This window comes from Bidens hawaiensis, unplaced genomic scaffold (genome assembly GCF_021521415.1).
Source record: "Bidens hawaiensis isolate Kalapana, Puna unplaced genomic scaffold, B.hawaiensis_p1.1 tig00018764_1, whole genome shotgun sequence".
Taxonomy (NCBI): Eukaryota; Viridiplantae; Streptophyta; class Magnoliopsida; order Asterales; family Asteraceae; genus Bidens; species Bidens hawaiensis.
Genome location: NW_027492849.1, coordinates 137,254 through 209,342, shown reverse-complemented (window position 1 = coordinate 209,342; position 72,089 = coordinate 137,254). Strand labels below are relative to the sequence as shown.

The 72,089-nt window shown below is 35.8% G+C and overlaps 1 protein-coding gene, 1 non-coding gene and 3 pseudogenes across 5 annotated transcripts; 1 reads left to right on the top strand and 4 right to left on the bottom strand.

The window, feature by feature from the left end:
• Positions 1-29,458: 29,458 nt before the first annotated feature.
• LOC143556973 (alpha-L-fucosidase 1-like) lies at positions 29,459-32,423 on the top strand (annotated as a pseudogene). The gene is made up of 2 exons (XR_013139483.1): positions 29,459-29,989; positions 31,366-32,423. The product of XR_013139483.1 is annotated as an alpha-L-fucosidase 1-like (transcript).
• A 1,515-nt stretch (positions 32,424-33,938) lies between these two features.
• Positions 33,939-34,011, bottom strand: TRNAF-GAA (transfer RNA phenylalanine (anticodon GAA)). The gene has a single exon. It is a non-coding gene; the product is annotated as a tRNA-Phe (tRNA).
• Positions 34,012-34,106: 95 nt separating this feature from the next.
• On the bottom strand, positions 34,107-37,954 carry LOC143556971 (serine carboxypeptidase-like; annotated as a pseudogene). Its single transcript, XR_013139481.1, has 7 exons — positions 37,472-37,954; positions 36,131-36,299; positions 35,921-36,040; positions 35,114-35,397; positions 34,920-35,008; positions 34,586-34,847; positions 34,107-34,516 (listed from the first exon to the last, which is right to left on the bottom strand). The product of XR_013139481.1 is annotated as a serine carboxypeptidase-like (transcript).
• Positions 37,955-42,074: 4,120 nt separating this feature from the next.
• On the bottom strand, positions 42,075-54,981 carry LOC143556972 (protein DETOXIFICATION 40-like; annotated as a pseudogene). Its single transcript, XR_013139482.1, has 6 exons — positions 54,677-54,981; positions 44,830-45,461; positions 43,791-43,847; positions 43,425-43,663; positions 42,981-43,099; positions 42,075-42,204 (listed from the first exon to the last, which is right to left on the bottom strand). The product of XR_013139482.1 is annotated as a protein DETOXIFICATION 40-like (transcript).
• Positions 54,982-58,098: 3,117 nt separating this feature from the next.
• Positions 58,099-65,054, bottom strand: LOC143556950 (vacuolar protein sorting-associated protein 24 homolog 1). Its single transcript, XM_077046152.1, has 6 exons — positions 64,858-65,054; positions 64,693-64,769; positions 61,121-61,223; positions 60,850-60,971; positions 58,452-58,637; positions 58,099-58,367 (listed from the first exon to the last, which is right to left on the bottom strand). Exons 1-6 carry the CDS (start codon positions 64,967-64,969, stop codon positions 58,299-58,301), a joined length of 669 nt encoding a protein of 222 aa, XP_076902267.1. The 5' UTR covers positions 64,970-65,054; the 3' UTR covers positions 58,099-58,298.
• Positions 65,055-72,089: the final 7,035 nt, after the last annotated feature.

The window sequence follows — 72,089 nt, the reverse complement described above, 5'->3', positions numbered from 1 at the left end:
CTTCAGTGCTCCATAGTTTCTAACTCATTTGCACAAAACAGACACATGATAAAAAGGTATATCCATTATATTAGTTATATTAATTGTGTTTTTCTTATCATTTATAGATTTTATATGAATGTACACCCTTTATTATTTTCCAAAACTATATACTTAAAAAATGTCTTCCACCAATAAACTTGCTAAAAAATCTTCATTATTTGTACGTTATTATTATATAAGAAAAGATCAAAAAAAATATTATATTACTGTTATTGTGTTATTTATGTAAATATTATGGTTGAATTTGTGACAAACCATAACACGAATGAATGACAAGATAGTCTGGGTAGCCGTATATACAATGATGACGTTAGCAACCTATATATATTGCGTGTTCACAAAACACCCTCAATCTAAGTCCAATTCATCACGTCACAAAGGACCCAAAGCTGAGCCATTTTTATATTTATATAAAGGTTCAGGCTCCAGGCGGCTCATGGTCATGGCTAGGCTAGTCTAGCCATAGGGCTGATTGGTCTATTTTTTTTTTTTTTTGAATGTTCAAGCTTTCCTCCTACTATTTACATCATAGGGGCTGATTGGTCTATTGGACCCTTGTTCTATATTTATCCATAAATTACTCTATTTACCCTTTATAGAACAAGACTAGAATTTCACCAACTAAATCTCATGTCTTTTGATTCTACTTATAGGATAATATTTTATAACTGATATCGGTAATGGTATCGGTTCTGAAATTTGAAAATATTTGATATTGGTACGGGTACCAAAATGTTCGATTAATTCGAGATATACTGATCAAGTGCATGTATCGAAAACTCAAAACTTGGTACCTATTACCAAATCGATACGATTCAGTACCGGTATTAAATCGGTACCAGTACCCGTTTTACTCATCCCTAAAATTGACTACTATTTATGTATATATTTTGGTAATTTTGCAGTTTTAAAATTCATAAATAACCGTTAAAATTAAATATTTTTAATGTCTCGGAAATGAGACATGTTATTGGACTGTTAGGGAGTGTTTGAGTGAGCTTTTCAAACTTGCTTATTTGCATATTTGATTTTTGAAAGGCGAACATACTTTTAAAAAGCTCCATTTTAAAGTTCTTGGTATTTTTTTTAAAAATCAAAAAAGCAAAATTTTAAAGCTCACTCAAACACCCCCTTAAAAACCTATAATGCAACATATATCCTTGATACAACGTAAATACAACTGCATATCTTTTTAACAACCAATTTTTCATCTTTTCATGTTAAATCTTGTATTCTTATGTTGTTTTTGTCTATAATTTATGGACCCGTAACTCCAAACTATCAAAATCTATCCCAATTGTAAGCTAAGTCTTATCTAGGCACACTTGTTTTTATTCGGTTGTTACGAGCAAAAATTTATCTGCTCACAATTATTGAAATAACTTGATCAAAGATGGTCATGTCACAAGACAAAGGGCCACAACACTGAAGAATGCATAGACGTAAAAGACATGGTCGAAGCATTTGTCAGAGATGGGACGCTCGCGCACCTCGTGGCGCAATAAAGGCTGAGCAGGCGGATGCGTGTAGAACCCCAGCTGGGGAAAACGAATAAAAATTCCAGCTTCAACATTAAGACTACATGCTGCGTAAAGAACGAGATCCCGAACCAGGTGCGTATCGGCTCGATGGCGCTCCCATCCCAACATGGAAGGGAGCTCATTTACACAGTTTGCATGTAAATCAATTCCAATTTGTAAAGAAAAGGCCAAGAGCCACTTCTAATGGAAATGATTCTCTTTTAAGAACATCGAAGCTGATGATTTTACATTTATACTTTTCTGAACACTAATATGCCGGTTTTCACCGCATAATTACGTGAGGTCATTGCATGGGAAGGCGGTCCTACCCGCACGAACCCAAAAAAACGTGACAAACCTTCACGCAACCGCGCGTCGAACGGTTAAACTATGCAACACTGGTGACGGCATTCACATTACGTGAAGTCGTTGCGTGGGAAGGCGGTCCTACCCGCACGAACCCAATAACGTGGCAAACCTTCACGCAGGTCAGTTGAAGGAAAAGTTCAATTCTCCCATTAAATGAAAGTGCCGGTCTATCCGCATGAATCATGAAAGGAAACTGAACACTAACCTATCGACAACCGCGCGTCGAATGGTCAAAAACAAAATTCTTAAAAGGATAAGGAAAACCTACACGCAGGTCAGATAAGGGTAAAGTTTTGCCATCCTACTAAGTGCAAGTGACGGTTCTACCCGCACAATCACGAAAGAGGAAACAAAACTTCACACCTATTATCAACCACGTTCAAAGGTTAACTTATCCTCAAAGGATGAGGAAAACCTACACGCAGGTCAGATAAGGGTAAAGTTTTGCCACCCTACTAAGTGCAAGTGACGGTTCTACCCGCACAATCACGAAAGAGGAAACAAAACTTCACACCTATTATCAACCACGTTCAAAGGTTAACTTATCCTCAAAGGATGAGGAAAACCTACACGCAGGTCAGATAAGGGTAAAGTTTTGCCATCCTACTAAGTGCAAGTGACGGTTCTACCCGCACAATCACGAAAGAGGAAACAAAACTTCACACCTATTATCAACCACGTTCAAAGGTTAACTTATCTTAATGCCTTAGAAATTTCGAAAAGGAAAACCTACACGCAGGTCAGATGAAGGCTAAAGTTCAGCCATCCTACCAAGTGCAAGTGACGGTTCTACCCGCACAATCACGAAGGAGGAAGCGAAACTTTAACCCATTATCAACCACGTTCAAAGGTTCTTATTCTAAACACTTGGAAAATTGCTAATTTAAACTAAGTATGCAAGTCATAAGTTTATAAAGCAAGGAACCCAAAGAAGGAAATAACAATCTTATACGCAAAAAGATTTATATTTCACAAATTAACTATTACAAGAATGGCCGGGTAACTACCCGCCCAAAAGAATAAAACTATACAAGTCTATCTTAGCAATGGGAAGGGATCTTCAGGATCAAGCTTCAGGGCCGCTTCCACTTGGACCCGCTCCGTCAGAAGAACGGGGTGGTTCGAGGAACGCTTTGAGGACAGCTAACCCATCATCAGCAGCAGCTACTTCGTCCACCTTCTCCACCACTGGATGCGGGAAGGCGGTGTATTGGTTCAATTCTTGGTCATAAATGGCTTCGGTATCCACATCGAACAAAGGGAAGTTGGAAGGCGGGACGCCTTTATCAACAAACCCTAGACCAAGCAGGAAGCCGGCCTTTTCCCCATCCTCATGAGAAGCGTTGAGGGCTGCGGTCATAGCATCATCGTAAGAGGTCTCTGAAAAGACCCGACGCACAACCTACATAGAAAACACAAGTATTAGAACCTTTTCTTACAAAAGAAAAGCGTGAAGATAAAACTAAACATACCTGAGGCAACGCTTCTCGAAGAAGCCATTGGAGGGCAGCTTGAGCTTCTTTATGGGCGCGTTCGGCTTCGCTCTTGTTAAGGTTGGCAAGTAAAACTTCCTTTGCGGCAGCCTCTTCAACGCCCTTAAGCTTCCGTTCGGTATGGTCAAGCACCCCCCTCTGGTCCAGGATTTCCTGGAGTTTCTTGGCATCTTCCATTGCCAAGGCATCGTGAGCGCGTTGGAGAGCCTCTAATTTGGCCTTGAGCTCCTCATTCTCCACACGCAAAGGCTCAGCAACGGCTTCAGCCTTGGCAGCCCTCTCGGTTGCGTTTCGCGCAGTCTCCCTGGCCAGCCGAAGCTGTTCATTCACAGCTTGGGCAGCCTTGGAGCGGGCCTCGAGTCGCGCCTGAACTTCAACCTCGAGGGCCTTGAAGGCCTTCTCCTTGTCGGCGGCAGCTGCCGCCAGCCGTTGGTTCTCCTCCCGAAGAGCACGCGCCTCAGATATGTCCTTGGCGCGAGCTGCTTTCAACTTGTCGTTTTCACGACAAAGCAGCTCGACGCGCGGCTGCATCCGGGCCTGGAGAACCCGAAGCTCATTAGTTAGCCTACCCTCCTGGTAGCTAACCATGGCTTCCCCCAACGCACCCGGAGGAGCAGCGTGGCGAGCCCAGTCCACGCACTCCACAGGTGTGCGAAGGGTTGTTCCTCGGCGTATGTTCCATCGTGGAACATACACTTCATTGGAATCCGACACTGCAAAAAAAACAAAGGCAGTAAGGAAAAGATGATAAAAAACATAAGAAAAGAAAGGAACCCTACGCACCTGTAGGGTCAATGACAGGCCGATAGCCGCCAAACCCATCACCTGAACCTAAAGGAAATCCATCCAACAGGTCAGGCAGACGGGAAGGTGGCAAAGATCGGCGGGAAGCCCTGCGCGTACCTGATGGTCCGGCCATCGGTGCCGGTGGCGCGGGCATGGTGGCTGTGACATCTGCCCCGATCCGACCCGACCCAGGTACCCGTTTCTCTGACCCGATCTCTCTTTTATTATTTAATATTTATACTTGTATTTTATTTTTAATAATAATATATATTTCCTGCCCGCCTCTTTCTCCCTCTTTCTTTCCGCCGTCCCCTCCCTCTTCCTTCTCTCTTTCCGCCTTCTCTTCCCTCTTGTCCTTTGGTTCTTTCCGCCTAAGGATGTCTGCAGCTCCACGCGCCAGACTCCTTACATGGAAGCCTGCGTGAAGACATCTTGTTCCTGCGATGCGTGAAGAGAACTCTTCTCGCAGCGCGCTAAGAATGCATGTTCTTCCCGCAATGCGCTAAGAATGTATGTTCTTCCCGCGATGCGCTTAGAATTCTTGTTCTTCACGCAGCACGCTAAGGATTTGTGATTCTTCCCGCAGTGCGCTAAGGATTGTTGTGCCAGCCTTCGCGCTCGCGCACTCAGCCTTCCCGCGCTTAACCCTTGTATCTTCTGTTTAAATCTAGCCGTTTGCTTTTGTGTTGTCTTATCTTCTGTGCTGTTGACCTAACCTATCTAATGTCTGAATAGTTACTTTCGGCGCAGCATGCGTACCAACCCCCATTGGTTGGTAGAAAAAGTGACTGACATTATCTTTTGAGATCTGCTTTTGCCATGCTTGACCAGTACCTTTATCTGAACCGCCCATGCCTGTTACTGTTCCCTGTCAGCTTTATCTTGCCCCCTGCAGCTGCCATATCTTTTGATATCTTTTGCTTTTGGATTCTTATGCTTTTTGATATCTTTTGCTTTTTGATCTTTTCCCCTTTTCTAGGATTGTGTTCCCTAGGGTTTCTCTATAAATAATAGTATTATTTTTCCTAACACATCACACACAAAACACTTAATCTCTCCTGTTCTCTTGCTCCTTGCTCTCTCTGCCGTCTTCCTCTCTGCCTCCGTCTTCCTCCTTGTTCTTCCTGCTTTTCCGGTAATATATATTATATATAATAGTTTACTTATTAATTATGCTAACTTATAATCAAGACTTAAAACAAATCATTAAAACAATAATCTTTAATTATAGGTTAACCTTGCTTGTTTAAGAGTTGATTCTTGCATATCTTACACCGCATCGTTTATCATGTGAGTTATCTCGTATCTAATCCCTTTTTATTTTAAATGCTTTGGGATGTTCATGTGTTCATACAAAACTTGAGTCTTAAACTTGTTTTTGAACTTTAGTCGCGCAGTATCCCATGTGTTGAGGACGTTTACTTGGCTGTTTATTTGTATGTGTGTATCATTAACCGCTTTGTTCGGCCTATTCCGCAGTTCCGTTGGTACCATTAGTTGAACACGGGAGACCTATCGTTTACGGTTTTCTTTGTTTACACTTGCACAGATGTTTTCTCGTTTTTATGCTCAATTGGGAGCATGGATTGAACTATGATCTATGAACTATCTTAGGCTTGATCACAATCTGATTACACCCTTGTTAAACTCTAGACATACACGTGTTGCGCGCAGATTTACTGTGATTATCTATGATTATCTATTAAACTTGATTTCTCACCAACACGCAAGTGTTTGACGTTTATTTTAACACATGTTCAGGTTTGCAGTAGCTGTTTTGGAGCTTGTGGACACGTAGGACGTTTTTACTTTTGGACCTAGAATTAAAATGTATCAAGACAAGTTAATGTTGTTTGAATGTTATAATTTATAATATATTGATTTATGTTTGATTTATGTTCTTTATTTTCCCCGCTGCGCGTGCGCGATAAAATGTGTATTAATAAATATTGACACCAATAGTGTCGCGAGTAATGAAGCAATATGTGGCGCCCCGATGTATAATCCGCCTTTGGTCGGGGTGTTACAGATTGGTATCAGAGCTCGTTGACTTTAGGATAGGTGGTTAGACGTAACGGCCTAGAATACCTAAGAGTCCCTTCTCGCGCATGAGAGAAATCTCATGTTTGCGCGCTTATTGTTAATTACTCGTTATTTATGAATATGCTCACGCTTGCGCAGTATATGATTTTATTCCGCGATATTTCGACTTTTGTTGAATTTCGATTTTTATTGATTTTACTTACATATTCGTTTGTTGGGGTTGAAAATCCGAAAAGTCATGGTGATACATGAATAGTTGATTTTCAATTTCCATTTACGATTATGTTCTGAGGTTGGAGACTTGAAAAGTCATGGTGATACATGAATTGTCAACCTCCAATACTCATTTTCTTGTATGTTTTATATTGAGGATTGAAAAGTCATGGTGATACATGAATCGTCAATCTCCAATACTCGTTTGCTCGTATATTTTAAATCGGGAATTCAGAAAGTCATGGTGATACGTGAATTGTCGGTTCTTGATTCGAATTTGTTACCTTTATTAAGTCTGCATTTAGGATCATTTATTTTACTTTAACTTTTGATAGTATCTAACTCCGTGAAACCAAGCTTTATAAGATTAAAACTTTGCGCTAAAACCAAGATATTAACTAAAATTAAAATTTTTATAGAATGCCTCCGCTATCTCGCCGATTTCAGAGAAGAGAAGCCTCGCGCATGCGTAGACAGCAACGTTCCCAGGAAATGGCCGCCGCAATAGCCCAAGCTTTGAGCCAAAACAATGCTAATACCTCCAGTTATAACATTAAGTCCTTTAATGCGGGTAACCCTCCGAAGTTCACAGGTCTTGAAGGAGCCACCGTGATGCTCCAATGGCTTGAGAAGATTGAAAACACTTTCCTCCATACCCAATGCCCCTCAGAAAGACGAACCCTATATGCTTCCAGTGTCCTGGAATCCAGAGCGCTTACATGGTGGAATGGAGTAGCTCATGCGCGTGGCGCAGAGGCTGCTTCTAGCATGACATGGGAGGAATTCAAGGAAATTCTTACGCGAGAATTCTGCCCTCCCAACGAAGTTAAGCGCCTGGAGGAAGAATTCTGGAACTTGAAGCAATACAGCGGTGAAGCGCGCGAGTACGCGACGCGCTTCCACGAGCTAAGCTTACTGGTCCCTCACCTTGTTACCCCTTCCCGCCGAGCCATCGAGAAATTCCTTGGGGGTCTCCCCATGGAAATTCAAGATTCTGTATGGGCCAGAAACCCAGTTACCCTCTCTGACGCCATCGAATTGGCCGCTGTGCTCAGCGACAACCATGTCAGAGCAGGAACCCTGTTCCTGCGGGGAACTGAGAAGACCAAACCCACCAAGACTGTCCCTGAACCAATAGAAACCAAACCAGAACCCTCAAACCATAACCAGAAACGTAGGCGCAGACAAGCCTATGCGCTTACCAACCCGCCCATTGTCCAACAACCCATTTATCAACCTCCAGTTTACGCGCCTAACCCACTGTCAACCTACCCAGCACCTCCTGTAGTCCACAACTATGCCTTAACCAATCCCGCACTCCCTGCCCCGCCAACTAAGAAACCTTACACAGGAAACCAACCCTTTTGCCCAACCTGTAGACTTCATCACCCACCTCAAGTCCCGTGTCGACAATGTAACCGATGTGGCCGCGTAGGTCACTCCGTTGAGTACTGTAGAACCCCTCCCTCCAATCCGATTGCGCCAACACCACCAGCTTACCCGCAGAACCCACAGCCAACTTACCAAAACCCACGACCCAGATCGTGCTTTAACTGCGGTGATCCAAGTCATTTCCGGAACGCGTGCCCAAGGCTACAAGTTCAGATTACTCAAGCGAATCCGGTGAACCAAATTTCGAACCAAGTGACGCGTGGCCGAGCTTTTAACATAACCGCGCACCAAGCGCAAGCGAATAACGACGTAGTTAATGGTACATTTTTGCTTAACGGATTTTATGCATCTATGCTTTTTGATACAGGCGCCGATCGAAGTTTTATCTCTCGCGCCTTCGAGCAGAAGCTTGCGCGACCGCGCGATGACTTAAAAGAAGATTTTTCAGTTGAATTGGCTAATGGCGAAACTGTTTTAATAAACTCGGTAATTAAAGATTGCACGCTTAACCTTAACGAAAACGATTTTCTGATCGACCTCATCCCTATGCCTCTTGGAAGCTTTGATGTTATCATTGGTATGGACTGGCTCTCGAAGAATCGCGCCGAAGTTATTTGCGCCAAGAAATTGATTCGCATACCTCGAGAAAATGGTGATCTTCATATCTACGGCGAAAAACCCTCCAGTGGTCTTAAACTTATGTCTTGCGCCGAAGCCCAAAGACTCATGCGGAAGAAGTGTATTGCATTTCTAGCCCATGTGGTTAAACCCGATGAAGGAAAGAAGCTTCGCGATATCCCTGTTGTGCGTGATTTTCCTGAAGTTTTTCCTGATGATCTTCCTGGTATCCCTCCCGCTCGTGAAGTCGAGTTTCGTGTTGATCTTGTCCCTGGTGCTTCCCCCGTTGCTAAATCTCCTTACCGTCTTGCACCCGCTGAGATGCAAGAATTGGCCAGCCAACTCCAAGAGTTGACTGCTAAAGGATTCATTCGCCCTAGCTCTTCGCCCTGGGGTGCTCCGGTGTTGTTCGTTAAAAAGAAAGATGGATCGTTTCGCATGTGTATTGATTACCGCGAGTTGAACAAACTCACCATTAAAAACCGGTATCCCTTACCGCGTATTGACGACCTCTTTGATCAACTCCAAGGTGCCTCCTGTTTCTCGAAGATCGATCTCCGTTCTGGTTATCATCAGTTGCGTATCCGCGATGAAGATGTTCCGAAGACTGCTTTTCGTACTCGTTATGGCCATTTTGAATTCTTGGTCATGTCCTTCGGTCTAACCAACGCACCCGCCGTTTTCATGGATCTTATGAATCGGGTGTGTAGGCCTTTCTTGGATAAATTCGTGATCGTGTTTATCGATGATGTTCTGGTGTATTCTAAGACCAAGACCGAGCATGAGCAACATCTCCGATTGGTATTGCAAAAGCTTAGAGCCGAGCAACTCTATGCTAAGCTTTCCAAGTGTGAATTTTGGTCTGATGAAGTACAGTTTCTTGGTCATGTTGTAAACAAGATGGGTATTCATGTCGACCCATCCAAGATTGAAGCAATCAAGAACTGGATTACGCCATCCTCTCCTTCTGAGATCCGTTCCTTTCTGGGCTTAGCTGGTTATTACCGGCGTTTCATTTCGAACTTCTCAAAGATCGCTTTGCCTTTAACAGCTCTGACGCACAAAGGTAAACCGTATATTTGGGGCTCGAAGCAAGAAGAAGCCTTTCTAACGCTCAAGCGTTTGTTGTGTGAAGCTCCTGTTCTTGCGCTACCTGAGGGTAATGATGATTTTGTCGTGTATTGCGATGCATCCAACCAAGGTCTCGGTTGTGTTCTTATGCAACGAGGCAAGGTTATCGCTTACGCATCAAGGCAACTTAAGGTTCATGAAAAGAATTATACAACTCACAACCTCGAGCTTGGTGCAGTTGTTTTTGCCTTGAAGATCTGGAGACACTACCTTTATGGTACTAAGTGTATCCTTTACACTGACCATAAAAGCCTTCAGCATATCTTTGATCAAAAGGAACTTAACATGAGGCAACGCCGATGGAACGAACTCATCAGCGATTACGATTGTGAGATCCGGTATCATCCTGGTAAGGCTAATGTGGTAGCCGATGCGCTCAGCCGAAAACCCTGCCAACTTAACTGTATCTTGCCGCGCACCCAGCTTCACTTCGCGCCGATTCAAAGCAACCTTGAATCGCGTATTCGTGACGCGCAGCGCGAATCCATCAGTAATGGTAACCTTCGCGCCGAGTTAGCGTGTGGCGCGGAAGCACTCTTTGTCCCTAATCTGAGTGGAATTCTCTGCTATCTCAATCGCATCTGGATCCCTTGTGATGAGAATCTTCGCGCTGATATCCTGAGTGAAGCGCACAAATCTCGGTATTCTATTCATCCCGGCGCTGATAAGATGTACAAGGATTTGCGCATAACTTATTGGTGGCCCGGTATGAAAAAGGATATTGCTGTGTTCGTAGCTAAGTGCCTGACTTGTTCTAAAGTTAAAGCTGAACACCAGCGCCCATCTGGTTTGCTCGAACAACCAGAAATTCCTACGTGGAAATGGGAAGGTATAGCGATGGACTTTATTACCAAGTTACCTTTGACAGCAAGCAAACATGATAGCATCTGGGTAATAGTGGATCGATTGACTAAATCTGCTCACTTTCTGCCCATTCGTGAAAACTACCGTGTTGAGCATCTCGCGCAGCTTTATGTCAAGGAAATTGTCTGCCGCCATGGTACTCCTTTGAGCATCATATCCGATCGCGATGGCCGTTTTATATCTCGCTTTTGGAAATCTCTCCAATCTGCGCTAGGAACTCGCTTGGACATGAGTACGGCATATCATCCTCAGACTGACGGTCAGTCTGAGCGAACTATTCAAACTCTTGAGGATATGCTCCGATCTTGTGTTCTTGATTTTGGAGGTAATTGGGATTCACACCTGCCTTTGATCGAGTTTTCTTATAACAACAGCTATCATTCCAGTATCGGTATGGCCCCATTTGAAGCACTTTACGGTCGTAAGTGCCGCTCCCCGATTTGTTGGAGCGAAGTGGGTGAAACTCAAATCACAGGACCCGAACTTGTTCAAGAGACAACCGATAAAATCGCCAAGATCCGTGATCATTTGCTGACTGCCAGAAGCCGACAGAAGAGTTACGCAGATCGTAGGCGAAAGCCTCTCGAATTTCAAGTTGGTGATCTTGTTCTCCTCAAAGTGTCGCCTTGGAAAGGTGTTGTCCGCTTTGGGAAGAAGGGTAAGCTTGCTCCTCGTTATGTTGGTCCATTCAAGATTCTCGCGCGTGTGGGAAAAGTTGCCTACAGACTTGACCTGCCGCTCGCGCTCAGTAATGTGCATCCAACGTTCCATGTTTCCAATCTCAAGAAGTGTTTAGCTGACGAGAACCTTCACATTCCACTTGATGAAGTTCAAGTTGATGAATCCATGCATTTCATTGAGAAGCCTGTTGAGATTATGGATCGCGAGGTTAAGCAAACCAAGCGCAGTCGTATCCCTATCGTGAAAGTTCGCTGGGAGTCCAAGCGCGGAGCCGAGTTTACATGGGAAAGGGAAGATCAAATGAAGATCAAGTACCCGCACCTGTTCTCTGCGCAACCTACTTCGAGATAAATTTCGGGACGAAATTTCTTAAAGTAGGGGAGACTGTGACATCTGCCCCGATCCGACCCGACCCAGGTACCCGTTTCTCTGACCCGATCTCTCTTTTATTATTTAATATTTATACTTGTATTTTATTTTTAATAATAATATATATTTCCTGCCCGCCTCTTTCTCCCTCTTTCTTTCCGCCGTCCCCTCCCTCTTCCTTCTCTCTTTCCGCCTTCTCTTCCCTCTTGTCCTTTGGTTCTTTCCGCCTAAGGATGTCTGCAGCTCCACGCGCCAGACTCCTTACATGGAAGCCTGCGTGAAGACATCTTGTTCCTGCGATGCGTGAAGAGAACTCTTCTCGCAGCGCGCTAAGAATGCATGTTCTTCCCGCAATGCGCTAAGAATGTATGTTCTTCCCGCGATGCGCTTAGAATTCTTGTTCTTCACGCAGCACGCTAAGGATTTGTGATTCTTCCCGCAGTGCGCTAAGGATTGTTGTGCCAGCCTTCGCGCTCGCGCACTCAGCCTTCCCGCGCTTAACCCTTGTATCTTCTGTTTAAATCTAGCCGTTTGCTTTTGTGTTGTCTTATCTTCTGTGCTGTTGACCTAACCTATCTAATGTCTGAATAGTTACTTTCGGCGCAGCATGCGTACCAACCCCCATTGGTTGGTAGAAAAAGTGACTGACATTATCTTTTGAGATCTGCTTTTGCCATGCTTGACCAGTACCTTTATCTGAACCGCCCATGCCTGTTACTGTTCCCTGTCAGCTTTATCTTGCCCCCTGCAGCTGCCATATCTTTTGATATCTTTTGCTTTTGGATTCTTATGCTTTTTGATATCTTTTGCTTTTTGATCTTTTCCCCTTTTCTAGGATTGTGTTCCCTAGGGTTTCTCTATAAATAATAGTATTATTTTTCCTAACACATCACACACAAAACACTTAATCTCTCCTGTTCTCTTGCTCCTTGCTCTCTCTGCCGTCTTCCTCTCTGCCTCCGTCTTCCTCCTTGTTCTTCCTGCTTTTCCGGTAATATATATTATATATAATAGTTTACTTATTAATTATGCTAACTTATAATCAAGACTTAAAACAAATCATTAAAACAATAATCTTTAATTATAGGTTAACCTTGCTTGTTTAAGAGTTGATTCTTGCATATCTTACACCGCATCGTTTATCATGTGAGTTATCTCGTATCTAATCCCTTTTTATTTTAAATGCTTTGGGATGTTCATGTGTTCATACAAAACTTGAGTCTTAAACTTGTTTTTGAACTTTAGTCGCGCAGTATCCCATGTGTTGAGGACGTTTACTTGGCTGTTTATTTGTATGTGTGTATCATTAACCGCTTTGTTCGGCCTATTCCGCAGTTCCGTTGGTACCATTAGTTGAACACGGGAGACCTATCGTTTACGGTTTTCTTTGTTTACACTTGCACAGATGTTTTCTCGTTTTTATGCTCAATTGGGAGCATGGATTGAACTATGATCTATGAACTATCTTAGGCTTGATCACAATCTGATTACACCCTTGTTAAACTCTAGACATACACGTGTTGCGCGCAGATTTACTGTGATTATCTATGATTATCTATTAAACTTGATTTCTCACCAACACGCAAGTGTTTGACGTTTATTTTAACACATGTTCAGGTTTGCAGTAGCTGTTTTGGAGCTTGTGGACACGTAGGACGTTTTTACTTTTGGACCTAGAATTAAAATGTATCAAGACAAGTTAATGTTGTTTGAATGTTATAATTTATAATATATTGATTTATGTTTGATTTATGTTCTTTATTTTCCCCGCTGCGCGTGCGCGATAAAATGTGTATTAATAAATATTGACACCAATAGTGTCGCGAGTAATGAAGCAATATGTGGCGCCCCGATGTATAATCCGCCTTTGGTCGGGGTGTTACAGATTGGTATCAGAGCTCGTTGACTTTAGGATAGGTGGTTAGACGTAACGGCCTAGAATACCTAAGAGTCCCTTCTCGCGCATGAGAGAAATCTCATGTTTGCGCGCTTATTGTTAATTACTCGTTATTTATGAATATGCTCACGCTTGCGCAGTATATGATTTTATTCCGCGATATTTCGACTTTTGTTGAATTTCGATTTTTATTGATTTTACTTACATATTCGTTTGTTGGGGTTGAAAATCCGAAAAGTCATGGTGATACATGAATAGTTGATTTTCAATTTCCATTTACGATTATGTTCTGAGGTTGGAGACTTGAAAAGTCATGGTGATACATGAATTGTCAACCTCCAATACTCATTTTCTTGTATGTTTTATATTGAGGATTGAAAAGTCATGGTGATACATGAATCGTCAATCTCCAATACTCGTTTGCTCGTATATTTTAAATCGGGAATTCAGAAAGTCATGGTGATACGTGAATTGTCGGTTCTTGATTCGAATTTGTTACCTTTATTAAGTCTGCATTTAGGATCATTTATTTTACTTTAACTTTTGATAGTATCTAACTCCGTGAAACCAAGCTTTATAAGATTAAAACTTTGCGCTAAAACCAAGATATTAACTAAAATTAAAATTTTTATAGAATGCCTCCGCTATCTCGCCGATTTCAGAGAAGAGAAGCCTCGCGCATGCGTAGACAGCAACGTTCCCAGGAAATGGCCGCCGCAATAGCCCAAGCTTTGAGCCAAAACAATGCTAATACCTCCAGTTATAACATTAAGTCCTTTAATGCGGGTAACCCTCCGAAGTTCACAGGTCTTGAAGGAGCCACCGTGATGCTCCAATGGCTTGAGAAGATTGAAAACACTTTCCTCCATACCCAATGCCCCTCAGAAAGACGAACCCTATATGCTTCCAGTGTCCTGGAATCCAGAGCGCTTACATGGTGGAATGGAGTAGCTCATGCGCGTGGCGCAGAGGCTGCTTCTAGCATGACATGGGAGGAATTCAAGGAAATTCTTACGCGAGAATTCTGCCCTCCCAACGAAGTTAAGCGCCTGGAGGAAGAATTCTGGAACTTGAAGCAATACAGCGGTGAAGCGCGCGAGTACGCGACGCGCTTCCACGAGCTAAGCTTACTGGTCCCTCACCTTGTTACCCCTTCCCGCCGAGCCATCGAGAAATTCCTTGGGGGTCTCCCCATGGAAATTCAAGATTCTGTATGGGCCAGAAACCCAGTTACCCTCTCTGACGCCATCGAATTGGCCGCTGTGCTCAGCGACAACCATGTCAGAGCAGGAACCCTGTTCCTGCGGGGAACTGAGAAGACCAAACCCACCAAGACTGTCCCTGAACCAATAGAAACCAAACCAGAACCCTCAAACCATAACCAGAAACGTAGGCGCAGACAAGCCTATGCGCTTACCAACCCGCCCATTGTCCAACAACCCATTTATCAACCTCCAGTTTACGCGCCTAACCCACTGTCAACCTACCCAGCACCTCCTGTAGTCCACAACTATGCCTTAACCAATCCCGCACTCCCTGCCCCGCCAACTAAGAAACCTTACACAGGAAACCAACCCTTTTGCCCAACCTGTAGACTTCATCACCCACCTCAAGTCCCGTGTCGACAATGTAACCGATGTGGCCGCGTAGGTCACTCCGTTGAGTACTGTAGAACCCCTCCCTCCAATCCGATTGCGCCAACACCACCAGCTTACCCGCAGAACCCACAGCCAACTTACCAAAACCCACGACCCAGATCGTGCTTTAACTGCGGTGATCCAAGTCATTTCCGGAACGCGTGCCCAAGGCTACAAGTTCAGATTACTCAAGCGAATCCGGTGAACCAAATTTCGAACCAAGTGACGCGTGGCCGAGCTTTTAACATAACCGCGCACCAAGCGCAAGCGAATAACGACGTAGTTAATGGTACATTTTTGCTTAACGGATTTTATGCATCTATGCTTTTTGATACAGGCGCCGATCGAAGTTTTATCTCTCGCGCCTTCGAGCAGAAGCTTGCGCGACCGCGCGATGACTTAAAAGAAGATTTTTCAGTTGAATTGGCTAATGGCGAAACTGTTTTAATAAACTCGGTAATTAAAGATTGCACGCTTAACCTTAACGAAAACGATTTTCTGATCGACCTCATCCCTATGCCTCTTGGAAGCTTTGATGTTATCATTGGTATGGACTGGCTCTCGAAGAATCGCGCCGAAGTTATTTGCGCCAAGAAATTGATTCGCATACCTCGAGAAAATGGTGATCTTCATATCTACGGCGAAAAACCCTCCAGTGGTCTTAAACTTATGTCTTGCGCCGAAGCCCAAAGACTCATGCGGAAGAAGTGTATTGCATTTCTAGCCCATGTGGTTAAACCCGATGAAGGAAAGAAGCTTCGCGATATCCCTGTTGTGCGTGATTTTCCTGAAGTTTTTCCTGATGATCTTCCTGGTATCCCTCCCGCTCGTGAAGTCGAGTTTCGTGTTGATCTTGTCCCTGGTGCTTCCCCCGTTGCTAAATCTCCTTACCGTCTTGCACCCGCTGAGATGCAAGAATTGGCCAGCCAACTCCAAGAGTTGACTGCTAAAGGATTCATTCGCCCTAGCTCTTCGCCCTGGGGTGCTCCGGTGTTGTTCGTTAAAAAGAAAGATGGATCGTTTCGCATGTGTATTGATTACCGCGAGTTGAACAAACTCACCATTAAAAACCGGTATCCCTTACCGCGTATTGACGACCTCTTTGATCAACTCCAAGGTGCCTCCTGTTTCTCGAAGATCGATCTCCGTTCTGGTTATCATCAGTTGCGTATCCGCGATGAAGATGTTCCGAAGACTGCTTTTCGTACTCGTTATGGCCATTTTGAATTCTTGGTCATGTCCTTCGGTCTAACCAACGCACCCGCCGTTTTCATGGATCTTATGAATCGGGTGTGTAGGCCTTTCTTGGATAAATTCGTGATCGTGTTTATCGATGATGTTCTGGTGTATTCTAAGACCAAGACCGAGCATGAGCAACATCTCCGATTGGTATTGCAAAAGCTTAGAGCCGAGCAACTCTATGCTAAGCTTTCCAAGTGTGAATTTTGGTCTGATGAAGTACAGTTTCTTGGTCATGTTGTAAACAAGATGGGTATTCATGTCGACCCATCCAAGATTGAAGCAATCAAGAACTGGATTACGCCATCCTCTCCTTCTGAGATCCGTTCCTTTCTGGGCTTAGCTGGTTATTACCGGCGTTTCATTTCGAACTTCTCAAAGATCGCTTTGCCTTTAACAGCTCTGACGCACAAAGGTAAACCGTATATTTGGGGCTCGAAGCAAGAAGAAGCCTTTCTAACGCTCAAGCGTTTGTTGTGTGAAGCTCCTGTTCTTGCGCTACCTGAGGGTAATGATGATTTTGTCGTGTATTGCGATGCATCCAACCAAGGTCTCGGTTGTGTTCTTATGCAACGAGGCAAGGTTATCGCTTACGCATCAAGGCAACTTAAGGTTCATGAAAAGAATTATACAACTCACAACCTCGAGCTTGGTGCAGTTGTTTTTGCCTTGAAGATCTGGAGACACTACCTTTATGGTACTAAGTGTATCCTTTACACTGACCATAAAAGCCTTCAGCATATCTTTGATCAAAAGGAACTTAACATGAGGCAACGCCGATGGAACGAACTCATCAGCGATTACGATTGTGAGATCCGGTATCATCCTGGTAAGGCTAATGTGGTAGCCGATGCGCTCAGCCGAAAACCCTGCCAACTTAACTGTATCTTGCCGCGCACCCAGCTTCACTTCGCGCCGATTCAAAGCAACCTTGAATCGCGTATTCGTGACGCGCAGCGCGAATCCATCAGTAATGGTAACCTTCGCGCCGAGTTAGCGTGTGGCGCGGAAGCACTCTTTGTCCCTAATCTGAGTGGAATTCTCTGCTATCTCAATCGCATCTGGATCCCTTGTGATGAGAATCTTCGCGCTGATATCCTGAGTGAAGCGCACAAATCTCGGTATTCTATTCATCCCGGCGCTGATAAGATGTACAAGGATTTGCGCATAACTTATTGGTGGCCCGGTATGAAAAAGGATATTGCTGTGTTCGTAGCTAAGTGCCTGACTTGTTCTAAAGTTAAAGCTGAACACCAGCGCCCATCTGGTTTGCTCGAACAACCAGAAATTCCTACGTGGAAATGGGAAGGTATAGCGATGGACTTTATTACCAAGTTACCTTTGACAGCAAGCAAACATGATAGCATCTGGGTAATAGTGGATCGATTGACTAAATCTGCTCACTTTCTGCCCATTCGTGAAAACTACCGTGTTGAGCATCTCGCGCAGCTTTATGTCAAGGAAATTGTCTGCCGCCATGGTACTCCTTTGAGCATCATATCCGATCGCGATGGCCGTTTTATATCTCGCTTTTGGAAATCTCTCCAATCTGCGCTAGGAACTCGCTTGGACATGAGTACGGCATATCATCCTCAGACTGACGGTCAGTCTGAGCGAACTATTCAAACTCTTGAGGATATGCTCCGATCTTGTGTTCTTGATTTTGGAGGTAATTGGGATTCACACCTGCCTTTGATCGAGTTTTCTTATAACAACAGCTATCATTCCAGTATCGGTATGGCCCCATTTGAAGCACTTTACGGTCGTAAGTGCCGCTCCCCGATTTGTTGGAGCGAAGTGGGTGAAACTCAAATCACAGGACCCGAACTTGTTCAAGAGACAACCGATAAAATCGCCAAGATCCGTGATCATTTGCTGACTGCCAGAAGCCGACAGAAGAGTTACGCAGATCGTAGGCGAAAGCCTCTCGAATTTCAAGTTGGTGATCTTGTTCTCCTCAAAGTGTCGCCTTGGAAAGGTGTTGTCCGCTTTGGGAAGAAGGGTAAGCTTGCTCCTCGTTATGTTGGTCCATTCAAGATTCTCGCGCGTGTGGGAAAAGTTGCCTACAGACTTGACCTGCCGCTCGCGCTCAGTAATGTGCATCCAACGTTCCATGTTTCCAATCTCAAGAAGTGTTTAGCTGACGAGAACCTTCACATTCCACTTGATGAAGTTCAAGTTGATGAATCCATGCATTTCATTGAGAAGCCTGTTGAGATTATGGATCGCGAGGTTAAGCAAACCAAGCGCAGTCGTATCCCTATCGTGAAAGTTCGCTGGGAGTCCAAGCGCGGAGCCGAGTTTACATGGGAAAGGGAAGATCAAATGAAGATCAAGTACCCGCACCTGTTCTCTGCGCAACCTACTTCGAGATAAATTTCGGGACGAAATTTCTTAAAGTAGGGGAGACTGTGACATCTGCCCCGATCCGACCCGACCCAGGTACCCGTTTCTCTGACCCGATCTCTCTTTTATTATTTAATATTTATACTTGTATTTTATTTTTAATAATAATATATATTTCCTGCCCGCCTCTTTCTCCCTCTTTCTTTCCGCCGTCCCCTCCCTCTTCCTTCTCTCTTTCCGCCTTCTCTTCCCTCTTGTCCTTTGGTTCTTTCCGCCTAAGGATGTCTGCAGCTCCACGCGCCAGACTCCTTACATGGAAGCCTGCGTGAAGACATCTTGTTCCTGCGATGCGTGAAGAGAACTCTTCTCGCAGCGCGCTAAGAATGCATGTTCTTCCCGCAATGCGCTAAGAATGTATGTTCTTCCCGCGATGCGCTTAGAATTCTTGTTCTTCACGCAGCACGCTAAGGATTTGTGATTCTTCCCGCAGTGCGCTAAGGATTGTTGTGCCAGCCTTCGCGCTCGCGCACTCAGCCTTCCCGCGCTTAACCCTTGTATCTTCTGTTTAAATCTAGCCGTTTGCTTTTGTGTTGTCTTATCTTCTGTGCTGTTGACCTAACCTATCTAATGTCTGAATAGTTACTTTCGGCGCAGCATGCGTACCAACCCCCATTGGTTGGTAGAAAAAGTGACTGACATTATCTTTTGAGATCTGCTTTTGCCATGCTTGACCAGTACCTTTATCTGAACCGCCCATGCCTGTTACTGTTCCCTGTCAGCTTTATCTTGCCCCCTGCAGCTGCCATATCTTTTGATATCTTTTGCTTTTGGATTCTTATGCTTTTTGATATCTTTTGCTTTTTGATCTTTTCCCCTTTTCTAGGATTGTGTTCCCTAGGGTTTCTCTATAAATAATAGTATTATTTTTCCTAACACATCACACACAAAACACTTAATCTCTCCTGTTCTCTTGCTCCTTGCTCTCTCTGCCGTCTTCCTCTCTGCCTCCGTCTTCCTCCTTGTTCTTCCTGCTTTTCCGGTAATATATATTATATATAATAGTTTACTTATTAATTATGCTAACTTATAATCAAGACTTAAAACAAATCATTAAAACAATAATCTTTAATTATAGGTTAACCTTGCTTGTTTAAGAGTTGATTCTTGCATATCTTACACCGCATCGTTTATCATGTGAGTTATCTCGTATCTAATCCCTTTTTATTTTAAATGCTTTGGGATGTTCATGTGTTCATACAAAACTTGAGTCTTAAACTTGTTTTTGAACTTTAGTCGCGCAGTATCCCATGTGTTGAGGACGTTTACTTGGCTGTTTATTTGTATGTGTGTATCATTAACCGCTTTGTTCGGCCTATTCCGCAGTTCCGTTGGTACCATTAGTTGAACACGGGAGACCTATCGTTTACGGTTTTCTTTGTTTACACTTGCACAGATGTTTTCTCGTTTTTATGCTCAATTGGGAGCATGGATTGAACTATGATCTATGAACTATCTTAGGCTTGATCACAATCTGATTACACCCTTGTTAAACTCTAGACATACACGTGTTGCGCGCAGATTTACTGTGATTATCTATGATTATCTATTAAACTTGATTTCTCACCAACACGCAAGTGTTTGACGTTTATTTTAACACATGTTCAGGTTTGCAGTAGCTGTTTTGGAGCTTGTGGACACGTAGGACGTTTTTACTTTTGGACCTAGAATTAAAATGTATCAAGACAAGTTAATGTTGTTTGAATGTTATAATTTATAATATATTGATTTATGTTTGATTTATGTTCTTTATTTTCCCCGCTGCGCGTGCGCGATAAAATGTGTATTAATAAATATTGACACCAATAGTGTCGCGAGTAATGAAGCAATATGTGGCGCCCCGATGTATAATCCGCCTTTGGTCGGGGTGTTACAGTGGCAGCCGCCGAGGTCGCCGTTGTGGTCGCCGCCGCGGTCGCCGCCTCGTAGGCAGCAGCAGTAACCGCCGGCTCTGTGAAGGATGCTGTAAAAATCGCACTCACAGCCGGCGGTGACGTCATCTCAGCTGGAACAGTCTGCTCAGAGGGAGCAACTGAACCAGCGGTAGCAGGCGCAGGCACCTGGGTCGACGCCTCAGGTAGGCTGACCAAGCCTACCGTCATTGGCGGAAGGGTACTCCCCTGCGCTTCACCCCGGAATGCGTCAACATCCACGCCTGCACAAAGAAGAAAGTGTTAGATAAATTTATGAAGTAATAAATCTGCAAAGACATTATGATTGTACTTACGGGTTTTCTTGACCCTGAACGTACGGACGGGCGGGGAGGAACCCGATGGAGCCGGCCTTTTGGTACCGGTCACCGTCGTCTTCGTTGGTTCTCCGGAGGTAACGGTCGTTGCCTCCGGAGCAGTGGTCTCCTCACCACCGGGGTTCCCCGCCACCTCTTCACTATCTGACTCCGAGTCAGATAGAACCACCGGACCAGCCGTGGAGGCCTTCTCCTTCCCTTTCCCGCCGGCAGCAGCTTTCTTCTTCCGCACCAGTGGAGGAGCATCTGAGGATTCCTCAGAAGAAGACAGGTCAAGAATTCCAACAGCGGGTACAGCATTAAGGGGTTGAGGAAAGAATATCGCCTTACCTGGCCGCCGGTGGCTCAGGATCTCGTGGCCCAGCGGATAGACCTCCACAAAACGATCCGCCGTTTGCTCCAGGATGGGCAACTCGCCCTCGTCCAGAGCACGAGTACCCATCCGCGCGGGACCGTCGGTTTCCCGCGGGAACAGAAGCGACTCCAAATTATTTCCCTCTGAAAGAAAAGAAACAGTTAGAAGACAAACTTGTATCAAAAAGAAAGACAAGACATACCATAGGGAATAGAGTTCAAACCGTATTCGAGAAGGATGGGAACCTGAGACGCATCTTTCCACACCCGGCTCATCCCTAACATGACCATCCCGGACTCCGCAAACCGGTAAACCGGAGATTGGATCCGGGATATCTTCGAAAACCATTCCGCCTCCTGGTAGTTGGGGGCGTGAAGGCTCGGTATCGCTTGGCCATTTTTAAACTTCATGGCAAGGGGGATGGCGCGGGCAGAAATGTAGAAGAATTCCTGCTTCCACGCGCGAAGACTGCGCTCGGTGTCGCAAATCTTCAGACCCTTAATACGGGTCGTCAAGGTGTACCACCCCTGGATGCACCTCCAGGTATAGAAGGTCATCAGGTGGTCCACATGGGGCTCGATGCCCAAAATCCGGCACACCCACTCAAAATGGCGAATCTTGGCGATCGCCATGGGGTGCAGCTCGGTCAAATGAACACCGTGCCTCTCAAGGACACGGTAAACAAATTTTGTCAACGGGAATCTAAGATTCCCATAGACAAAAAATGCAGCATAAACCCCGATCTTGCCTCTGGGGGCATCATACACGGTCTGGTGGGATTCAGGAAACTCAGGCTCGAGATGATCGAGCATGAACTTCCTGACAACATACCGGTACTGATCGCCGGGCAGAGCACACTGGCACTCGCCAGCAGTACCCCTGTCGTCAGCTATAGCTTCAGCATCACGAGAAGACATCTTGCAGAGAAAGAAGAGAACGATTTCGAGAGAATGCTCGATTGAATAAAGGAGTATTCGCCGGAAATCGCCTTAAAGATGAAGAGAAGAGTGAAAAGTGTGAATTGTAAGTAACCCTCTCCCCCTTTATATAGTAATCGCAATTAATGCGGTGAAATTAATGCGGAGGAGAGAGAAATCGAATGTGCAATGAAACTATGACACGTGGCAAAAAGCAAGCTGGCAACAGCTGTTGAGAAGACGTGTGCCAGTAATTTCGCGGCCACGCGCCCGAAAAATCGCGCCCACGCGCCTGAAAAAGCGACTGGAATGACCATGTTCTGTCACGTCACCATAACTTCCTGCACGTCCTGACACAGTCAGAAGAAACCGTCGCACGACGTTTCGGAGGTTTGGACTGTTCTGATCTTTTCACCAACTCTTCGAATTTCAAAATTCAAAATTTGAAAATATTAAAAAGTAAGCGGGAAAATACCCCTTACCCCTTGGCAAGCAAGTAACCGTAAGACGGATGCGGGTACAGTGTAAAGGCAAAACCCTTCACATACCTAGCACCCGCAGGGAATTGAAGCCAAATAAACCTTGGCAAACAAGTAACCGTAAGACGGATGCGGGTACAGTGTTAAGGCAAAACCCTTCACATACCTAGCACCCGCGGGGAATTGAAGCCAAGTACCTCGGCAACCAAGTAACTATAAGACGGGTGCGGGTACAGTGTAAAGGCAAAACCCTTCACATACCTAGCACCCGCAGGGAATTGACGCCAGGAATACCTTGGAAGTAAAGTAACCGTAAGACGAGCGCAGGTACAGTGTTAAGGCAAAACCCTTCACATACCTAGCGCTCCGCTGGGAATTGAAACCAAGAAGGATCTTCTGGGCAATGCTTGCGGAAACGGAAATAACATCCCCGCATAGCGGGAACGTCGAGAACTACGTTGTTTGAAGCTCCAGGATGGAATTGGTGGTCTTAACATAATTGATCACTATGTTCAAAACTACCAAAACCTCATGGAAAATACATACAACTGGGACTCAATGCTCCTGACTTGCGAGGAGGTTACAGACCTACCCGCATCATACCCAAAGACCAAGCAGGAAACTCGGGCATTTCTGCAAGTGACAAGGACTTCCGCGGAAAGAATCCCCATGGAAAACCTTACAAAACCCTTTTCAAAACCCTTTGCTCAAGTCCAAAAGTTCACCTCACTTTATTAAACACTCATGAGAAGAACATTGGACTGGGGGGACTTGAAGAGGTAGGTCCCAGCAGAGCCCAGTTGGACCCGCAAGACTCACCTTAAACAGGGACGTCTGCGCAGAGACCAACTGGATCCGCAGGACCAACCATGCTCAGAGACGTGACGTCCTTACGCGCAGTACGCAAGCTGGTCCCGCAGGAAATGCCTCCCAATGGTGAAGGACTCCGCCTGTCCCCGCAGCCTCGGATACAAGCCATTAGGGAAGGCCACCCGCGCAGCATGGCTACACGCACAAGGCACTTAGCTCTCGATCATTCAGTGTCACCTGAAGGAATGAGCCAAGCCGGGAGCAATCCCGCACAGAGGCGGGAGGGGGAATACTCCCGCCCAAATAAGCCAGTCCGTATACTGAAGGATCTTTTACTGTACCTGACGAGGTATGGGCGAAAGATCTGATCAGAGATACGACAGCTCACTGATACAGTATGGCGAGCAGCATGCTCCTGTACTGTATCACTATTAGCCGCTGCCTACTCACCAACTACTGCCATACCACGTGCGTAGCCGTCAGTTGGTGGAACAGGAATAGTGTACAGCAGGCCTGGTCGCTATCAGCCGCTACCTACCCACCAACTACCAGCAGGGCACGTGCGTAGGCTACTGTTGGTGGAACAGGAACACTGTTGCAGCCGGCCATACCTCTTTGGAAACCTACCTTCGGCTATAAATACCACAAATGGTATGACCATCTCATCTTATCATACCTTACTACATTATCATCATATTATACCTGATATCTGCTCTAGCAATCTCTTAATATACTTTTATATTTAAAGAGCAATCTAGTCTGATTCTCACGCCGGAGGGTGGTCACAAGGAGGAACCCCCCCCTTCTCAGTGACGAGCTCACGGTGTCTGTTTTGCAGGTTATCAGAAGAACCATCTTCCAAGGGTCTAACCCCTCGTGGGAAACATCTCTCCAACCCCCAGGTTACCAGTAATCTGTCCGGGGTCCGGTTAGTGTTTCTTCAGTCATGTCATGCCATTGAAATTTACTCACGTGCATCAATTTAATGGAGCAATTGGATGACAGTTAGCTTAAAGAACGAAAATCAAATAAACATAGCATGGATGACACCGCCTAAAAGTAAACATTTCAAATGACCTTATTCGTAAATCATGTATGTTTAAAGGACCTTATAGAAAATATTTCAAAGTGCGTGTAAAAAGAATACCATCTAATCTTCATCCACAACAAAATGGGAAATGGTAATAACTTCACATAGAAACACAAGTAGTTATCTAATTCTATGTTTCGACAATGGGGTGTGGAACTATGAATTATGAAATGAAGATACTTTGTTGATGCGAGGTCTAAGTTGATAGAGGTGCACAAAAAACCCGTACCCGGAACCGAACCCAAAAAGAATACCCAGAACCGACTTTTTTTATACCCGGGTATTCTATACCGAAACCGGAACCGACCCTACCCGTAGGGTATGGATAGGGTATGCATTTGGAGGTCAATACCCGTACCCGGAACCGTACCCGATTTATAACCGTAAATACCTGGACCCGGTCATACCCTATACCCGATACCCGGTTATACCCGATACCCGATACCAATTTTCTAATACCCGAAATAGTACATGAGTTTTTATAGTATATTTTTATGTTTACTTCACAACTTTTATATTTAAGCTTTTGTGAAATGCATATTACTAATTAAATAATTTGTAATTAAGTGGATTTATGGTTTTTGTAATATCGTTTAACTATTTTTATACATTACAAAGCAAATTTAAATTTTTAAACAAATTAAAAATAGTATAATAAAATTACAAATTCAAAACCGGGTATTAATACCCGGTTCCAATACCCGAACCCGATCATACCCTACCCGGGTACATAGGGTTGAGTTTTTCTCCTCAATATCCTACCCGAACCCTACCCGATTTCTCTCAATACCCGATTTTCCAATACCCGATCATACCCGAAACCGGTTCCATACCCGAACCCGGTTATTAGAAAAAACCCAATTTATGCACCTCTATAAGTTGGACCTAACGCATGAGCTAGCATTAAAAAAGGCTTGGCCCATTGGGCTTGATTCAACACACATCCTCTCGAGTAGAGGTGAAAAAAATAAACCGGACCCCAAAAAAAACCCGGATACAGTTTTTTTATACCATATATTTAATACTTGAACCCGTATCTAACCCTACCCTACCCATAGTGTACATATATGGTATGTATTTTAGTACCAAGACCCGTACCCGAACCGGCCCCAATTTGAACCTGGTAATACCCAAAAATCGGAACTGGTTTTGTACCCAGAACCGGGTTTTTCCTGTACCCGAAACCAGGTTTTTCAAATATCCGATCTATACCCAAATAATACATGAAAATACCCCTAAAAGTACAACCTTTTAAAAAATTCAATCTATAACCGAAATATACTCGGGAAAAAACCCAAAAATAAGGTTTTTTTAATACCCGGAAATAGAGTATTCAAATACACAGTTTTAGAATACACGGTTTTATATCCGACCCGAACCCGACACATAGGGTATGATTTTTAGAGGCAGTACCCGAACCCGACCCCGACCTGGATGTTGCCAATACTTAATTTTCCAATACTCGGTCATACCTGAACTCGGTTCAATACTCGGAACCGAGTATTTGAAGAACCCGATTTATGCACATGTACTTTCAAGTCTCAAACCAATTGATGCGTGAATCCTTACTTTTACTTGAGATAATTTTGATATGGATTAGTGATCTATGTGCTTTTGGTACTTCTACTTCAATTTGTTTTCTAATACGTACTTTAAAAATAATTTAGGTTGTTAAATGATGGATTGTGTTCTTGTGGGAGTTTCATATTATATTTTCTGTGTTTGAGGTGCTACATCTTTCAAAATAAATGATTTTGATCATTTTGAGTTCATCACGGTTGCAATACTTCCTATGCTAAGGATTAATGGCATGAAACGTCCTTTTTGTTAAGTTGCAACTATAATATAAAATTCGCCCCTATTCGGCTTCTTATATAAAATATACAATATGTGAACCCTAGTCTGTGTCCGAGTTGATGCATAGAGAGAGAGAGAGAGAGAGAGAGACCAGGGTTAACCTTGGAGAAGGACAGAGTTGTTGACGGTCCTAGCCCAATCTCTCAGGGTAGTCGGTAATTTTTTAAAGATTATATAAATATATATTAAAATTTAAATGTGTATTTAAAAAGAACCAACAATCATAGCTCAGTTTAAAGCATATTTATAAAAGAACTAGTTTTTATCCCCCGTATTACGGGGGTTGTTTTATATTGTTTGTTCTAATATTTATTTATTTTTTTAATTTATATTTTTTTATTGTATGAAAGTTAATAATATACTTATGGTTTGATGAGAACCAAGACCCGTTTATTTTTTTTACTATCAAACTGGTTTTTTAATTTAAAATATATATATATATATATATATATATATATCTTTTTTAAAATAAATAAGATATTATTTTTTATTATATCCTATTTTATTGGATTTTTACATAAATAATTTGGTGAGAATAATTTTTAATTTAATGAGATGTTATAACCCGTTTAAGGAATATCAGGGTTTGGTAAGACCCGTACCCATGAATTCGGGTCAAATGCATGAGAAGCCTCCATTTAAAAATCAAGCAAATCTGGTGACTCCAAAAAAAGGGGAAACGACCACATCGCGACACGTAGGATTTTTATGTCTTCATTTATATATATTATAGATAATACGCATTTAAGCTCATGTTACCAGCCATTTACTCAATTTAGTCCATTAAAAATTATAAACCCAAATAAAAAACTTTAAAACTTAGAAGTCATGTTTCACTCATCCTTGACCCAAGGATTCTTAACGATTTTTAGGGACGACCCGACAAGAAAAGTCTGAGATTCTAACGGAATTCTGGATAAGTTATACAAGAAAAAAGAGAGAGTCAGAGAGGATAGAAAAATTCTAGCCCGAACCCATATGGACTCGAAAATATATTAATAGTTTTTAGACAAAGTGTAATAGGGTGTAAATTTTTGTGATAAATAAATTTGAACTGCGATATAATGAACATGTAAATAAATTTCTGGTATTTTAAAAACTTGAAGCAGACAAATAAAACTATAAAATTGACGGAATTAGGAAATTTTTAATTGGATTAAAAAGTTTTACACTTATATTTTTATGTGTTGTCTATATTTTTATATATTTGTTCATATATAATTTATATAAAATAAATTAAAAATATTCGAGCCTAACCGAACCGAGCGGACCTTTGCTCGTTGATTGGTTCGTTTACAAATCGAACCAAGTAGAGCGACTCGTTTACAATCAAGCGAAAAACAAGCGAACATTTTTCGAACAATATCCAGACAAGCGACGAACAATTTAAATGGGCCTAATTTTAGAGACACTTAAAAAGGAAAGTTTATGTGACTTCACTCTTTTAACTAGCTTATGTAATTTACTTTAGAAAAGTAAATCTTATACTTCACTCTTTTAACAAACTTAATCCCAAATCATATCCCTTCCACCACCACTTCTTCCTTAAACCTTAAGCATCATTACTTAACAAGAAGTCAACCCATCTCCATTCTCCACTCCAACACAAGTACACAACTAACAAACAAGTCAACTTAAAGGAAAGTTTATGTAATTTACTAAAGTTAAAAAGTAAATCTTATACTTTACTTTAACTAACTCAATCCCAAATCATATCCCTTCAGCCACCACCACTTGTTCCTTAAACCTTAAGACCACTCGTATTAGCAAACCATTTTTTATTTGTTACACTATTTGAAAAAAAATAAAATTAAAAAATCAAAACATTGGAGTAAACGGTTTGTCCCAACAAACTAGTTTGTAAACCCTCACATGATCACATGTCAACTTTTCTTTGGATATATATATATATATTTTTAATTTATTTTCTTTTTTTATTTAACGCTAATTAGTTTTAACTATAATATTGTTTTCTTCTAATAACTTTTGATAATTAAGTTTTTTAAAATATCTGAAAACATAGCCTTATTACAAACAAAGCTCATAAAAAAATATATATTTTTCAATATAAAATAAATATGAAGTATTTATTATTATTTTAAATATTTTTAAATTAAAATATTGTTTTTTAAATAAAGTTATTATTTTTTATATTTATAGTAACTTTAAATAAAAACAACAATTACATATTATATTTATATAAAAAAATAGTGTAGCTTGGGTTGCAAATGAGTGAGAAAAGTTTGGTTTGGTTGGGTAGATAAAAGAGAGAGAAATTAATTTTATAATAAAGATTGAATTGAGTTAGTTTGTGAATGAGGATGATTTAACAAGTCAACTCACCTCCATTATCCACTCCAACACAGGTACAAAATCAGTCAAACCCAAACCAAAACTGATCAAAACCTAAACCATAACCGATCATACCTTGGTCAAGATACCAATTTTAACACGAACCAAAACATATTATAAACCGGTTTTGACTTTCGTTAACCAAATCAGACCCAACCCGTTTCAACCCACACCGGTTTAAGTTTCAAACCGATTTATGCACCTCTCCCATCAACCACCACTTGTTACTTAACAAGTCAACTCATCTTCAAATCTCCAATCCACTAACACAAATACAAGTACACAACCAACAAACAACAACAACAATGGATCTCAACAAACACCACCTAGTCCCATCATCCTATATTCAGTTCGGTCAAAACCCGAACCCGAACCAAAATCAAAACCTATCAAAATCCGAACCAAAACCGAAACATATCAAAACCCGATCCATAACCAATCGTAAACCTGATCAAGATACCAGTTTCAAGTTTTAACCCGAACCAAAACATATCATAAACCGATTTTGACCTTTCTTTACCAAACCAAACCAGTTTCAACCCAAACCTTTTTATTCACCTCTACCTTCAAGTCTTCAACCACCACTTGTTACTTAAACAAGTCAACTCACCTCCAAATCTCCAATCCAACTAACACAAACACAAGTACACAACCAACAAACAACAACAATGGATCTTAACAGCAACCTCTTCATCACCTTCATCACACTCCTATGTATCTCAACCACCACCACCAATTCCCATTCTACCCCTCCCAACCACCCCCCAACTCCACTGGCAACTCTCCGACATGTCCTTATTCCTCCACTTCGGTCCCAACACCTTCACCGACTCCGAATGGGGCTCCGGTCACACCGACCCAAACCTCTTCAACCCGACCCTACTAAACGCATCCCAATGGGTATCCGTTGCCACTCAAACCGGGTTCTCTCGGGTGGTCATTACAGCAAAACACCATGATGGGTTTTGCCTGTGGCCGTCTGAGTACACGGAGTACAGTGTCAGGTCCAGTTTGTGGAGGAATGGGACCGGGGATGTTGTCGGGGAGCTTGCGAATGCCGCGAAAGCCGCCCGGGTTGGTTTCGGGGTGTATCTTTCGCCGTGGGATAGACATGAAGGGGTGTATGGGAAGACATTGGAGTATAATGAGTATTATATGGGACAAATGACTGAATTGCTTACAAGGTAATTAATTGTAGTTAAATAAAACCGATGGGTATGGTTAAGTGAATATGAGTAAGTGACCGTTCGGTTATGGTTACGGTAAATGTGTATCCGGTAACTGGTGATTGACTTTGACTGAAACCGAACCTTGTATGTTTATGTTTTTTTTTTTCAAATTTTATATCCGTTATTTTCAGCTTCGAACATTTAAATTTATGCTGCAACTGTCTATATAATGATTGGGTTAATCAGTTAATCAGTTCAGGTTAATCACTTTCGGGTTATTCGGGTTTTTTTCTTAATAGAAATCATGCACCCAAATAAGTTACAATGCATATGGTATAAATGTATAATTTAACTTAACTTGATGTATATTAAATAATATGCATCAGATGTGAAATAAAAACAGTACCTGATCTTTGGTTCAAACCTAGGAAATAAAAACGTATTAACTAAGCAGTTAATGCGGAAAAATATCGGATATCGGTCGGGAGGACAGATATCTTAGATATTGTTGGGATATTGGTAATTTAAATATCATGTAAAATTCATATGTATATATATATATATATATAGCAATTTAACACTGATAATTCAGTATACTCTCCCACCATTAACAAATTAACCTTTTGCAACTTGCAAGTTGCAAAACACTAACAATCGTAGCAAGTAGGAACTGATTAAGACTTTGAACATTAAAAAATGATAATTAAGACTTAAAACACTGATATCGGGAGTATCGGTGATATATCAATCAAATATCGGTCAATATCGCCATTCTTATCGGTACTAGGAATCCAACACATTTACCGGCCCAAATAAGATTTAGGTTAATTAGGTTTTTTGTTATAGGAATCCTACCCGTATACCGATCAGTTTCAGGGTATTTGGTTTCGGGTCAGGGTAATTGGTATTCGGGTTCACTCAAGTATATGGTATAATGTAACTAAACTTGATGTTTATATACATTTATAAATATTCTTATATATTTGGAGAAAACCTTAACGAGCCTAAGCTTGATTCAAGCTCGTGTGCAGTGCTTAAACGAGCCGAAGCTAGGCTCTGCAGTGTGTAACAAATACATAGAAGTCCAAAAGATTTATAATTTAAAAATAAACTAGGCTTGTTAAAGCTTGACGAGCCTAAACGATCTTTCCATACAAGGCTCAAGCTCGGGCTCGGGCTCGATAACTAAACTAGCTTTATTTTAGTCTCTGCTCGCTTCGAGCTTTTTATTGATCTGATATCTAGTAGCTCACGAGCGGCTCGGCTTGTTTGCACCACTAAGATATTATGTATTATTAATCGACTATATATAAGTCATAGCTTATAGTCATAATAAATCATAACTAATATATATTATCTAATACTAATTATACAGTAATTAAATGTGACAGATATGGTAACATAAATGAAGTATGGCTAGATGGTGCAAAAGGTGAAGGAGAAAAAGACATGCAATATTATTTCAACAACTGGTTTAGTCTAATCCACCAGCTGCAACCGGGCGCGGTCATATTCTCGGACGCGGGCCCGGACGTCAGATGGGTCGGTGACGAGGGCGGTTACGCAAGCACAACTTGCTGGTCACTTTTCAACTGCAGCAATGCCGCTATCGGCAACACATCCACCAGTTACTCGCTAGGCGGAGACCCGCTAGGACACGACTGGGTCCCGCCCGAATGTGACGTGTCGATCCGACCCGGATGGTTTTGGCACCCGTCCGAGCAGCCTAAATCCGCCACCGAGCTTCTCGAGTTGTATTATAATTCGGTGGGGAGAAACTGTCTTTTACTACTAAACGTGCCTCCGAATTCCTCGGGTTTGATATCGGAAGAAGATGTTAAAGTTCTCCAAGAGTTTTCTAACTTAAGAAAATCGATTTTTGGTAATAATATCGCGAAAACCGCGAACGTGTCGGCTAGTAGCACGCGCGGTGGTAATAACGAGACGCGGTTCGCGTCTAGGTTGGTTTTAGAAGATGGTATTTTTACTTACTGGGCTCCTGGTAAGAACCTGTCTCGTTGGGAAATATATCTCAATTTTAAAAATTTTACGAGTTTTAACGTTGTACAAATACAAGAACCGATTCAAATGGGGCAGCGGATTATTAAGTTTCATGTTGATGTTGTGAACGAAGACGGTGAATGGTGTAACGTCGTTAGTGGGACCACGGTTGGGTACCGGAGGCTGCTACGGTTCGAAATGGTGAAAACACAGGCCCTACAGCTTGTTATTGACCAGTCTCGGGCTGACCCGTTGGTCGCTTATTTGGGAGTTCATGTTGACACGGTTTCTATGACCATAAAAAGTAACACGAGCTCGGTTTCTGATGGCAGTCAAGTTCTGCATCAAGTTGTTTATAATCAAACTCGTGTTTCTTCGGTATAGGCTCGTTTATTTTTAATATTGGTTTCGTTTTGGTTATGATATTACGCGATAAAAATTTGTGATTCATAGTTGATGAAGGTAAAAAAATGAGTGTTGAATATTGATAATGAAGAATATTTAAACATGTTGTAAAGTGATAAAATGCTTGTTCATGAATAAAATTTTATAACAGTAAGTGGTAAAATGTTAAATAATTACCAAAGCTATGGTTTTTGGTTCTGATAATGCAAGCATTGGCTGCAATAATATTATGTTGAAGAACATAATTAATGTTATGTTGGAGCCATTACAAGAATAAAATGTGAATGTGTGAGGATGTTACATTTTTCTTTAATATAATTAATATAAACTAGCAAGTATTGTGTACATTTCTAGCATGTTATTGTACATGTGTATGTTGGGTTGTGTTAAATATACACCCTATTAATAATTTTACCGAAAAATGTACCATCATTTCTCTACTAAATCAGTCACATCATCTCTCTACTTAAGTCATAATTTAAACCATCAACTTACCTCGACATTTTTCCACCTCTACAAGTCTCCAAGCAAATTGAATTTATACTAGCTCTGAAAACGAACACAAAAGACCGCGATGATGAAAGGCAAATGTTAGACCGTGCGTAGTGGGACACTTCACCCACCCAAAAAATCCTCCATAGCCCCTTGGGCGCTATGGGCTGTTTTGAGGTGGGGGGTGCCTCCAACAAAGCGTCGAAAGGGAGGAAGATAATTGGCTGTTGCTTTATTAGTTTTTATTTTAATTATAAAATAATAATGAGGTAAAGATTTGAATGAGCTTCATCCACTACACCACTTCGTTGTAAAACGTCCCTATAGTGACGTGGCGTCACATGACGCAAAACGCCTTTCATATTGGCTCTATCCACTACACATGGTGTTAGACTGTTAGATATACAACATAAATGAAATAGAATCTGAACTAGTAAAAGTAAAAAATATTATTTCACCAAAATAAGGACGAGTCGTGATAATAATCAGAAGAGAACAATATGAACTCTGGAAAGTGAAATATGCAAAAGTTGTACGACAAAGACTGAAATTTATAATATTTTATGTAAAATAAACGTGAAATTTAGCTACAATATAAACGTTAATTATAAATGTGGTATTGGTTTTTAATACCTACAACTTTCACTAATTGGACGATAACATTCCCAATTAAATAATAATAATAAAAACAACATAAATTGTTATGTTACACTTTTTGGGGTTTGGTTGATTGTAGAATAAGAGGGTGAGAAGCGTCAGCCGAGTTGAAGTGACTGAGTCAGTCACGAAACTCAGCGAGTGGAGTTGGTACGTAACCAACCACATGACGTAAAACGCCTCCCATATGCGCTCTATTCACTACACATGGTGTTAGATATACAACATCAATGAAATAGAATCTGAACTGGTAAAAGTAAAAAATATTAAAGCACTAAAATAAGGTATTTTGGTAAAAATAAAAAATATTTGCGATGAATACAACATTAATGAAATAGAATCTGAACTGGTAAAAGTAAAAAATATTAAAGCACTAAAATAAGGTATTTTGGTAAAAATAAAAAATATTTGCGGTGAACGTGGATCGAACACGTGACCTTCAGATCTTCAGTCTGACGCTCTCCCAACTGAGCTATCCCCGCTTTATATTTATTAACTTTTGATAAATTAAAATAAATTATAACTCTCAGCCATAGAAACTAGACCTTCATAGTTTATTATATCACCAACAATATATACAAACAATAAAAACAAATCATTCTTTAAAATCTTTCTTTTACTATGTATAAATTATAAACACTCCAAACTCATGTCTAATTACAAGTAAAACAACAAACATTTAAACAATTAAAAGTTAAAATTCTTTTTGTGTTCAATCCTTTAATTTCTTTTCAATTATGAAAATTTGTGCATCCTATATTTGCTTAGTAAGTTTTCCAGCAGTCCATAGTTGCAACATTTGTAACGCAACAACCGGTTGATCCATTGGAACCATATGTCCCGCGTTATGAACCTTAAGAAACGTTAGCGGTCCATAACTCTTCATAACTCCAGCTTCTTTCCCACCAACCACAAACGAAACATTTGAAGCCGTGACAAATCTTTTCTTACCCGACCACACCATCGCGTCAACCCATCTCGCATTTCCTACAAATTTCAAATATTTGTTAAACAAAAATGACATAATATCATTTATGTACATTGATTAATTAGTACCTAGCCAATTGCATATAAGATCATATTCTCCCGCGTATACAAGCAACTTAATCCCTTGCTCCAAAAGCTCGGGAATCCCAACTTCAAGATCTCTCATCCAATCATTTAACATCGCTTGGTTTACTGTATCGCTACACGATACAAAATCTATGTTGTTTGGTACACCTAGCGCTGTTTTCACCGACAACTGACTTAGAAAATTTTCCATTTTCGAGAAATCATAACATAAACTCCCCTGGCATTGCTTCCTAATATCATAATACTACAAATACATAATAAGAAAACATTTAGTTAACATTTTTAGTAATTATTAATATAGTTTAATTTTTCGTACGTTTATATTGCCCGCGATGTCCAATATATCCTGGAAAATTTGCTGACAAACATCCAATGCTTGTATGCATGTTGTTGTACCAGATGTACCTAGAGACACAATAAATGTACAAATGATTATTATACCAAGTCTAGCAAAATTAATATAGAAAAGAAGTGAAAATAGTTTGATATATATGTTTAGTTAATAGTTACCACATTGTTTAGTTGCCTCTTCACAATCCGGGATTTTCCGGTTAATTTGGGTGTAGAAATCAACTTATTAGCCAAAGCAAAATCGGTGTAAGATTTATACTGGATTCCAGGATCTGTAATCCCGTTTCCGATTCCAAAACCCTTCAAGTTTATATGAATCCCTTCTTTGTTCTTGTTTCCTTGATTAACTCGAGCAGCAAAGGCTGGAATGTAATGTCCGGCGTATGATTCTCAGTTATGTAAAAGTCGTTGTTGACATAATCGGGGTGTACCTTAAAGAATGCCTAAATGATACGAAGTTGATCCATGAGTTAGCATAATGTACTTGGACTGGTTAAACAAAGGAAAATAATGTAGAAAATACCCTAACAATATTATTAAAAAAAGTAACTTGGGTTATGAGTGGAGTTACGGTCCTACAAGCAGTGGACGGATAGGTATTGACATACCGGATCATGTGACAAATGTCATAGGCGTTTTTGTCTAGCTTTAGAACCAAATTTTATCATTTTCTAATCATTATTTTCTTGTGTAAAAATGTGTAAATTTTTTTAATTTACGCGTTAATTTATGTTTTAATTCCAATAATTTGATTGTCAATTTTCATTTTTGAAGATTTGATGATATATTTCAAATTTAAAAAATTCTCTCTCTCTATCTCTCTCTCTCTCTCTGCGTCATTAAGTTCATGTAAAGTGTACAAGATTTAAATCAACAACGATATAATGGCGTTGCTAAGAACACAAAAGATTTTTCGACATACACTAGGATAAACTAATGAAATAAAGAATTTAGTTAGCCACAAACCTGCAAGAAGAAGTAAAGATCATTGCTGACACCAGTTTCATCATGGCGCATGTCTACATCGCTAGAACTATAACTAAAGCCAGTTCCCGTCGGTTGATCAACGAATATCAAGTTATAAACCTATAAAAAAAACTAGCTAGTGAGCGTCACTAATACATTTAAACATTAATAACTTGTAACATAATAAAATTTTGTTTTAGCCATATGAACCTTATCCCAGCCATAATCATTCCAGACAAGAGACAAGTTGTTGGTAAGCTTAAAGGGTCCATTTTCATAGAAAAGAGCCAATTCACTACTGCATCCTGGTCCTCCAGTTAGCCATATGACCACAGGGTCAGCTTTGGACTTTCTTGATTCAAAGAAAAAATAGAACATTCTACACAACAAAGTACATGTTCAACATTTATCAGTTTAAGTACTTATAAATTATAATCCAATCAAATATGAAAATTTAAAATGTTTAAATATACCAAAGAAATAAGATGAGACTCACAATTTCATGATAAATGAAACTTTATTATGACCAGGAGACAAAAGGTAGTAGCCATAATTGTTACTTTTCTATCTTTTAAACATGAATAACTTTTATATAATTCATTAAATTTTTTTTTTAAAATATACTATTAAGTTAAGCATTTTAACCTATATTAATTTGAGTGTTAATAAACTAGTGCGTACAATGATGGTTCATTAATGATTTACACGGTGTGTCTTACTTAAGTGGCCGACTAGGCCCTATTAACCCTATATGTCTATGATACCTGAATTTTACGATTTAGTCTGACACAGTTACTCTCATCCCATAATACATGTGTTGTTCACGATAAGATATTAACATTTATTAGAGTAAGCGCCCCTTATGTGTGTAGGAGAAGGTTATGCGCAAATATAGTGTTTTTTACGCGAACATGAAAAACAAAACAAATCATTCATTATTTTCAATTTTAAAAAACTTTATAATACAAAAAATGTTTATTTATAGAACCTGTATGTGTATGCATATTTTCTTGTGAAAAACATACATATAAACTAACTAGTTTAATGGCTCCTTTTATGTATATAACATCGACATTTGTATATATGTAATTATATATATATATATATATATATATATATAATGTAATTATTTGTATGTATGTATGTGGTGTGTGTGATTATATTTCATCAAGTCAATCTAATTTTGTAGAAGACTTGAACTAATACGTCCTACAAGTATGAATATTTGAACTTTTCAAAGATACCAAATATCAAACTATCAATCCATTACACACTCCAAAGTCCAATAATTAATTATTATCTTAAGAGATTATGAAATATAAAAGCTACCAATCAAATAATAAAGCACTATATTCCCACCCAATATTCCTAACTTTTTCTCAATCATCAAGATATTTTCAAGGATATGTTTTTCTTCCCAAAGTTTGAATCTTTATTCTTTACATAATACTCATAATCTAAAAGTGATTAATTAGTGTCATTTTTGTAACATAAAAGTATACTTAAAATATAAACTTATTATGCTAAAAGTCTAAACTAGTGAATACATACCGGGCATCAACAGTATGTTCAATGTGATAATATCCAGCATGTTGAGCAAGATCATGAACGGTGGCACCCGAGTCACCAAGAACCGATAGAGATAACCTTTTTTCGACAATCCCAGATTGTGTAACTTTGAGTTCTTGATCAAAATATGAATTAGAATGATTGTAGGACTTAACAATATTAACATCAAGATTTGGATGCAAGTTGAGGTCTTTGATGAGTTGGTAGCCGGTTTTTCTCAAAGATCTCGAATGATGAATCGAAGATGGAATGGTTCGTGCCGACGAACATGGAATGAAAACTAGAATAAGGGGAATGAGATAGAGAATATGAGGAGTAGCCATGGTTGTGGAGATAGAAGAAAATAAGTCGTTTTTGAGTGATGTGTGGGGGCATGATGTATACTTATATAGTTATATATATGGTGTTTGATTATGTGTTGTGTTTCTTGACGTGTGAAAAGGTCTTTTTCCACACACATCACACATGGTGTGTTGTGTTTATGTGAGAAGAGATTGGAAATTTAGATGTGATTATTTTCGTTTTTTATCTCAAAGGTTTAACTCTTTCTTCATCTAGTTTTCTTATAACGAGTTGCGAACACATAATTTCTTTTCAGGGTAATTCTGGGGGGCTTAACAAAATTTCATGGAGGCCGATTGAGATTTTTAGATATAAATAACACTATATAACTTTTGTTTAATCCCAAAGGTTTGATAATGTGTTGTGTTTATTGACATGTGAAAATTAAGGGTCTTTTTTCACACACATGGTAATATGGTATGTTGTGTTTGTGTGTGTGAGAGAGAGAGAGAGAGATTGTAAATGTAGATGTTGATTATTTCCATTTTTTATCTGAAAGGCTAAACTCTTTCTTCATCTTATTTTCTTACAAAATTCTTTGTAGTAACGAATTATGGACCTATAATTTCTTTTCAGTGCAATTGGGGAATAAAATTTTATGGGGGCGATTAAGATATTTAGGTATAAATGACAATATATTTTTCTTATGGAGGACAATTGCCTTCCACTCTTCATGTATAGGTATCTCGTTCAGGGCCAACCCGTATGTGTATAAAGTTAAAGCTAGTGTTTGATTATGTGTTGTGTTTCTAGACGTGTGTAAAGGTCTTTTTCCACACATGGTGTATTGTGTTTGTGCGGGAGAGATTGAAAATGTAGATGTTGATTATCTTCATTTTTTATCTGAAAGGTTAACTCTCTCATCATGTATAAGTATCTTGTTGTATGTAACAAGTAACAACTACTTAATTTTCGAATAAGATATATGTATACTAACATAAAAATATATGTTTTGTTATAATATTATATATGCCACATAAATTAGACAATAAAAATGAGTAGAGTTGTAGAAAGTGTTCATTGTGTTTCAAATTGAATAAAAAGCTCATAAGCACGTAGTTTTGTTTTTTTATTAAGAGTATTTGTTTAGAAAAACAAAGACTATTATTTTTATTAATCATAGTTTTGAAGAAGAAAAAAAAAGTAGGAATATTTCTGTCTAGTGTCTACCATCAATGTCCAATTCATTCATTTGCTTTATTAAAGGATTTAAATGTTGAATCCTTTTATTTAAAGAGAGATTAATTCCTTGATACGACGTGTGATTTATGAAGAGATATTAAGAGACATATTTAAAAATAAATGCTTGTAGTTATATGTAGTTTTTAATATATAGCAAAAAACTAAATTATTTGATAATAAGAATTTAAGCTAGCATAAAATAATTCTAGAGTAAAGTGCTATTTTCGTCCTTATGGTTTGGCAAATAATGCGAATTTAGTTCAAAAAGTTTATTTTTTACATATGGACCCTCCACGTTTCTCAATTCTTGTCAATTACATCTAAATCACCAATCTCGTTAAATTTAATCAATAAGTCAATGGTAGACATGTCTTTTCACTCTTTCTTTATTATAATACTTATTTTAGTGAAATGCGGTTTTCATCCCTGTCGTTTGTCCAAAGCTGCATTTTTAGTACAATAGTTTCAAATTTGCAATTTTCATCCCTATCAAATTTGCGTTTTTTTATTCTTGTAGTTTAATTTTACTTGCAGTTAAACCCGAATTTATTAATACTATGAAGTTTGGTCGTTTCACATTATTCTAAATGGTATGTTAGATGATATGAATGAATATAAAGAATACATATTGTTTAATCATGGGGTGTTTTCTTTCATAATTAGGAATGGTGACAAGAAGATGACATGAGTCTAAATATCTTCTTATATATGTAGCGTTCATATGAAAATAGTCATACATGTGTCACTATCATTTTTCTCCATTATTGAACGAATTCAAACAATAGTTATAAAAACACTTGAGATAACACATTATATATTTATTAACCCTCACAACTTGTTGATACATTCATTAAGTGTGTGTTTGTTTGGTAGGTTTTGAAACGATGGTATGTGATTGATGGTGACATATGATATTTTATATTGAAGGACATGGGCTCTACAAAGCCCATGAGACAAATGGTTTTTTTTTCCACACAGTGTATTGATAATAGTTTTTTTCTTTTTTTTCCTTGAGTTCTCTTAGTATGATTCTATGAATGAGAATAATTTAGTTATATCAGTTAGTATTAAAAAAAATAGCTAAAACAACACAAATAGTTAAAAAAAAATTGGAAACATTAGGCCTTGAATTGTATTTTTAAAAAAAGAACTTCTTGTGTTTGGTTTTGTGTCGCCTAACACTTGAAACGACGAAAACAAAAAAATTACACGTTTTGCAATCTTAAACTCAATAACCGGCGTTTCCATCGCCATTAGTGGTTGTCATCTTCCTTAACCTTCTATTGGATGATGGTGGGTAGAAGCAGAGTTTGTCGCGTCAATGTGGAAAGTAGTGGTGACAATGACGAAAATGGTGGTAGAGTGGTGAGACAGCATGAAAATCTTTTTTTTTAATATTATTTTTTAAGAAAAAGTCTTTTAAATTTTCAAAGAAATGCTAGAAATTCTTTATTTAAAAAAAAAAAAATTTAAGTTTTTCTACATTTTTCAAGCAAATATTTAACTTATATCCTTCATTATATTTCAATTCCAAAGAATTATAATGGATAAAAGAAAAATAAATAAATTGAAGTTGATAGTGGGTTTAAACCGGACTGACTTTTTTAGACACGTTTAAAACGTGACTGACTGTTTTTTTAAACTGGGTTTGAACGTATCATGTAAAATTTCACTCGTGACAAAAGACAGACAAAGGTTACGTGTATAAGTAATAATAAATTTCTTTCAAGAATCAAATAAGACAAAATTACACAGTTAGTCCCTGACATTTACTGAAAGTAACAAGATTAAGTACTAAGATTTAAAAATGCAAATGTGCTAGTGGTGGAGTAGTAAGTGAGAGACTCGGTGTTCCATATGACCCATGTTCGATTCTCACCCCAACATTTAGTTTCAGAGGCACAACGGTGATGATGGGAGACTAGGCGTGTAAGTGGCTTTCATTAGTTGAATCCTTGAACTGAATGAGTTTTGTCTCACCATAATGACGTGTCTTCGGGCAAGTGTTCATGGGCTAACACCTTAGGCAGTGTTGCAAAAATCTCAACTAGACGCCGATTAATCACTAGTTTCAACTTTACTAATTGATTTTTGGCTAATAAGCTAATTAATCGATCAACAGTGAAATCCGATCAAAATCAGGATTAATCGGACTTTATCGACCTTTCTGATGAGGTTCTAGCCAAAATCGATGGTTTCCGGCGAGATTCCAGCCAATTTCCAGCCAAAATGTGTTAATGTATGTATAAAACTGAAAATTACATCTAAAAATGTGTGTGTGTATAAAACTGAAAATTATACATTACAGTCCGATCCGATTAATCCCGGCTCATCTCGATTAAACTCGTTCCCACCCCACCGACCGACTAGCGACTAACAATATTTACAATACTGGCTTTAGGTGAGAGTTTTCTCCGAATCGAAAGATGAGTGCATCCCGATATAGTGAATTTAACCAGTAGCTCGTTTGAAGTATTCGTTGACCGTTAAAAAAAAGTTTTAAAAAATCACGTGTATAGATGTATTATTATCATTCAAATTTGTAACAATTATATTAAACCTTTAAAAGTCAATCCTATAAATATTATAACTTTATAACCGTTTTAAATAAAATCACAAAACCTCTAAACCCTTGTTCATTCAACCACATTGAAACCGAGTTCATTTCATTCAGGTATGTTAATCGATTTAGGGTTTAATCGACATGCTTTTGTCTCTTCCAAACAACATCGATTTAGGGTTTAATCGACATGGTTTAATCGTGCTGACCGGAATTAGGTTTCAGAAAAAGCCCTTGCTCGTATACCATAAATAACCAAACCTTCCCCTCCAACCTCCCTTAGCGGCCGGGAGTCTTAATTGAAACTTGAATTGAATACATTTGTTCTGAGGTAAAACATGAGATATATACTATATAGCATCATGTGCTTTATATTTATTGAATACATTATCACAATAAACACATAATATGATCACCTCATTAATAAATCCAAATGGTCCGTTGACTTGTTTTCATTCCTTCAAAGGACTTTCTTTATTTTCTTCCCAATTAAGCAAAGTTTGTTTTGTTATACTAAAAATGCCCATATTATTTTTTGCAATACCTCCTTATTCCAGTCGGTAAGAAACGTTGACCATAATAAGATGATGGTTTGCATCGTGGTTCCTCCAATTATTCCAGACCATAATCCCTATTAGTATTAAGATACAATGATTTATTTTAAACCAGCTTAAGAACCCGTATAATACAAGGAAAGCTTAATAGAAATACAATTAAACTATATATATTAAATGATTAAAAAGTTATATTAAAATAGTTTAATAAGTTCTAATATTATATTCATACGAATACGTGGCAAAATTTGACGCAATTTCTTTATAATCTCGAAAAAGATGCTTCTAGTAATTTTATAAGTTGTAATTATATTTGTTAATGGAATAAAAAATTCTAACAAAATATGATAATATGTTTGATTATAAATGACATAAAAAGAGAATATCATAATTAGCATGACTAAAACACACTTTTGTATTACAGATTCGAAAAACATGGATGAGAACTTCATGCATCCGTGGGGGTTGAATGAATACGTGAAAATAGAATTGCTATTCATTCATAATTTCTTCTTGTTTTTATTTCTTAAACTTCTAAACATTGTTCATTAATTTTTCATCTACACTCAAAAGTGTTAATATTGATTTAATAAATAAAAAGGTAGACATGATTTCATTAAAGATATAAATTTTTTTGTTATACTGACATAAATACCCGTATATTTTTAATCTCAATAATTTAAGTAATCAATTATTTGATTAAATGTAAATGGATATATTTTGATTAACATATATAAAGTTTCCATTATAAATAGAAAAATAGTTTGAGCGAGAAATTTTGGCTAAGAATGAATCTCTAAGTGACATATGTGTCAGTTATTTTAATTTATTAGAATAGGTAGATTAGTGGTACCTTAACTCCAAGGTTGAAATGGAAACCGAGAAGAATTCCGATGGGAATGCCTACAATGTAATAGCATCCAACATTCACATACGCTACATACGCTTGCCATCCACAACCAACAGCCACACCTTTGATTATTCATGCATCATGTCATCTCATATCATGTCAATTTAATACACCGCATATATCCATGACTCATGAGCTTGCATGCATGTGAATGTTTCACATGTACACACACAACATGCGCGCACAAGCACACAAATATATATATATATATATAAATTAAATTAGTGTGTTAACTGTGTGAATCAAGTAATGCAATTATATATATAAGTAGTGTAATTACACTACACTATAATTACACTATGTTATATATATAATTACACTACTTGATTCGTACATTTAGCACGCTAATTTAATTTTATATTTGATCCAAACCATATATATATATACCTGATAAAACAGGTTGTATGCCATTAAGAATGATGGTAATGGCCAATAGCGGGCAAAGATCAGAGACTGCATGCGCAACAGTTTCACCGCTAGTGAATGCATAGCTAATAACGTCGCGCAATGACAGTATAATCATTGACTCAACTACAGCAATGAGGAATGAGATGGTAGTAACTGTTAACACTGAAAAGGCTGCAGCTTTCGGGTTTCCTGCTCCAAGCTCGTTTCCAACCCTTACACTGTTTTTAAAATTCTATATATGATAAGTGATAAATATATATTAACCAAACACTTCACAAAAGTTTTATAAACAGACTAGTATGCAAAACTATCATAAAAATCTAAGGCATGAAGAATAAAACTTACCTAGCAGCTGCATTGAACCCAACTGAGACCATAAACAACAATCCATTGACACTTGAGCTGCATAAAATTTAGTTAAAAATAAAATCTTGAAATGGGCCGAAATAAATATGATCGGGTAGTTATAAGCTGAAAGCAGGGCCGGCACGAGGACCAACGCAACCAAGAAAAGGCTTTAGGCGCACACTTAATTAAGGCCTCAAAATCCATAAAAAACAACATTATATATATATATATATGTGGGTGGGATCTAGAGAGAACTAGTAAAGAATTATTTTTAACTATTTTAAAAAAAATTATTTTGTGATTTTTTTTTCTTTCCTCGTTCTAATAAGATGATTTTGATACTAAAAAAAAAAAAAAAAAAACTTGTCGGTGTAGTACTGTAGTGCATGTGTGCACTAATGCATATTGCATATATACAATAGTGTTTTATTGCATATAATACGACGCAATTGCATTATCCAATACACACTATTGAATATATGCAAATACGACACTAATAATTGTATGCAAAACACATTATCGCATATATGTAACACAACACTAATGCACATACGCACTATATCGATTTTTTTAGTTTTTGTATATAATATAATACTATTGCAAATAAACAATACAAACAACTATATATATGTTATTCAACACTATTTTCAAATATCAAAATGCACGCTATTGCACATATGCATTATAAAAAAAGTCGGCGTATTGCATATATGCATTACTCGTTAATTTTTTTTTTATTTTTTTATTTTTTTTGTGGTGAAGAATAACAACATATAAGAAGGATGAAAGAAAATGAATTTTAAAAATATTTTTTTAATTAAATTATTACTTCATTATTAGTTCTCTAGTTCTCTCCATAAAATGGAGTTCTCTCATGATCCTCTCCCTATATATATATTCACACTTGTCATGAAGGGCCACAAAATCTCATTTCGATTTAGCCTTCAAAATCATTAAGCCGGCCCATTTGTATTGTACATGTGGAAATTAATAACTATTATCTAAAAAGACAACACACAATAAATGTGACGCTTACCAAACTGATAACGCGTCCAACGACAGCTCAGGGTTCTCGAGCAACCCTGCAATCAACACTAATATCTGAAAATACCATGTCTCCAAACACAACATCACAGCTGATCCACTTGACAACTTTACAAACTCCCAAAGCCCACCAAACGCCCTTGAGTTGAACCCGGTCCATGTAGCCTTACATCGATCACTCATCAAGATGTAAACAATCTGACCAAAGACAATAATCCACCATGACAAACTTAGTGTCAACGAAGCACCTAGCAAGCCCAACCCGAACTTGTACACCATGATCAACGAAAAGATCAAGTGCACAACGAGTGTTCCAACTGAAATATAAGCACTTGGTGCCACAATGCTTTGAGCTTGAAGATACTTTTGTATAGGAAAGTTGATAGCATACGCGAATACTTGAGGTATGAGGCCATATACAAATAGGGATGCCGCGGATGCCATTGATGGTGATTGGCCGAGTAATATTAAAATCGGTTTAGAAAAAATGTAGATTATTGTGACCGGGATGGCTGTTACTAGGAGAACAATTACAGATCTTTGAAGGTATACTCCAAGCATATCAAATTTTTGAGCCCCAAATGCTTGACCGCATAACGTCTCCACTGCGCTACCCATTCCGAGCTATATTTGATCACATGCATACATGGTACAGTGTTAGATCGTATCGACACTTGAATATCTTACTAGACACTATCTAATTAGTTGTTTCATTACAAGGTACCTGTTTTTATTTGTTAAAATAAATTTGTATATATATTTTTTTGTTAAAATAAATTTAAGACAGTTAGGTATATCTAAATGAGTGACTTTAGATGGATCCTACAATACTATTAAAACAAATTAGTTTGCCTCCACATGTCCCTTTTCTATTGGATGATTTCCTTTCTTTTCAAATATATCTTGCATTTCTCTATTTTTCTTACCAATTAAATAAATTAAAAATAAAATCAATCTATACCACATCAATGCCACCTTAATGCCATGTCACCAATTCCTTTCATACTAATGCCAACTCATCCTCAACCTATATTTAAACAATAACATTTCTTAATTTTTACCCTAATCATGTTTTTCTTTCTTTCTCTAATAGCCGGATCTTCTTTCATCCTCTCCCATATTCCGGCCAATCCAAATCTATATCTTTATTAATTATTTTCTGGTAAGTTTCTATTATATATTAAATTCCGATTGTTGATATATGTATTTCCGGCAATATTATATTTCTTCCGCTAATTGTTTCCTCTAATCTTTTTATGTTTCTTTTAATTGTTAACTAATTTTATAAAAATCAGTTTAGGTTTTTAATAAAGAAAGGCGATGTCTACAATTTTTGGACGTGTTTATGTTTTTCCGGTAAGTATTGACGGTAATTTTTTCCGGTTATGTGTTATACTTATAACAATGATGATTGTTTTATATTTATTAGTATTTTTTTTAATTTTTTGTGTTCTTTTGTTTGACATGATGTTAATCAATGTTCTAGATCAAAATTATGTTCATCCATCGACGGTATCAAAATCGGAGATTCCATGGTTAAAAACCATATTTCTTATTTTCCGGTAAGACATTCAATTTTTTCGGTTACAAAATAAAAATCAAATATTCCATAATATCAACATTAATATTCTAATTTCAGGTCAATGTCAACACTAATAGATGTTCATTTCTCTGGAAATTCTACAAAAAAATCCGACATACCATGGTCATTGTCACAATATCGTTATTCCGGTTACATCTTTTAAAATTTTCCGGTTATTAACTATAATTCAAAAAACCATAATATCAATATTAATTTTCGATTTTATTATTTCAGGTTATTTTCTGACTCATATAATATGATTTGACGATCGATCAAGACTTTATAAGATGTATTTTTATTATATTATCATGTATAGATTTTCTTTTTTGAATATTCATGTATTTCAGTATTTCAATTTCATAAATTTTAGTTAAAGCTAAATATTAATCTATACCTTGATGTATATTTTGTTTTCCGGCGCCTTAATAAATGACACAATTAACTATTCCATTAATTCGAATTATTTAGTTTGACTTTCCTAATTTATGGTCATAACAGGATTCCCATTTTATATGCATTGACTTTCTCAATTAACTATTTCCTAATTTTGTTGCTTAATACAATTTATTTAATTCACATTTTATACACAATTTCTTTTCTTAATTTTTAAAGAAAACCGATTTTACAAATTAACTTCATTTTTTTCTCATTTACTATTTGGCCATATCAATGATAATTATAAAATAACATTTACACATACATAGAACTTTGTTACTACCTTTTATAATATAATTATTGTATTCCCTTTTATATAAAAATTTAAATCCTAACGAAATACAAATTAATTTGCAATCATTTCACCCAACTCAAAGTTAATATGAGTTTACCATAATTGTATATACTTTTGGTGTATCATAAAAACTTAATTTTAAATTAAATATCCATAATTTACATAATAATAATTTATCTAACATTAAATGTCCATAATCTATAAATAATAATACATGATAACAGGTTTACTAATTTACATAAATAAGTAAATCAAGATATCGAATTTATTTTTGGTATCTCTCTACATTTTTGGTATATTATTTAAATTTGAATTTGAATTTCTAATTAATTTTCATACTAATTATTTGACTAACATTTACACGAAATATTAACATGTTTCCTATTTAACAAGTTTCCTTTAATTGTTTGACTAACATTTGAATTTCTAATTAATGTTTATTCGTTCCTTCATTTTGTATATATAACCGAATTAACATCAATATTGTAATTTATATACTTTAATACTTTAATTATCCCATAATTTATATACTTTAATTATACATAATTTACATAATAATAAGTTCCCATAAATTTGAATTTCTAATTAATGTTCATAATAATGGTTTGACCAACATTTACATTGAATATATACCAACATTCAGATTATGTTTAATGTAACATATTAAAATTATACTTTACAAATATGTTATTATTTTTATTTTTGTTAAAAGATTACAAGTTACCATTCATACCATTACAAATTCAAAATTCGTTCTAAATGTTAAAACAACTCATAACTTCAATACTTTATTTTTATTTACCGTAATTGTTTATAGTTTTGGTATATCATAAAAAATTAATTTGAAATTAATTATCCATAATTTACATAATAATAAGTTCTCTAAAATTAATGGTCCATAATCGGTAGATAATAATAAGTTTACTATTTTACATAAATAATTAAATGAAGGTCTCGATTTTCTCTATAGTATTTATCTACATTTTTTGTATATGATTTAAATTTGAATTCCTATTTGATGTCCATAATAATTGTTTGTCAAACATAATTGTTTCTATATATGTTTTCCATTATTATATTAACTATAACCGTATCTTAATAAGTACCAAAAATTATAATTCAGATTATGTTAAATTATTAAAATTATACTTTACAAGTATGTTATTACTTTTACTATTTTTTGTTCTAGATATTTCAAAAAGTACTACCTTAGAAAGTTACCATTCAGACTATTATTTTTATTTTTGTTATAAAATTACAAGTTATCGTTCATACTATTACAGATTCAAATTTGTAATCAATGTTAAAACAACCCAGAACTTCAATTCTTTATTTTTGTTTACCCTAATTGTATATAGTTTTTATTTCTTTTCCATTTTTATAAACTCATTCCTTAATATGGTTTGACCAAAATAATACCATAATTATCTCATTATTACAATTTATATGGTTTGACTTTCTTTATTTGTTAAAAAATCCGAATGAAGAAGTTATAAACTAAATAAATTTCCGACCAATTTAAGTATTTGACCATTCACATTAAATCATTTTTGACCATTCATATTAAATTGTTTTAAATTTTAAATAACTTTTACATAGTAAATATAACTTTCTTGAAATATATCAATATGATTTAAGTACTTTTAAATTTAAGATTTGCACTCACAAATTGTATCCATATAAAAATTAACATACATTTATTTTGACTATTGTAACATTTTTAATTAAATTTTCTCTTAAAATCCATTATTATGTTATCAAGAGTTACTATTAATTGTATTAAGTTTGCTTCAAGCAAAAGAAAAAACAGTGGACACATTTTGGATTTTAAAAAATACATATATATTATGTTGACATTTTGAAGTCAAAATATGACATTTTAAAATTAAAAGTTAGACATTTTAATTCAAACATGGTTTGTTAATTTTTTTTTCAAGATAGTACGTTACTAACTATAATTTTTTCAAGATGGTAATATTTAATTCAAACATGGTTTACAATAAATGTTTTAAATTGATGTGCAAATATACACGCATACTATCTTAGAGTAATAAATATTACAGTTATTGATGTGTAATAAATGTCCTAGATAAAGTTCATCTTTTAAATCAACATTGAGATAAAAGTTTTGTTGAATCGACATTGTAGAATTGTTTTATTGATTTGGAGACTAGTTTCATTTGTTTGCTTATTATTGTACTAATGATATAAGTTATAAAATATTTTAACTTTTCATTTATCTTTGTTAGTCTTTGTATATTTTTGTATTTGATTCAAATAAGTTATGATGTCTTATAATTTATGTAAAAGTATCATTTATTTATAAGTAAAACATTTGCATTTCATTATATGTATATATGATGTTACATATATATCATGTTTTTAAATATGTTGCACCGTGTGTAATACGAGTACTATCCTAAATCAATATTGAAATCCAATGATCTGATTCTTTAAGAGATTTGGATCACTTAAAGCTTGCTAATGTTAAAAGAAATGACACATTTGAATTTGGAAAATGAAGTTAGTGATAAATGTTTTTCAAGATAGTAATATTTAACTCAAACATGGTTTGTAATAAATGATTTAAATTGATGTGCAAATAAACATGGGTACCATCTTATAGTAATAAATATTACAGTTATTAATGCGTAATAAATGTCTTAGATAAAGTTCATCTTTTAAATCAACATTGAGATAAAAGTTTTGTTGAATCGACATTGTAGAATTGTTTTATTGTTTTGAAAACTAATTTCATTTGTTTGCTTATTATTGTACTAATGATAAAAGTTATAAAATATTTTAACTTTTCGTTTATCTTTGTTAGTCTTTGTATGTTTTGTATTTGATTCAAATAAGTTATGATGTTTTATAATTCATGTAAAAGTATCATTTTTTTATAATTACAACATTTGCATTTCATTAAATTTATATGATGTTACATATATATCATGTTTTTAAATATGTTCCACCATGTGTAACACGAGTACTATCATAAATCAATATTGGAATCCAATGATCTGTTTCTTTTAAGAGATTTAGATCACTTAAAGTTTGATAATGTTAAAAAGAAATGGCACATTTGAATTTAGAAAATGAAGTTAGTGATAAATGTTTTTCAAGATGGTAAAATTTAATTCAAACATGGTTTATAATAAATGTTTTAAATCTCTGGCCTGAAGTCAACCGAAAAGGTAAGACATTAAAAATAATAATGGAATATGTATCAGTTTGTCTAAATATAATATTTCATGAAATCAAAATGTGTAGACTAAAAACATTTTTTTAAACTTCTTCGTAGGATTTGCGTACACCTTCGTCCAACCAGTTCACTTTGATTTCAATTTCTGAAGATGTTATTCCTGACCGTCTTTCATCGCTTGACGAAAAGGTTATTTCGTTACCTATCGTTGATGCAAAACTCAAGTGCAAGTTGGATGACACTTATGATGTTCATGATGACACTTGTATGTCTGCAAACAAGACGAAGGTTGACGAAGAACCAATTGTTGATGCTAATGTTGGTGAGGGAGATACCGTTGGAATGCAAAAGATATAAAATGGACGGATTTGGAATTTTCGTAATAAATGCAACGTATTGCATGCATGTTTACTTTTTTTTTGTTTGAGATTGTGTTTTTGTGTTTATTGTCCTTTATTTGGCATTATCAATTTGATTTTATTTGTCGTGTTTGAATTTCATATGGATAGCAATGAATTTGTGTTTTTCTAATGTTATGTGTTGTTTTATATTTGTATTCTCTATTCTCCTTGGTTTATAGTTCACACCAACTACTATGTTTATTCTTTCTAATGTTAGTTTAAAAATAACATATTTTTTATAAAACTTTAAATTAGGGAATCTTCATCATCGTGATCTTACTAACATTACTTTTTACATTGGTACTACCAACATGCAATTTGAATAATGATACACCCATTTTAGACATCTACATGTACAATATTCATCATGACATATCTTTTCAATATAACTTATGTTGTACTCTTTTCCTAAACTTAAATACCTAAACTTATTTTTTATTACACTTTCACTTTTCAACATACAATTGTAACTTTTTAAATTTAATGTATGTATTATAAGTTAACATGAATTACAATGTTATTAGCATAAATAATCGACTTTATTTAGCTTCATACCATTAAATACTACATTACACTTTATGGTGAAAGCCACTAATAATTATCTAACAACCACACATAACAAAACACATAAATCTACAAAATTTGATGAAAGCCATTAATAATATATAGTTTAATGTTACAAAATTTTAAAAGGAAATGATGTATTTCCTATAACTCTATGTATTAGTTACCAAATAAGTTGACAGGAAATAAAATTAAGTCAAATAATATTTATTACAATACTTATACGCAACACCAACGTTTATGTACGAGATACAACTATTTGTTTTTTTTTTCAAACTTATTAACATTAATATAACTATAAGTTTATTAATCCTTTAATATTATAAAAAATAAAGGTTTAACTTATCAATATTTAAACATCTTTGCTTACTAAAACTATTTTGATTGTAAAAATGTAACATTTAGATTTGTAAAACCAACAAAAACGCGTGTTTTTTCACAACTGACTTCCTGTTTTTTGAAACCTAACATTATCAAACTACAAATTTACAAACGAGTTATAAATTTGAGATGTCTTTTTGAACCGTTTTTACTTTAAACGGTAAACAAGCATATAACAATACTGACAATTATAAATGTTTCATAAAAACAAGCTACTTAATTTTAAAACGTCATATCATAAAAAAATATCTCATCGTATACGAAAATATACAATCTATATTTGTAATTCATATTAAAGAATTTCTTACAAATTAAAGTGTAGAAAGTTAACATAATAATATTATAATATTACTATAATATATTTATAACCATACTATCTAATATCAACTCCTCAATTTTCAAAAGCCCTTTCATCTTCTTCGACAGCCGGTGTTTACACATGGTCAGCTATATGTGGCTTTATCACGAGTGAAGAGTAGAGCCGGTGTTAAAATGCTTATATTAGATAAGGAGGGTAATGTTACAAATAAAACTACAAATGTGGTTTATAAGGAACTATTTAGTTATTTATGAAATTTTAATTTTCAAGTTTTTTTTATCTATCAAATAATTGTAAAACGAAAGTTACTTTGTTATTTATGAAAAGTATTATGTATATAGTAATTGTAGAACCAATGTTATTTTGGTTGTACTTATGTTGAAGCAACTTTTTGTTTATAATACGTTATAATAACAACTATATATCATGTTATTGTCTCCTCGAGTGTTGTTGTTAAACGTTTTATATATGTCCACCCGTGTCGTACACGGGTCAATAACCTAGTTTAGTAGTAAAATATCATCAAAACCATTGACCAACCCCTAAATTAACTAAATAGCCATTGATTAATCTTTCAATAAATACAAACGTACTTAATCAAGGACGGATTAATATAGCTCACCAAAATGTAAAACACATAAATTAGATATAAAATAACTCTCAATATATTATAGAGGAAATATAACTCAAAAACATATATTGCACATAACTTGTGTATCTTATGATAAACCCTAACTTAGTTGCATTTATTTATAACTAGGTTAGTTACCCGTGTGCCGGGTTAGAATAAGTAATTTTTTTAAATAATAACATCATGTGAAATACAAAAAAATGTATCACATATATAAAGATAATATTATACGGTAAAAAAAGGAAATATTCCCAAAATAGCCCTTTTTTAGAGAGAGAAAGTGCAAAATAGCCCTAAATTTCAAGATATTCCCAATATAAGCCATATAGTTTGGACTGAGCAGACGAGATCTGAAAAAATCCCCGGCCAATAAAATTTAGACAAGTGTCAGACGAGATTTTTAAAAATATTGGGGACCAGTCCATATTTCCTACTAAAAGTTCTTGAAATTAAACAGTTTTGCCAGACGGTCTTTTAATGTTTCTTAACGTGTCCCCACAACTTCCACAAACATAGGAAAATGTGTCTTTAGATTTAGTCTTTCAAGACGCATTTAGGGTGAATTTGTACCAATAAGATCATAAATTTATAAATATTAAGGGATCCCTCCATATTTTTGAACTAAAAAGCGTTCTGGCCAGACGGGTTATATAAGTTTCTTATCTCAACCATATATATTTTAAACTCATAGAAAAATGTGTCATTCAACTTTGTCTTTCAAGACACTTGTAAAATTTGAACGAAATGGATCATATTTTAAAAAATATTGTGGTACCCGTTCATATTCTTCACAAAATCTTTATATTAAAAGGTTGTCTTGCCAGACGGGTTATATAAGTTTCTTATCTCGACCCTATATATTTTAAACTCATAGAAAAATGTGTCATTTAACTTTGTCTTTCAAGACACTTTCTTGAAAAATTTGAACTCAGGGGATTATATTTTTGAAAATATTGCGGTACCCGTCCATTTCTTCACAAATGTTTATATTAAAAAGTTGTCTTGCCAGACGGGATTTTTAAGTTTCTTATCTCGACCCTATATATTTTAAACTCATGGAAAAATGTGCCATTCAACTTTGTCTTTCAAGACACTTACTTGAAAATTTTGAACTTAGGGGATCATATTTTTGAAAATATTGTGGTACCCATCCATTTCTTCACAATCTTTATATTGTGGTACACCTCTAGGAACACCTCGCTCGTATGAACTCGCATATCCACTCATCTGGCTACTTTTCAGTCATCTAATCGAGCGAATCTTCCTTGATCTTCTTTTATTCTCGAATCAAAACACGAGTACATCGTTTTAATCAATACCTTGGTAAAAACATAACCCACTCAACGCGTCTAAAACTAACTTTAAATTAAACCCACTTGTACAACCTAAAATAAAAGAAAAACAATCAACGTGGTGGTCAGACCCTACTTGTTTAACTAATAAAGCGAAAAAGAACTTTCGTTATCTTAAAAATCCTAGTCACCAAAGAAATCAATATGATAAAAAACAATACTTGCAAAAATTATTCTTTGTTTCTTTATGTAACTACCTAAACTCCAAAATAAATACTATTTCACTTTTGTGCCTTTAATTAATTCCTCTTCAAAACACCGATCGCCGCTAACTGATTATCGAATTCTTAAACTTGATTCTTATACCAATTCAAGTACAAATTTATATAGCTCACCAAAAAAGTAAAACACATAAAATAGATATTGAATAACTCTTAATATATTTTGGAGAAAATATAAATAAAAAACCCTTATTACACATTACTCGGTATCTTATGATTAACCCTAACTTTGTTGCATATATTTATAAATTATAATGTTAAATCTAACTTAATTAGCTAACAAAAAAATCTGATAACCCTAACTTGATCATTAAGCAACCAAATAATAACCCCTATTAATTCTCGGGTTGGGCCAAACAACAATTGAACCAACACATAAGTTATTCAATATTAAAGGAGTCGAATCCCGAGCTTTAAAAAACAACTCGGACTCGGCTCGTTTACACTTGTACTCACCATGAGGCCATAAGCAAAGAGTTGAATCCCTTGGTTAGCAAGCGAGGCGGCTGCGAGTTCCAGGTTTCCGAGTTGGCCAGAAAAGATTCTAGTGGACAAAGACATGGAGTTGTTGATCAAGTAAACCAAGACTGCAGGTGCAGCCAACTTGTAGAGTAGATTAAGTTCAATTCTAGACGCGGATATAAGCCGCTTCATCAATGGTGCTCGGTCTCTGAAAGCACACTCTCTAGCTCTTTGCTGCCACCATGTACTGATTCTAGGAGAGGTTGATGATGATCAATATTTGTTTGAGACTCATCCATTTGTGTAATATTGGCTGGTTGGTTGGTTGTAATCTCTGTATAGTATATATAAAGAGCTGGGAACATATAAATATATTCGTATATATGTTTTTGTAAGTCATTTATTCATAAAAAGAGGTAGTTGGTGTAATTTTTTCTTATGTTGTTAGATTCTTATAACGTACTATACAATTATTTGGATATGATTTGTTTTTTTAATATTGTTTATATGTTGTTAATCTTATTTTTGTTTAATACGTTTAACTAATAATAAGTTGATCTTTAATCGATATGCGCTCCTATATTTTAATAATCAACTAGTATTTAGAACCCGCGTTTCACGGCAAGATTGTTAAGCCAAACAAAACGCATACGTAAATTAATATGTAAAAATGTCAAACACATTACGACATGTTAACTCGTAAAATTTAGACTGAGTCTAAAACATTATCGTTGAAATGAATAAGTAAAAGTTTTTTAAAAAAAAAACATCATCCATGGGACTATGAATTATTATAGGTTTATTTTGTATTATTAAATATTAGTTTTGATTTTAAGGTATGGATAATTTAAGATGGAAATTAAACATAAAGCATGATATATAAACTCTCTAACCTAGGGATAAATATGAAAGTTGTGTTGAAATATAGTTTTTGTGTGAGAAATGAAAAGAAAATTAAATAGTAGTAATGTGTAGGGTTTCTAGAATTTATATGGTAGTTAGGAACATGAATAAATTGGGGACATGTGATTCATGAGTATTTTTATATTGATTAATGAGTCATATGATAAAAGTATTTAATTAGAACGTGCTTTGCATGCATGTCACACGAGTGGAAAAATTTTCACTAATGATGTTTATGTAAAAGTTATTTAAAAAATAGTATGACTTTGAGGGTTGTTATAAAAATGGTGTAATCGTGGTTTGAAATCACGGCTTGACTATTTTCTCTGTGAACGTATCAGATTGATATTTCGGAAGTAATACTTTTGTTTATAATAAGGTAAGCCGTGGCACGGTTACACCATTTTGTAACAATCCTTAAAACCATACCATTTTTTAAACAACTTTTACATAAACACCATTTGTAAAATTTTTTCCAATCGAGTGACATGTCAGAGTACGCGATATTACTACCCTGGAAGCCGGTTTTTTATTTGGTAATTAGTTGGGAACAAATTATGACCCTTTTATTGTTCCAAAATTGCTAAGTTATGTGTAGTTGATGTGCTACAAAATTGGGCGACTTGCGTCGTTTGACTTCCAGTTAGCAAAGAATAAGTTTTTGTTTTAAGAGTGTAATGGTGTTCTAGCCCATATATATATAACAGGTCAAATGGATAGTTTATAAACATCCAGTCAAGATGGGTAAATTACCAAACTCTAACTCTTGTAAGAGTTAGAGTTTGGTAATTTACCCATCTTGACTGGATGTTTATAAACTATCCATTTGACCTGTTATGTTTACATGTTATTGATTTTTTCTTTAAATTTGTAACAAGGTGGTGATGGCATAAGGGATGATATAAAACACACTTGAAGCTTCCACATGGGTATGTTATCGAATATAAGCCGCATGATGCCTCCTTGCGCGGCAATTCATCGGTTGAGAGGATAGACAAGAAGCCTAGTCTTTGAAGTTGGAATGCTTATGATGGTTAACATTTTGATAACTGGTGCAAGACAAGAAGTTGAACATGTAACATGTTATGATTTGTTGGTTGTATTTTTTAAGTCATGTTTCTTGTAATTTAAGCACATCTCATGATTGATATGTTGAACTATTTTAATTATGTTAAACAACATTAGTTTACTTTACTAATCATGATTAATAGGAAAGTGATTAGATGATCAACAACAATACATATTTTTATTGTATTTTAACAAGATTAGGTTTATGGTTTGTTAAAAATTGAACAAAAACACTAATAGTTAGTTCACAGTCAAGACATATTATATTACACTTTATTTGTATTTTAATAAAAAAAACGCCTTAATCTATAGGGACGTGACCGAATGGAGCCATTTTTCTTCTTTGTTGTTTTTTCAAAGTGTGTATACATGTGGTTGCTTTGCTTTGTAATAATTTATACAACATAAGTTACCATTTTGTATAAATTCTTGCAAAGCAACGCAACTACATATGTATACACACATTTTGAAAAAACAAAGAAGAAAAATGGTTGATCCTTTAGTCGATCAACGTCCTTAAACATCTTGACTTAATCACCCAGAAGCTTGACTATTGTTTTGATGTGTAATAAAAAGGTGATTATGACATTTCTGGTTCTTGAATCAACGACTCTTAAACAACTGCGAGAGTATTATCATACATATTGTATGCTTTTAAAGTATCATTGACCTTTAAGGTCAAAGTATTGTATGATGTTGTGTTTTTAATAAACCCTTCGACTGTCAAACATTGTATAAAGTTGTGTTTTGGATGAACCCTTTAACTTTTAAGGTCAAACATTGTATAAAGTTGTTTTTTTAAGAACATGTTGACTTTTAAGGTCATACATTGTATAAAATGGTGCTTTATAAACCTTTTGACTTATAAGGTAAAAAATTGTCTGGAGTTGTGCTTTTGATAAATCTACAGAAGATGAGGTGAGTGACAGACGGTCGAATTCGAGAAGATGACCTTTTAAACACATTTACTTATAAACGCGTTTATTTGGGTTGTGTTATGTTGATCACTATTCATCTTAATGATTTGAAGCAAAATAACTAATGTGCTGATTGTTTTATTCAAATTATGTTTATTTTTTTGACTGAGACTAAAGAAGCATATTATAATATAAATACACTAATTTTATTCATATATATATTTACATCATAAATAACACCAAGTATAAAAAAATGACAAAAATAAATAAATAACATATTTCATAATAAATAACACCATATATTTACATAATAAAAAACACCAGTTTTGACAAAAATTTATCCAAACCGAAACCAGTTCTAACCCGAACCTGTTCAGGTCAAAAACCTTGTTCATGCACTCCCAACTTGTAAAACCAATAACTTTTTAAAACAATCATACATTGTATTTCTTTCAACCATCATTGAGACATTTTATAAACACCTTATAAGCACAACCGAAACACCACACTACATTATATAAACAAAGAAGATTAAACTATATAAGATACTTTTTAGATCAATTTTATATAATCAACACAAATAAGCATACCAAACACGGTTAAGTTTACATGAAGACGGTTTTCGTTTGCTACAAATACCTTTTATGAATACTTTTAAGGTTGCAGCCATCTTAACTCTTAGATACGGTATATATACATCAACTCACAAGTCAATGCAGAAGATGAAATCATGACCTTACTTTGGCGAGTCGGGCCCTTATTTCTTCTAACTCTTTCTCATCATCGACACCCTCATCCTACATTTTCACATCAACGATTAATTCTCTATAAAAGATTACATTAGAATATGATAAGACCGAGAGAAGTGTCAGGAAAAGTACCTCTTCGGTTGCTTGTGCAGGTTGTTTCAACCGCTCTTTCCTCACAGCTTCCGGAAGCTGTGCGGCGGTCTCACCAGCTATTGCGGTTAAGACCTTATCAACCTCTTCTTCGATCTCATCTTCTATGTCGTCTGAATCTAGTGCTGAGTCAACTGCATCATTCACAATCTCTTCAATAACGCCTGCCTGCAAATACAGCACATAACATAATTCAGTTACCAAATAATAAAAAAGGAAAAAAACTTGATTTAATAATAGTCCCTCCTGTAATCTAAAATAGTTCCTAAGTTTTCAGCCTGTTTACCTATGAGGCTATGGTATGAACCGGAAATTTTTATTCAAAAACTAAGATCAATACCTTAACGATATTATTGTTTTTGTAATGCAGGTTAACACATCAATTATTCAAAAAGTAGATTAGCGTCATCCCTGAGTTTCATCTTCAACAAAGATCCAAACCTTATTCTGCTCTTTTCTAATCCCAGCTAGGCATGTAAACGAACCGAACAAACATGAACAGAGCATGCTCGTGTTGGTTCATTTAACTTTACCGAGCAAACAGTCGAGCACGGACAAACGGGATTTCTTGTCCGTGTTCGTTTGTAAAGAAAATGAACAAGTTCATGCTCATTTATGTTTGCTCGTTAATAGTACAAAGAAACGGTACATGAACAAACAGAACTGAGCTAAAACCAGGTAAAAGTAATGTGAAGAACAATGTGCCGGGCCTAAAAAATTATTAAATTTAGACTAAGTTGTAATGGGCCAAAAACAATTTATAAATAAATTAGGAGTAAAGTGCCAAATTCGTCCCTGAGGTTTGGTGAAAAATGCGACTTTCGTCCAAAAAGTTTTTTTTGTGCAGCCAGACCACTGACGTTTCACCCTTCTTGCCGATTACGTCCAAATCGTTAGTTGTTTAACGTCAAGCCAGGGGTATTTTCGTCTTTTCAGATTGTACATTATTTTATTTTATAAATTTTTATATTCTCTTATCCCAAACCCTTCCTGCCCTAAATCTTACCACCTGCAACCACTTCCCCAGCTCGCCTTTCCGGCCACCAAGAACCACCGTGGTTCCTATATAAGGTACAACCACAACAACCATCACCGAGAATCAGCCACGTTATCCTCTGTATTCACTTACCCAAAATCTTATTCACCCACAAATCGACAGCTTGAAACCACCATATAACACCACCACCTCCGGCCACCGTCGTTAAACACCACCACCGCACCATCATCATCATCATCATCATCATCATCCTGCTCGCTTACTTCCCATCGTCTGAAACCCTCAAATCTTCGATTGATTGAAACCCCCAAACTCAAACAATAGTGAAAAAACATCAATTACATCATACATCACTCAATCTTCAATCCGATTAAACCCCTAGAGAAACAAGATGATGATGACTCAATCGACACATTTACATGTTCGTTAACTATCATGGATCTGCCGGCTAAAAGATTTGCAGATTCACCCGATAAACGAAGGCTCCGGTCACATGGTTGTTAGATCTGGTGGTGTGTGGTGACGATTTTGTTTGAGAAACGATGCCAAGGAACGAGCACCGGTGGTGAGTGTAATAGCTGAGAAGCTTCCGGCGAAAGCGAAGGAGGACGGAGCCGGAGAGGGCCAGGAAGAAATGGTTTGCAGGGGCGGTGTGTTATTATTATTATTGTTATTAATGCTTTTTTACTTCACTTTTAAAATAACTATATAAAAAGACCAAATACCCCTTGAGCTGATGCTAAAAGTTAACAGAGTTACTGATTTGGACGACAATGGCAACAATTTTAAAACGTCAATGGTCCAGTTGCAAAAAATAAACCTTTTGGACGAAAATCGCATAAATGACCAAACCTCAGGGACGATTTTGGCACTTTACTCATAAATTAATGAATGAACCTGACTGACGAACAAACTTAGACTAATGAACAAACTAAACATACGTAGCGAACATAAATGAATGTGAACAAACGAATATAAACGAACGTTCACGAACATAAATGAACAAACGAGACATGTGTTCATGATCGTTCGTTTATTAAACAATCAAACATATATGAACTTCCCGCCGAACGGTTCACATACTGTTTGCTGAAAGTTCGATTCGTTTACAAGCCTATTCCCAACCATCACCCAAAAATCAGGACTCAAAAGGTAAAAAGTTTAATTCTCCCCTTATTAAACTAGCCTATTTTGACTCTTTTACTTTTATTAAAGTACATCATTTTAAAAACCAAATTACCAGTTTGACATTTAAATTGGTAAGATTCACAACATTACCTACAAATGGGTCGTGTTTATTCAAAATTATAACAATATCTTTGTTTAAAATAATAGTTAACACATCAATCAATCACAAAAAGAAATCATAGTTAGATAATGTACCTTGGTCATTTCTTTATTAAATTCTTGCATTGTGACAGCCATTTCTGGGGCCTTCATTAGATTATTAACAATCTTCATGACTTCAGCACTCTTAGATAAATGCCCGACAGTACGCGCAATAGCTGCAAAACCACATATTCAATAAACTTAAAAGGTGAACTCTAGAAAACATGGTAAAAACCAAAAAAGCTTTTAAAGATGACTAATTTAAGTGGCTTAATAATGTTGCAAAATAATATCCAGCATGAGATTTTGACTGTAAAGAACATACCTACGCTTTCGCCTAGATGCATTGATATTGAATTCAACTGAGCTTTATTTTCATAGAGGCGGTTTACAGTTCTTCTGGATCTCACAATTTCTTTAGCAAGTGACTGAGATCAATTTACATGAAAACAAAGTTAATTAACAAGCACTAAGTACAGATGCAATCTATGAGCCCTATACGCAATATCAATGAACCCTGTTAACAAATAGAGGTGTAAACAAGCCAAGCCGCTTGCGAGCTACTCGATATTGGCTCGAAAAAAAAAACACATATCGATCCAAACCTAAATGAGCTCGAACCCGAGCTCAAGCCTAAAAGTAAGCTTGTTTAATAAACGATCCCAAGCTCGAACACACTCGCAGGGCCGGCCCATGGGCCCGTAAGTCAAGATAGGGCTTTAGGCCCCAACCAAAAAAATGTATATACTATGGGCTTGTGGAGTTGTGCCTTAGCCCCTTAGAACCAAAAAAATGTGCTTCCTTTTAGAACAGATGGGCCAAACAAACAATTGTGTTAACGGTGTAGGGAATAGGGACGCATCCGAGAAATTCCCAATTCCTCAACCATCAAGTTCGCATCGATAGCAAATGGTCCCAATCCCAGATTGAGGTTATATAGAAAACTCGTTTTTGTAAAATGGATCTTGATCATGGTCTGTTTCTTGATTTTGTAGTTCTTGATAAAACAATGCTAAAGGCCATCTAACTAAAAGACTGAACTCTGTAAGTTCTTTAAGTACCAACTTTCCATTGTTGAAATAGTTGGTGGAGATGAGGATGATTTTGAAGTGGAGTTCAAATCTTTCTATCAATAAACTAGTTGATTGAATTTTGGTTAAGGCATTAAGTTTGAGCCCACAAGACTTAAGTAGGTTTAGTATTTTTTTAGTAATTTTGATAAATTCTGATATTTTTTTAAGCAACAACAAAGTTCTTAATGGTATATGGATTCAGGTTCAGTAAAGTTTATTGTTTATCAGTTACACTATATAGATATTCCGATACTTTTTAAGCACCAATTCTACATCCTAGTATGTTTAGATTATCTTGGTTCAAAGGGATAAAAAGGTTTTTTAAGCCCCAAAAAAGCTTGATCCGGCCATGCAGGCTCACAAGCTTAAACAAGATAACTGACTTATTTAGCAAGTGACTGCGGTCAATTTACATGAGAAAAAGAAGTAAATTAGCAAGCACTAAGAACCAGTGTTGTAAAACTCGCTAGGCGCTAGTCTAGCAGTGGCATACCGACTAGCAAGTAGCAATTAATAGGGATTAATCATATTGGAATTTTTAATATACAGGGGAGGGTTCAAATAAAACCACTAAGATACTTGAAAACTCGTGAAAATCACTTTTTAACACTAACTTTTTTTATATTTTCATTTTTTTCGTTCTTTTTATATCTTATTAACCTTTACCTAAACCAAAAAGAAATACAAAAAATATATGTAGCTAATAAAAGTAGATATATATAGCTTGTATTCTACATATATTCACCTCGTATAAGATACAATTTGTATCTCCACAAGATACATATATGTACTTCAGTAATCTGCATATACTTTTTCAATTTCTTTTTGGTTTTGGCAAAGATTAATAAACATATAAAAAAATAAAAAAATTAGTGTTTGAAAGTGGTTTTCAAGAGTTTTCAAGTGAAATGTGGTTTTCGTTGACCAATTTTAGGGGCCGATTAGGTGAAATCGAATCTAATTTCCAACTAATCGGCAACTAATCGCGATTATTACAACACTGAGCACTAAATTAACCGACTCAGTGTTGTAAAAATCGTGATTATACACCCTAAATGTGACAACAATGAAGCTTATTAACGAATTTTGGAGATAATAACTAGTCTAAATAATCATACATTTCCTAATTAAATAAAAAACCTAATTGCATAACTATAATTGCAATATTATAAAATCAATCAAAACCCTAACTTTACTATAATTTCGTTCGATCAACTGTTCGTGAACCGTTCGCTTGTCTGATATTAGCGAACTTTGGTGATAATTAGCCTAAATCATGCAACTCCTAATAATAAAAAAAAACATAACCTAACTTCATAATATAACTGCAATATTATAAAATTCAATCAAAACCTTAACTTCACTATAGTCCTTTCGATTAACTGCCCGTGAACTGTTAGCTTGTCCAATATTAACTAATATTGGGGATAATAATTAACCTAAATCATGCAACTCCTAATTAAAATCATAAAGTAACTTCATAAATCTAATTGCAATATTATAAAATTAATCAAAACCCTAACTTTATTACAATTTCGTTCAACTAACGGATCGTGAACCGTTTGCTTGTCCGATATTAACTAATTCCGGGGATAATAATTAGCCTAAATCATGCAATTCCTAACTAAAAACATAACTTAAATTGCAATATTATTAAATCAATCAAAACTCTTAACTTTACTATAATTCCGTTCGATTAACTGTTCGTGAACTGTTCGCTTGCCCAATATTAACGAATTTTGGGGATAATAATTAGTCTCTAAATCATGCAATTCCTAATTAAAACCATAACCCAACTTCATAACTCTAATTGGAATATTATAAAATCAATCAAAACCCTAACTTTACTATAGTTCCGTTCGGTCAACTGTTTGCGAACCATTCGCTTTTCCGATATTAAAGACTTTTGGGAATAATAATTAGTCTAAATAATCAAGCAACTCCTAATTAAAAACATAACCTTAACTGCAATACAATCAAAACCCTAACTTTACTATAGTTTTGTTTGATTAACTGTTCGCGAACTGTTCCCTTGTCCGATATAACGAATTTCGGCGATAATAGTTAGCCTAAACCATGCAACTCCTAATTAAAAACATAACCCAACTTCATAACTCTAATTTGAATATTATAAAATCAATCAAAACCCTAACTTTACTATAGTTTCGTCTGATTAACCGTTCACGAACCGTCCGCTTGTCCGATATTAACGAATTTCGGCGATAACAATTAGCCAAAACCACGCAACTCCTAATTTTTTTTTATTGTTTTTTTTATGTTATTTGTCTGATCTTATTATAATAAGATAATCCAATTACAATGAGGCAGGTAAGCGGGCAACAAACTGCGCGACCACTCCTAACTAAAAACATAACCTAACTTCATAACTCTAATTAGAATATTATAAAATCAATCAAAACCCAAACTTTACTATAATCCCGTTCGATTAACTGTTCATGAACCGTTTGCTTGTCCGATATCAACAAATTTCAGGGATAATTAGTCTCTTAATCATGCAATTCCTTATTAAAAACATAACCTAATTTCATAACTCTAATTGCAATATTATAAAATCAATCAAAACCCTAACTTTACTATAATTTCATTCGATTTACTGTCCGTGAAGTCGTGAACTGTTCGCTTAACCGATATTAACGAATATTGGGGATAATAATTAGTCTAAATAATCAAGCAACTCCTAATTAAAAACATAACCCAACTTCATAACTCTAATTACAATACAATAAAATCAATCAATCAAAACCCTAACTTAATAAATCATATATATATATATATATATATATATATATATATATATATATACCTTAGCAGATCCCATATCATTTCTTTTCGCCGCCTCTCGTATCGCCTTCTGTACGTTTTTCTCTTCTTTCTGTATCTCTAATTAATAATAATAACAACAATAACTCAATCACCAGATCACAATAATAATAATAATAATAATAATAATAATAATAATTGTTTTTACCGCGAATCTGACGATCGATGTTACGACACTCTTGACGGAGACGACGTTGCCAGTCGCGTAATAGCTGCTGTGGATTAGGTTTTGGTTTTATTATGTTCATCACTTTCTCCATATGAACTCAATTATAATATAATTGAACTGAAATTGAATTGATTGACGAAGAAGAAGAAGAAGATAAGATGATTGTTGAAGATCTAAAACACAAATCGATTGATTCTTCAACGCGTTAATAATAATAATAATAATAATAATAATAATATTCTTGTAGTGAATACTACTACACCAAAATCCGTTTAACCAGACTCATTTACTTAAACGTGTCAAAACATAGATTGTATAAACAGTTTCGTGAGTTGATGTATTTAAGACTACACGTAGTGGTGGGAAACGCGGTAAAATGAGTGTGTAGCCCCACTACCGTGCAAAACGAACGTTGGAAGTGTAACAAACCCCAACTAAACAAGGGGGCGGGCCGGTGTTTGACTCTTTGTGGAGTCTTAACTAAATAGATTAAACATGTCTCATGAACAAGTTAATAAGAACAATATGTTAAACATAAGCCTAGTTATTTTAAAGACGTCTTCCAGATCACGTCAAAATATATCATTAATTTTTCATTATATATTTTGTTAATACATAACTATGTTTAATTTTAATTTTTATTTTCTTTTTGTTACATTCCAATATACGTTTTTATTAAAAACAAAGTTATATTCATTCAAAAAAAGTTTTTTTTTTTGGTATTGTAAACTAGGGATTCACATTTTTATCGTGCCAATACTAACTGAACAACAACTGAACCAGTATAGGATTCATTTTTAAGGTGGTCGGTTTTGATTTGAATCGAATTATGTATATTTCAATATTCTTGCACTACCGGTACCAAACCAGTTCACATGTTGGGTTTTACCAGGATGAGACCGAACCGCAATTCACTTTCAAAATGTCGATGAGTATAACTGAACAAATAAACTTAGTCCAAACCAAACTCAGCCTATAGGTCATGGTTTTCACGCTTAATTATAATTATTTTTTAATTTAAGTTAATTAATAATATATACCTCTAATGCATATTACAAACTCTAGTCATAAAACCTCAATGTACACATATTTTCAAAAAATGTCACATTTACATTTAGTGTTTCAGGGCATGAGCCAGTGAGACCGGTTAATAACATAACCGAACCAATTACATAGACTAGGGACTTTCCACAACGCTTAAAAACTATAACCAGTTTTGAACGTTTGACCAATAATTTAGTAACTGATATTACAAAAATCTGTTAGTCAATATTTTTGCTACAAAACCCAATAGCTAAGCGAGAGGTGCACAAAAAACCCGGAACCAGAGCCGATAAAAATACCTGGAACCGGTTTTTTTTATACTCGGGTTTTTAATACCCGACCCTACCCGTAGGGTACGGATAGTGTATACACTTTAGTAGCAAAACCCGGACCCGATTTGTACATGGTAATACACAAAAACCCGAACCGGTTCCATACCCGAACCAGGTTTTTCAGATACCCGAGCTATACCCAATATTACCCGAAAAATAATCCTAAAAGGTGCAACCCCTTAGAAAAATCCAATATATATCCGAAAAATATCAAAAAAAATATCCTGAAAAAACCCAAACGGTTTTTTCAATACAAGGGAATAGGGTATTCAAATACCCAGTTTTAGAATATCCGGTTCAATACCCGACCCGAACCCGATACATAAGGTATGGTTTTTAGAAACAATATCCGGACCCGACCCCGACCCCGACCCCGGTCTTGCCAATAGCCAATCATACTCGAACCCGGATATTTGAAAACCCCGATTTGTGCACCTCTAAGGTCTAAGCTAAACTATTTTTATCAACTGAACAACAAACTATCCATTGGGCCGGGCTTAAGTATTTTATGTTTAACCTTACCTGTCATCAAGAAGCCCAATGAAGCAATTTGTGTTGCCGGGCTTTGTTTACCGATTTCCCGAGCAGTTATCCGTTAAAGGATAAGCATGGGTCGGTATGATTCGGTTTTGGACTACAAACGAGCCGATAACCGATATTTTGAGATTTAGATTTTTATAACTGGTTTGTTTTGGTTATAAATAATTATGTTAATTCCGGTATTGAAAAAGATATGAATTAACCACTGACTTTATACGTTGGTAAACTCAAACCAACTTTTTCTGATAATCCATTTATATTTTGGCGTTTTTATATAAATCTATAGCAAAACCAACGTGGACTTATCTGCTAAATTTAATTGCGAAAGTTTATTATATGTTTTATCTTTTATTTATTTGTGTTTATCTATCTAATGTTTGTTATAAGTTATAGTTGAGAGTTGTCTAGTTGTCAGTTTTTGAATTTGTTTCTAGTTAACGGGGCTATCGACGACTCATGGGATGACTAAGAAGCTGGATATTTCAATCGACCCTCAAAATTATGAACAATAGATAAATCTTCACGTTTTCAAATATTTTCACTTTATTTGAACAATGTGTATAAAAGTCCACGATATTGAGAAAAATAATAATAAATAAATAAATATTTTTTTGGATTTTTTAATACTGCTCCTAGTAGGGAAATGTGGGATGATTAAAATAGTGAGTCTTTTATTCAAATTTTATTTGACTCGACAGGTCTTTATTTCTTCATTTTTGGCTTTCATTTCTTCATTCAATTAGTGTCGATTTTATTTTCACTTTGCGGGGCAAGCAGCAACCGATTGGCTTTTGTTTTTAGTTAACGAGTCTATCGACAACTCATCAGATGACTAAGAAGCTGGATATTTCATTCGACCCTCGAAATTATAAAAAATAGCTAAATCTTCGCATTTTCAAAAAATTTCACTTTATTTGAACAATGTGTATAAGAGCCCACGGTACTGAGAAAATAATAATAATAAATAAATATTTTTTTGGATATTTTAATACTGCGCCTAATATGGACTCGTGGAATGATCAAAATGGTGGGTCTCTTATTCAAAGTTTATTTGACTCGACGGGTCTTCATTTCTTCATTTTTAACTTTCATTTCTTCATTTTATAAGTGCCGATTTTATTATCACTATGCAGGGCAAGCAAAAATCGGTAGGCTTTTGTTTTTAATTAACGGGGCTATCGACGACTAATGGGATGACTAAGAAGTTAGATATTTCAATCGACCCTCAAAATTATGAACAATAGCTAAATCTTCGCATTTTTAAAAATTTTCACTTTATTTGAACAATGTGTATAAGAACTCACGATTGTGAGAAAATAATAATAAATAAATAAATATTTTTTGGATTTTTTAATGCTACGCCTAGTACGAACTCGTGGGATGATTAAAATGGTGGGTCTCTTATTCAAATTTTAGATGACTCTGGCGAGTCGTCATTTCTTCATTTTAGTCTTCCATTTCTTCATTTTATAAGTGTCGATTTTATTTTCACTATGTGGGGCAATCAGCAACCTGTAGGCTTTTGTTTTTAGTTAACGAGGCTATCGACAATTCATGGGATTACTAAGAAGCTATTTATTTCAATCGACCCTCAATATTTTGAAATATAGTTAAATTTTCACATTTTCAAAAATTTTCACTTTATTTGAACAATGTATATAAGAGCTCGCAATTCTGACAAAAATAATAATAAATAAATAAATATTTTTTGGATTGTTTAACACTACGCCTAGTAGGGACTCGTGGGATGATGAAAATGGTATGTCTCTTATTCAAATTTTATTTGACTCGACGGGTCTTCATTTCTTCATTTTAGGCTTCCATTTATTCATTTTATGAGTGTCGATTTTATTTTCACTATGTGGGGCAAACAACAACCGGTAGGCTTTTGTTTTTAGTTAACGGGGCTATCGACGACTCATTGGATGACTAAGAAGCTGGATATTTCAATCGACACTTAAAATTATGATCAATAGCTAATTCTTCGCATTTTCAAAAATTTTCACTTTATTTAAACAATGTGTATAACAGCCCATGATAGTGAAAAAAAAATAATAGGTAAATAGATATTTTTTGGATTTTTTTTTAATACTGCGCCTAATAGGGACTTGTGAGATGATTAAAATGGTGGGTCTCTTATTCAAATTTTATTTGACTTGACGGGTCTTTTTTTCTTCATTTTTTGCTTCTATTTCTTCATTTTATGAGTGCCGATTTTATTTTCACTATGCGGGACAAGCAGCAACCGGTAGGATTTTGGTGATTGTAAAAAATGTGTTATTGAACCATTCGGTTCGTTAACCTGATGATTTTAATCACCAAGTTATTAAGTTATTTGATTGCTTCCGTTTCGGCATCTAATGAGTTCAACCGAAGTTCACTTCGGTTGTTGAGCCTATCGACTTCTTTCGTACCTGCACCGACGAGATAGTTCTAACGTCGTTGGAATGAGTTTAGTCGAAGTTCGTTTAAGCCGGTTACTGATAAAATAAAAACTTTTTTTAGGCTATATATATTCATCATTTTCAGATATATTTGATGAGAAATGACAAAAATTTCAAGGGTGTCCTTTTTAAAATTGAAAATTAAAGGACGCATTACAAGATTTTGTCAAAACATTAAATGCCCCAAAGAAAAAACAGAATAAACTAACAAGTAATAACCACATAATTGTTATTTTGGAATATCAATGTATACAAAAATTAAAACACAAAAACAAATAGATTGGGCATAAAGTCGATCAATCAAAGGATATTATTGCAACCAAAATATACATTTTATTTGTCATTGTATATCGGATACACAAATCATTTTGTTTTACAAGAAGATAAAGATGTAGATTTTAAAAGAAGATAAAGATGATGGATTTTTTTAGTTTGAAGTAAATATATTTTTCTAATCTATTTTATTAATACAAAAAATTGTGTATTCTTTTAGTTTGTTAATTAGGGTATTTCTATCATTTTACACTAACTAAACAGAACATAATTAACGGTGTTAAATGTAAATAAGTTGTACCGAAATAACAAAAGGGAAATAAAACAATGTAATTGGATATCAAATTTTAATGTTTTCCTACAACTCATTTTTATGAGTTCGATGCCAACCATATATGAGATAACTCATATTTCGGTTGTTTAAAGGTCATATATATAATTAGTTACGTTTTTATATTTTTTGAATTATGTTATGTATTTAATAAATGATGTATTGAAATTATGCTCAATTATCTATGACCTTAAGTTTCTTGATTCTGTCGGTAAAAGAAATCGACCGGCCATATATAACAATCGTAATCAGAGACTACCATTTAAGAGTAGGCCAAGTGAATTCAAAACTGTCTCACTTTGGTATATGAATCAATTTGCATTTAAAATGGTTATGATGAAATAAAATTCTTGGGTTTTAAACATAAACAAACTGAATGTTGAGTAAATTGTACCTCAACACAAATTTTTGTTCATTTACATAAACGGACGGACGTGTACACATGTCTCGTTAGGTGAATGTTTGGTTATATTAATTTATTACGCTTATTTGCAGTCGTTCATTTATGTTCACTCATTTGAATATTCATTAAAAACATCTACTACTAAATCAATTTAGAATCAACTTTGTTATCATATTTTAAAACCTTTTGTTAGATATGGTTGTTTGCTTTTGAAATGTTGGAAGTAATGATATAGAATTCTAGACTTTAATTTGTATATTTTTACGTACTTTTAATTTGTGTCCTTTTATGTTCATTTGTGAACAGTCTAGAATATTAACTAGTGAATACATACGTGGACAAGAACATTCATTAGCTTAAGTGCCTGGTTTGTTCATATGTTTAGTTAAAGTTAAATGAGCAAACGACATTCGCTTATGCCTAGTTTTTAATGATGACCAAAATCCAAGCATCAAGTATTTGAAAAGGTAGAGATGGTAGTATCAAACTATCATACACAAATTAAATGAGCCAAATTTGAATCAATAGTGATTAAGATTCATATTTGTTGTGTCATATTGGTTAACTAATTGCAGTACGTAAGCAAGAAACTTATGCATGGATATAATCAAGTAAATTCTAGCTTTAAAATTTAAAAATAAATCAATAAAACACTTGTTGCTTGTAACTTGTAAATAGATATTTCGGACTAGAGCTTACAACAATAGGAATCAAGGTTGCTCGATCGATCCAAGCTAGAACTTTAACTCGTGACTCGGTGAATTTTCTTAAAAGATTTGATTTTTTTTTTCGCTTTTCACGTGTACGTCAAGTAATAAGTTAATGGAAATTTCAATTTATACATCTAAAATATAAAATACGATAACAAATTGTCAAACTATACATAAAAGAAAACTTCTTCAAGTAAACCATTCATATTTAACTTGAATTTATCTTAAAAATGTGATCTACAAGATAGTTATTAACTAGTTAAAGGTCATAGTAGAGGTACGCATGAAACAAAAAAAAGGGGGCCGACCCTGAGAATTTAAATGTTTCGGCCGAGCCGAAAGAAAAACTGACATTTTGGTTTTATGTTGTAAAAACCAAACAGATTTTCTAGAATTTTTATTTTTATTTTTTTTACTTTAAGTAAGTTATAAAAATTTAATAAATGTGTAATCCAAATCATTTAGCCTAAATATATAATATTCAATTAATTATTAATTAACAAAATAATTTAGACTCAAATTCATTAAAATAAATCCAAAAAAACAAAACAGTTTAAAAGAAATCCAAAGACTAAAGTTTCAATTTAATTTCGGTTTTAACCAAAAACCAATTAAACTATACACACCTCACGTGAAGAATTGTGCACCTTCTTAATAAATATTTTGTTGACTGGTCATAAATTTTGCCAATATTTCGCTTATATTTGTCAAAATAGGGACAATGCATTTGTCCCCTTGACACATTCGAATATGTAGAAGTGTAGAACCTAATTAAATTATAATGCTACTAAACAATATATATTTTTCTATTATATATAATAAATAATAATTGCATGCTAGGGTCAATATACTTGGATCAAATATATTAATATGCATTTCACCACTCACAAAACGTGGACATAAATCTTATATAAATTACAAAGTTAGTTACGACAAATGAAAAGGTAATAAAAAGAAAAGCTACTTGTTCTAGTGATATGTCACTTCTTATACTTAAACATCCATATTGAATTTAAATATCTAAGGCTATGAGTAGTTGAAAGAGATTAACATAAGTGATGTAGACACGTATATTATACGTAGGAGTGTTTTACTACTCATATTCGCATGAAATGTGATCCATCGATCCACCTC

Bases quoted from the DNA above. Each gene is read 5' to 3' on its own strand.
- LOC143556950 (XM_077046152.1), bottom strand. From the start codon at position 64,969: ATGGAGAAAGTGATGAACATAATAAAACCAAAACCTAATCCACAGCAG. The intron at 61,224-64,692 runs GTATATATATAT...AATTGATCTCAG, and splicing joins ATGATATGGGATCTGCTAAG to TCACTTGCTAAAGAAATTGT. The intron at 58,638-60,849 runs GTACATTATCTA...CTGTATTTGCAG, and splicing joins TTAATAAAGAAATGACCAAG to GCAGGCGTTATTGAAGAGAT.